Source organism: Rhipicephalus microplus, unplaced genomic scaffold (genome assembly GCF_043290135.1).
Source record: "Rhipicephalus microplus isolate Deutch F79 unplaced genomic scaffold, USDA_Rmic scaffold_12, whole genome shotgun sequence".
In the NCBI taxonomy this organism is placed as follows: Eukaryota; Metazoa; Arthropoda; class Arachnida; order Ixodida; family Ixodidae; genus Rhipicephalus; species Rhipicephalus microplus.
In genome coordinates, this window is record NW_027464585.1 from 12,509,646 (window position 1) to 12,581,734 (window position 72,089).

The window sequence follows — 72,089 nt, forward strand, 5'->3', positions numbered from 1 at the left end:
CTTTCGGTTAACAGCCGATCGCGCTAGCCAATTGTGCCACGTAGACAGTCCTGCTCCTCTCTCACCACCATCAGAACATATCTTCAAAGCTATCAGCCCAAAGAAAAAAAAGCGCCGCACCACCAAGGTGGGCTCGAACCTCCAACCTTTCGGTTAACAGCCGATCGCGCTAGCCAACTGCACCACGGAGACAGTCGTGCCCTACTTTCACCACCATCAGAACATATCTTCAAAGCTATCAGCCCAAAGAAAAAAAAAGCGCCGCACCACCACCGTGTGGGCTCGAACCTCAAACTTTTCGGTTAACACCCGATCGCGCTACCCAGTTGCGCCACGGAGACAGTCGTGCTCCACTCTCACCACCATCAGAACATATCTTCAAAGCTATCAGCCTAAAGAAAATAAAAGCGCCGCACCACCAACGGGTTGGCTCGAACCTCCAACCTTTTGGTTAACAGCCGATCGCGCTAGCCAATTGCGCCACGGAGACAGTCGTGCTCCACTCTCCCCACCGTCAAAACATATCTTCAAAGCTATCAGTGCAAAGAAAAAAGCAACAAACCACTCCCTGGAGGTCTCGAAACTCCAACCTTTCGGTTAACAGCCGATCGCGCTAGCCAATTGCGCCACCGAGACAGTCCTGCTCCACTCTCACCACCATTAGGACATAGTTTCAAAGCTATCAGCCCAAAGAAAAAAAAGCGCCGCACCACTGGGTGGGCTCGAAACTCTGACCTTTCGGTTGACAGCCGATCACGCAAGCCAATTGCGCCACGGAGACAGTCCTGCTCCTCTCTCACCACTATCAGAACATATCTTCAAAGCTATCAGCCGAAAAAAAAGCGCCACACCACCACCTTGTGGGCTCGAACCTCCAATTTTTCGGTTAAGAGCCGATCGCGCTATCCATTTGTGGCACGAAGACAGTCCTGCTCCATTCTCACCACCATCAGAACATAACTTCAAAGCTATCAGCCCAAAGAAAAAAAAGCACCGCAGTACCACCGGGTGGGCTCGAAACTCCAACCTTTCGGTTAACAGCCGATCGCGCTAGCCAATTGCGCCACGGAGACAGTCCTGCTCCTCTCTCACCACTATCAGAACATATCTTCAAAGCTATCAGCCGAAAAAAAAAGCGCCGCACCACCACCTTGTGGGCTCGAACCTCCAATTTTTCGGTTAAGAGCCAATCGCGCTAGCCAATTGCGCCACGGAGACAGTCGTACCCCACTTTCACCACCACCAGATCATATCTTCAAAGCTATCAGCCCAAAGAAAAAAAAAGCGCCGCACCACCACCGTGTGGGCTCGAACCTCCAACTTTTCGGTTAACAACCGATCGCGCTACCCAATTGCGCCACGGAGACAGTCGTGCTCCACTCTCACCACCATCAGAACATATCTTCAAAGCTATCAGCCCAAAGAAAAAAAAGCGCCGCACCACCACCAGGTGGGCTCGAACCTCCAATTTTTCAGTTAACAGCCGATCACGCTAGCTATAGGCGCCACGTAGACAGTCGTGCTCCACACTCACCACCATCAGAACATATCTTTAAAGCTATCAGCGCAAAGAAAAAAGCAACACACCACTCCAGGGAGGGCTCGAAACTCCAACCTTTCGCTTGACAGCCGATTCAGCTAGTCAAATGCGCCAAAGAGACAGTCCTGCTCCTCTCTCACCACTATCAGAACATATCTTCAAAGCTATCAGCCGAAAAAAAAAGCGCCGCACCACCACCTTGTGGGCTCGAACCTCCAATTTTTCGGTTAAGAGCCAATCGCGCTAGCCAATTGCGCCACGGAGACAGTCGTACCCCACTTTCACCACCACCAGATCATATCTTCAAAGCTATCAGCCCAAAGAAAAAAAAAGCGCCGCACCACCACCGTGTGGGCTCGAACCTCCAACTTTTCGGTTAACAACCGATCGCGCTACCCAATTGCGCCACGGAGACAGTCGTGCTCCACTCTCACCACCATCAGAACATATCTTCAAAGCTATCAGCGCAAAGAAAAAAAAGCGCCGCACCACCACCGGGTGGGCTCGAACCTCCAATTTTTCGATTAACAGCCGATCGCGCTAGCCAATTGCGCCACAGAGGCAGTCCGGCTCCACTCTCACCACCATCAGAACATATCTTCAAAGCTATCAGCCTAAAGAAAATAAAAGCGCCGCACCACCACCGGGTGGGCTCGAACCTCCAACCTTTTGGTTAACAGCCGATAGCGCTAGCCAATTGCGCCACGGAGACAGTCGTGCTCCACTCTCCCCACCATCAAAACATATCTTCAAAGCTATCAGTGCAAAGAAAAAAGCAACAAACCACTCCCTGGAGGTCTCGAAACTCCAATTTTTCGGTTAAGAGCCGATCGCGCTAGCCATTTGTGGCACGAAGACAGTCCTGCTCCATTCTCACCACCATCAGAACATAACTTCAAAGCTATCAGCCCAAAGAAAAAAAAGCACCGCACTACCACCGGGTGGGCTCGAAACTCCAACCTTTTGGTTAACAGCCGATCGCGCTAGCCAATTGCGCCACGGAGACAGTCGTGCTCCACTCTCCCCACCATCAAAACATATCTTCAAAGCTATCAGTGCAAAGAAAAAAGCAACAAACCATTCCCTGGAGGTCTCGAAACTCCAACCTTTCGGTTAACAGCCGATCGCGCTAGCCAATTGCGCCACCGAGACAGTCCTGCTCCACTCTCACCACCATTAGGACATAGCTTCAAAGCTATCAGCCCAAAGAAAAAAAAGCGCCGCACCACTGGGTGGGCTCGAAACTCCGACCTTTCGGTTAACAGCCGATCACGCTAGCCAATTGCGCCACGGAGACAGTCCTGCTCCACTCTCACCACCATCAGAACATATCTTCAAAGCTATCAGCCCAAAGAAAAAAAAGCACCCCACCACCACCGGGTGAGCTCGAACCTCCAACCTTTCGGTTAACAGCCGATCGCGCTAGCCAATTGCGCCATGGAGACAGTCCTGCTCCACTCTCACCACCATCAGAACATATCTTCAAAGCTATCAGCCCAAAGAAAAAAAAGCGCCGCACCACCACCGGGTGGGCTCGAACCTCCAACCTTTCAGTTAACAGCCGATCACGCTAGCTAATTGCGCCACGGAGACAGTCGTGCTCCACACTCACCACCATCAGAACATATCTTTAAAGCTATCAGCGCAAAGAAAAAAGCAACACACCACTCCAGGGAGGGCTCGAAACTCCAACCTTTCGCTTGACAGCCGATTCAGCTAGTCAATTGCGCCAAAGAGACAGTCTTGCTCCACTCTCACCACCATCAGAACATATCTTCAAAGCTATCAGCGCAAAGAAAAAAAGCGCCGCACCACCACCGGGTGGGCTCGAACCTCCAACCTTTCGGTTAACAGCCGATCGCGCTAGCCAATTGCGCCACGGAGACAGTCCTGCTCCTCTCTCACCACCATCAGAACATATCTTCAAAGCTATCAGCCCAAAAAAAGCGCCTCACCACCACCTTGTGGGCTCGAACCTCCAATTTTTCGGTTAAGAGCCGATCGCGCTGGCCATTTGCGGCACGGAGACAGTCCTGCTCCATTCTCACCACCATCAGAACATAACTTCAAAGCTATCAGCCCAAAGAAAAAAAAGCGCCGCACTACCACCGGGTGGGCTCGAAACTCCAACCTTTCGGTTAACAGCCGATCGCGCTAGCCAATTGTGCCACGTAGACAGTCCCGCTCCTCTCTCACCACCATCAGAACATATCTTCAAAGCTATCAGCCCAAAGAAAAAAAAAAGCGCCGCACCACCAAGGTGGGCTCGAACCTCCAACCTTTCGGTTAACAGCCGATCGCGCTAGCCAATTGCACCACGGAGACAGTCGTGCCCTACTTTCCCCACCATCAGAACATATCTTCAAAGCTATCAGCCCAAAGAAAAAAAAAGCGCCGCACCACCACCGTGTGGGCTCGAACCTCCAACTTTTCGGTTAACACCCGATCGCGCTACCCAGTTGCGCCACGGAGACAGTCGTGCTCCACTCTCACCACCATCAGAACATATCTTCAAAGCTATCAGCCTAAAGAAAATAAAAGCGCCGCACCACCAACGGGTTGGCTCGAACCTCCAACCTTTTGGTTAACAGCCGATCGCGCTAGCCAATTGCGCCACGGAGACAGTCGTGCTCCACTCTCCCCACCGTCAAAACATATCTTCAAAGCTATCAGTGCAAAGAAAAAAGCAACAAACCACTCCCTGGAGGTCTCGAAACTCCAACCTTTCGGTTAACAGCCGATCGCGCTAGCCAATTGCGCCACCGAGACAGTCCTGCTCCACTCTCACCACCATTAGGACATAGTTTCAAAGCTATCAGCCCAAAGAAAAAAAAGCGCCGCACCACTGGGTGGGCTCGAAACTCCGACCTTTCGGTTGACAGCCGATCACGCAAGCCAATTGCGCCACGGAGACAGTCCTGCTCCTCTCTCACCACTATCAGAACATATCTTCAAAGCTATCAGCCGAAAAAAAAGCGCCACACCACCACCTTGTGGGCTCGAACCTCCAATTTTTCGGTTAAGAGCCGATCGCGCTAGCCATTTGTGGCACAAAGACAGTCCTGCTCCATTCTCACCACCATCAGAACATAACTTCAAAGCTATCAGCCCAAAGAAAAAAAAGCACCGCAGTACCACCGGGTGGGCTCGAAACTCCAACCTTTCGGTTAACAGCCGATCGCGCTAGCCAATTGCGCCACGGAGACAGTCCTGCTCCTCTCTCACCACTATCAGAACATATCTTCAAAGCTATCAGCCGAAAAAAAAAAGCGCCGCACCACCACCTTGTGGGCTCGAACCTCCAATTTTTCGGTTAAGAGCCAATCGCGCTAGCCAATTGCGCCACGGAGACAGTCGTACCCCACTTTCACCACCACCAGATCATATCTTCAAAGCTATCAGCCCAAAGAAAAAAAAAGCGCCGCACCACCACCGTGTGGGCTCGAACCTCCAACTTTTCGGTTAACAACCGATCGCGCTACCCAATTGCGCCACGGAGACAGTCGTGCTCCACTCTCACCACCATCAGAACATATCTTCAAAGCTATCAGCCCAAAGAAAAAAAAGCGCCGCACCACCACCGGGTGGGCTCGAACCTCCAACCTTTCAGTTAACAGCCGATCACGCTAGCTAATTGCGCCACGTAGACAGTCGTGCTCCACACTCACCACCATCAGAACATATCTTTAAAGCTATCAGCGCAAAGAAAAAAGCAACACACCACTCCAGGGAGGGCTCGAAACTCCAACCTTTCGCTTGACAGCCGATTCAGCTAGTCAATTGCGCCAAAGAGACAGTCTTGCTCCACTCTCACCACCATCAGAACATATCTTCAAAGCTATCAGCGCAAAGAAAAAAAGCGCCGCACCACCACCGGGTGGGCTCGAACCTCCAACCTTTCGGTTAACAGCCGATCGCGCTAGCCAATTGCGCCACGGAGACAGTCCTGCTCCTCTCTCACCACCATCAGAACATATCTTCAAAGCTATCAGCCCAAAAAAAGCGCCGCACCACCACCTTGTGGGCTCGAACCTCCAATTTTTCGGTTAAGAGCCGATCGCGCTGGCCATTTGCGGCACGGAGACAGTCCTGCTCCATTCTCACCAACATCAGAACATAACTTCAAAGCTATCAGCCCAAAGAAAAAAAAGCGCCGCACTACCACCGGGTGGGCTCGAAACTCCAACCTTTCGGTTAACAGCCGATCGCGCTAGCCAATTGTGCCACGTAGACAGTCCTGCTCCTCTCTCACCACCATCAGAACATATCTTCAAAGCTATCAGCCCAAAGAAAAAAAAGCGCCGCACCACCAAGGTGGGCTCGAACCTCCAACTTTTCAGTTAACAGCCGATCGCGCTAGCCAATTGCGCCACGGAGACAGTCGTGCCCTACTTTCACCACCATCAGAACATATCTTCAAAGCTATCAGCCCAAAGAAAAAAAAAAAGCGCCGCACCACCACCGTGTGGGCTCGAACCTCCAACTTTTCGGTTAACAACCGATCGCGCTACCAAGTTGCGCCACGGAGACAGTCGTGCTCCACTCTCACCACCATCAGACCATATCTTCAAAGCTATCAGCCTAAAGAAAATAAAAGCGCCGCACCACCACCGGGTTGGCTCGAACCTCCAACCTTTTGGTTAACAGCCGATCGCGCTAGCCAATTGCGCCACGGAGACAGTCGTGCTCCACTCTCCCCACCGTCAAAACATATCTTCAAAGCTATCAGTGCAAAGAAAAAAGCAACAAACCACTCCCTGGAGGTCTCGAAACTCCAACCTTTCGGTTAACAGCCGATCGCGCTAGCCAATTGCGCCACCGAGACAGTCCTGCTCCACTCTCACCACCATTAGGACATAGTTTCAAAGCTATCAGCCCAAAGAAAAAAAAGCGCCGCACCACTGGGTGGGCACGAAACTCCGACCTTTCGGTTGACAGCCGATCACGCAAGCCAATTGCGCCACGGAGACAGTCCTGCTCCTCTCTCACCACTATCAGAACATATCTTCAAAGCTATCAGCCGAAAAAAAAGCGCCACACCACCACCTTGTGGGCTCGAACCTCCAATTTTTCGGTTAAGAGCCGATCGCGCTAGCCATTTGTGGCACAAAGACAGTCCTGCTCCATTCTCACCACCATCAGAACATAACTTCAAAGCTATCAGCCCAAAGAAAAAAAAGCACCGCAGTACCACCGGGTGGGCTCGAAACTCCAACCTTTCGGTTAACAGCCGATCGCGCTAGCCAATTGCGCCACGGAGACAGTCCTGCTCCTCTCTCACCACTATCAGAACATATCTTCAAAGCTATCAGCCGAAAAAAAAAGCGCCGCACCACCACCTTGTGGGCTCGAACCTCCAATTTTTCGGTTAAGAGCCAATCGCGCTAGCCAATTGCGCCACGGAGACAGTCGTACCCCACTTTCACCACCACCAGATCATATCTTCAAAGCTATCAGCCCAAAGAAAAAAAAAGCGCCGCACCACCACCGTGTGGGCTCGAACCTCCAACTTTTCGGTTAACAACCGATCGCGCTACCCAATTGCGCCACGGAGACAGTCGTGCTCCACTCTCACCACCATCAGAACATATCTTCAAAGCTATCAGCCCAAAGAAAAAAAAGCGCCGCACCACCACCGGGTGGGCTCGAACCTCCAACCTTTCAGTTAACAGCCGATCACGCTAGCTAATTGCGCCACGTAGACAGTCGTGCTCCACACTCACCACCATCAGAAAATATCTTTAAAGCTATCAGCGCAAAGAAAAAAGCAACACACCACTCCAGGGAGGGCTCGAAACTCCAACCTTTCGCTTGACAGCCGATTCAGCTAGTCAATTGCGCCAAAGAGACAGTCTTGCTCCACTCTCACCACCATCAGAACATATCTTCAAAGCTATCAGCGCAAAGAAAAAAAGCGCCGCACCACCACCGGGTGGGCTCGAACCTCCAACCTTTCGGTTAACAGCCGATCGCGCTAGCCAATTGCGCCACGGAGACAGTCCTGCTCCTCTCTCACCACCATCAGAACATATCTTCAAAGCTATCAGCCCAAAAAAAGCGCCGCACCACCACCTTGTGGGCTCGAACCTCCAATTTTTCGGTTAAGAGCCGATCGCGCTGGCCATTTGCGGCACGGAGACAGTCCTGCTCCATTCTCACTACCATCAGAACATAACTTCAAAGCTATCAGCCCAAAGAAAAAAAAAGCGCCGCACTACCACCGGGTGGGCTCGAAACTCCAACCTTTCGGTTAACAGCCGATCGCGCTAGCCAATTGTGCCACGTAGACAGTCCTGCTCCTCTCTCACCACCATCAGAACATATCTTCAAAGCTATCAGCCCAAAGAAAAAAAAGCGCCGCACCACCAAGGTGGGCTCGAACCTCCAACCTTTCAGTTAACAGCCGATCGCGCTAGCCAATTGCGCCACGGAGACAGTCGTGCCCTACTTTCACCACCATCAGAACATATCTTCAAAGCTATCAGCCCAAAGAAAAAAAAAGCGCCGCACCACCACCGTGTGGGCTCGAACCTCCAACTTTTCGGTTAACAACCGATCGCGCTACCAAGTTGCGCCACGGAGACAGTCGTGCTCCACTCTCACCACCATCAGACCATATCTTCAAAGCTATCAGCCTAAAGAAAATAAAAGCGCCGCACCACCACCGGGTTGGCTCGAACCTCCAACCTTTTGGTTAACAGCCGATCGCGCTAGCCAATTGCGCCACGGAGACAGTCGTGCTCCACTCTCCCCACCATCAAAACATATCTTCAAAGGTATCAGTGCAAAAAAAAGCAACAAACCACTCCCTGGAGGTCTCGAAACTCCAACCTTTCGGTTAACAGCCGATCGCGCTAGCCAATTGCGCCACCGAGACAGTCCTGCTCCACTCTCACCACCATTAGGACATAGTTTGAAAGCTATCAGCCCAAGGAAAAAAACGCGCCGCACCACTGGGTGGGCTCGAAACTCCGACCTTTCGGTTGACAGCCGATCACGCAAGCCAATTGCGCCACGGAGACAGTCCTGCTCCTCTCTCACCACTATCAGAACATATCTTCAAAGCTATCAGCCGAAAAAAAAAGCGCCACACCACCACCTTGTGGGCTCGAACCTCCAATTTTTCGGTTAAGAGCCGATCGCGCTAGCCATTTGTGGCACGAAGACAGTCCTGCTCCATTCTCACCACCATCAGAACATAACTTCAAAGCTATCAGCCCAAAGAAAAAAAAGCACCACAGTACCACCGGGTGGGCTCGAAACTCCAACCTTTCGGTTAACAGCCGATCGCGCTAGCCAATTGCGCCACGGAGACAGTCCTGCTCCTCTCTCACCACTATCAGAACATATCTTCAAAGCTATCAGCCGAAAAAAAAAGCGCCGCACCACCACCTTGTGGGCTCGAACGTCCAATTTTTCGGTTAAGAGCCAGTCGCGCTAGCCAATTGCGCCACGGAGACAGTCGTACCCCACTTTCACCACCACCAGATCACATCTTCAAAGCTATCAGCCCAAAGAAAAAAAAAGCGCCGCACCACCACCGTGTGGGCTCGAACCTCCAACTTTTCGGTTAACAACCGATCGCGCTACCCAATTGCGCCACGGAGACAGTCGTGCTCCACTCTCACCACCATCAGAACATATCTTCAAAGCTATCAGCGCAAAGAAAAAAAAGCGCCGCACCACCACCGGGTGGGCTCGAACCTCCAATTTTTCGGTTAACAGCCGATCGCGCTAGCCAATTGCGCCACAGAGGCAGTCCGGCTCCACTCTCACCACCATCAGAACATATCTTCAAAGCTATCAGCCTAAATAAAATAAAAGCGCCGCACCACCACCGGGTGGGCTCGAACCTCCAACCTTTTGGTTAACAGCCGATAGCGCTAGCCAATTGCGCCACGGAGACAGTCGTGCTCCACTCTCCCCACCATCAAAACATATCTTCAAAGCTATCAGTGCAAAGAAAAAAGCAACAAACCACTCCCTGGAGGTCTCGAAACTCCAATTTTTCGGTTAAGAGCCGATCGCGCTAGCCATTTGTGGCACGAAGACAGTCCTGCTCCATTCTCACCACCATCAGAACATAACTTCAAAGCTATCAGCCCAAAGAAAAAAAAGCACCGCACTACCACCGGGTGGGCTCGAAACTCCAACCTTTTGGTTAACAGCCGATCGCGCTAGCCAATTGCGCCACGGAGACAGTCGTGCTCCACTCTCCCCACCATCAAAACATATCTTCAAAGCTATCAGTGCAAAGAAAAAAGCAACAAACCATTCCCTGGAGGTCTCGAAACTCCAACCTTTCGGTTAACAGCCGATCGCGCTAGCCAATCGCGCCACCGAGACAGTCCTGCTCCACTCTCACCACCATTAGGACATAGCTTCAAAGCTATCAGCCCAAAGAAAAAAAAGCGCCGCACCACTGGGTGGGCTCGAACCTCCAACCTTTCGGTTAACAGCCGATCGCGCTAGCCAATTGCGCCACGGAGACAGTCCTGCTCCTCTCTCACCACCATCAGAACATATCTTCAAAGCTATCAGCCCAAAAAAAGCGCCGCACCACCACCTTGTGGGCTCGAACCTCCAACCTTTCAGTTAACAGCCGATCACGCTAGCTAATTGCGCCACGGAGACAGTCGTGCTCCACACTCACCACCATCAGAACATATCTTTAAAGCTATCAGCGCAAAGAAAAAAGCAACACACCACTCCAGGGAGGGCTCGAAATTCCAACCTTTCGCTTGACAGCCGATTCGGCTAGTCAATTGCGCCAAAGAGACAGTCTTGCTCCACTCTCACCACCATCAGAACATATCTTCAAAGCTATCAGCGCAAAGAAAAAAAGCGCCGCACCACCACCGGGTGGGCTCGAACCTCCAACCTTTCGGTTAACAGCCGATCGCGCTAGCCAATTGCGCCACGGAGACAGTCCTGCTCCTCTCTCACCACCATCAGAACATATCTTCAAAGCTATCAGCCCAAAAAAAGCGCCGCACCACCACCTTGTGGGCTCGAACCTCCAATTTTTCGGTTAAGAGCCGATCGCGCTGGCCATTTGCGGCACGGAGACAGTCCTGCTCCATTCTCACCACCATCAGAACATAACTTCAAAGCTATCAGCCCAAAGAAAAAAAAGCGCCGCACTACCACCGGGTGGGCTCGAAACTCCAACCTTTCGGTTAACAGCCGATCGCGCTAGCCAATTGTGCCACGTAGACAGTCCTGCTCCTCTCTCACCACCATCAGCACATATCTTCAAAGCTATCAGCCCAAAGAAAAAAAAGCGCCGCACCACCAAGGTGGGCTCGAACCTCCAACCTTTCGGTTAACAGCCGATCGCGCTAGCCAATTGCACCACGGAGACAGTCGTGCCCTACTTTCACCACCATCAGAACATATCTTCAAAGCTATCAGCCCAAAGAAAAAAAAAGCGCCGCACCACCACCGTGTGGGCTCGAACCTCCAACTTTTCGGTTAACACCCGATCGCGCTACCCAGTTGCGCCACGGAGACAGTCGTGCTCCACTCTCACCACCATCAGAACATATCTTCAAAGCTATCAGCCTAAAGAAAATAAAAGCGCCGAACCACCACCGGGTTGGCTCGAACCTCCAACCTTTTGGTTAACAGCCGATCGCGCTAGCCAATTGCGCCACGGAGACAGTCGTGCTCCACTCTCCCCACCATCAAAACATATCTTCAAAGCTATCAGTGCAAAGAAAAAAGCAACAAACCACTCCCTGGAGGTCTCGAAACTCCAACCTTTCGGTTAACAGCCGATCGCGCTAGCCAATTGCGCCACCGAGACAGTCCTGCTCCACTCTCACCACCATTAGGACATAGTTTCAAAGCTATCAGCCCAAAGAAAAAAAAGCGCCGCACCACTGGGTGGGCTCGAAACTCCGACCTTTCGGTTGACAGCCGATCACGCAAGCCAATTGCGCCACGGAGACAGTCCTGCTCCTCTCTCACCACTATCAGAACATATCTTCAAAGCTATCAGCCGAAAAAAAAGCGCCACACCACCACCTTGTGGGCTCGAACCTCCAATTTTTCGGTTAAGAGCCGATCGCGCTAGCCATTTGTGGCACGAAGACAGTCCTGCTCCATTCTCACCACCATCAGAACATAACTTCAAAGCTATCAGCCCAAAGAAAAAAAAGCACCGCAGTAACACCGGGTGGGCTCGAAACTCCAACCTTTCGGTTAACAGCCGATCGCGCTAGCCAATTGCGCCACGGAGACAGTCCTGCTCCTCTCTCACCACTATCAGAACATATCTTCAAAGCTATCAGCCGAAAAAAAAAGCGCCGCACCACCACCTTGTGGGCTCGAACCTCCAATTTTTCGGTTAAGAGCCAATCGCGCTAGCCAATTGCGCCACGGAGACAGTCGTACCCCACTTTCACCACCACCAGATCATATCTTCAAAGCTATCAGCCCAAAGAAAAAAAAAGCGCCGCACCACCACCGTGTGGGCTCGAACCTCCAACTTTTCGGTTAACAACCGATCGCGCTACCCAATTGCGCCACGGAGACAGTCGTGCTCCACTCTCACCACAATCAGAACGTATCTTCAAAGCTATCACCGCAAAGAAAAAAAAGCGCCGCTCCACCACCGGGTGGGCTCGAACCTCCAATTTTTCGGTTAACAGCCGATCGCGCTAGCCAATTGTGCCACAGAGACAGTCCGGCTCCACTCTCACCACCGTCAGAACATATCTTCAAAGCTATCAGCCTAAAGAAAATAAAAGCGCCGCACCACCACCGGGTGGGCTCGAACCTCCAACCTTTTGGTTAACAGCCGATCGCGCTAGCCAATTGCGCCACGGAGACAGTCGTGCTCCACTCTCCCCACCATCAAAACATATCTTCAAAGCTATCAGTGCAAAGAAAAAAGCAGCAAACCACTCCCTGGAGGTCTCGAAACTCCAATTTTTCGGTTAAGAGCCGATCGCGCTAGCCATTTGTGGCACGAAGACAGTCCTGCTCCATTCTCACCACCATCAGAACATAACTTCAAAGCTATCAGCCCAAAGAAAAAAAAGCACCACAGTACCACCGGGTGGGCTCGAAACTCCAACCTTTCGGTTAACAGCCGATCGCGCTAGCCAATTGCGCCACGGAGACAGTCCTGCTCCTCTCTCACCACTATCAGAACATATCTTCAAAGCTATCAGCCGAAAAAAAAAGCGCCGCACCACCACCTTGTGGGCTCGAACCTCCAATTTTTCGGTTAAGAGCCAATCGCGCTAGCCAATTGCGCCACGGAGACAGTCGTACCCCACTTTCACCACCACCAGATCACATCTTCAAAGCTATCAGCCCAAAGAAAAAAAAAGCGCCGCACCACCACCGTGTGGGCTCGAACCTCCAACTTTTCGGTTAACAACCGATCGCGCTACCCAATTGCGCCACGGAGACAGTCGTGCTCCACTCTCACCACCATCAGAACATATCTTCAAAGCTATCAGCGCAAAGAAAAAAAAGCGCCGCACCACCACCGGGTGGGCTCGAACCTCCAATTTTTCGGTTAACAGCCGATCGCGCTAGCCAATTGCGCCACAGAGGCAGTCCGGCTCCACTCTCACCACCATCAGAACATATCTTCAAAGCTATCAGCCTAAATAAAATAAAAGCGCCGCACCACCACCGGGTGGGCTCGAACCTCCAACCTTTTGGTTAACAGCCGATAGCGCTAGCCAATTGCGCCACGGAGACAGTCGTGCTCCACTCTCCCCACCATCAAAACATATCTTCAAAGCTATCAGTGCAAAGAAAAAAGCAACAAACCACTCCCTGGAGGTCTCGAAACTCCAATTTTTCGGTTAAGAGCCGATCGCGCTAGCCATTTGTGGCACGAAGACAGTCCTGCTCCATTCTCACCACCATCAGAACATAACTTCAAAGCTATCAGCCCAAAGAAAAAAAAGCACCGCACTACCACCGGGTGGGCTCGAAACTCCAACCTTTTGGTTAACAGCCGATCGCGCTAGCCAATTGCGCCACGGAGACAGTCGTGCTCCACTCTCCCCACCATCAAAACATATCTTCAAAGCTATCAGTGCAAAGAAAAAAGCAACAAACCATTCCCTGGAGGTCTCGAAACTCCAACCTTTCGGTTAACAGCCGATCGCGCTAGCCAATTGCGCCACCGAGACAGTCCTGCTCCACTCTCACCACCATTAGGACATAGTTTCAAAGCTATCAGCCCAAAGAAAAAAAAGCGCCGCACCACTGGGTGGGCTCGAAACTCCGACCTTTCGGTTGACAGCCGATCACGCAAGCCAATTGCGCCACGGAGACAGTCGTGCTCCTCTCTCACCACTATCAGAACATATCTTCAAAGCTATCAGCCGAAAAAAAAGCGCCACACCACCACCTTGTGGGCTCGAACCTCCAATTTTTCGGTTAAGAGCCGATCGCGCTAGCCATTTGTGGCACGAAGACAGTCCTGCTCCATTCTCACCACCATCAGAACATAACTTCAAAGCTATCAGCCCAAAGAAAAAAAAGCACCGCAGTAACACCGGGTGGGCTCGAAACTCCAACCTTTCGGTTAACAGCCGATCGCGCTAGCCAATTGCGCCACGGAGACAGTCCTGCTCCTCTCTCACCACTATCAGAACATATCTTCAAAGCTATCAGCCGAAAAAAAAGCGCCGCACCACCACCTTGTGGGCTCGAACCTCCAATTTTTCGGTTAAGAGCCAATCGCGCTAGCCAATTGCGCCACGGAGACAGTCGTACCCCACTTTCACCACCACCAGATCATATCTTCAAAGCTATCAGCCCAAAAAAAAAAAAAGCGCCGCACCACCACCGTGTGGGCTCGAACCTCCAACTTTTCGGTTAACAACCGATCGCGCTACCCAATTGCGCCACGGAGACAGTCGTGCTCCACTCTCACCACCATCAGAACGTATCTTCAAAGCTATCACCGCAAAGAAAAAAAAGCGCCGCACCACCACCGGGTGGGCTCGAACCTCCAATTTTTCGGTTAACAGCCGATCGCGCTAGCCAATTGCGCCACAGAGACAGTCCGGCTCCACTCTCACCACCGTCAGAACATATCTTCAAAGCTATCAGCCTAAAGAAAATAAAAGCGCCGCACCACCACCGGGTGGGCTCGAACCTCCAACCTTTTGGTTAACAGCCGATCGCGCTAGCCAATTGCGCCACGGAGACAGTCGTGCTCCACTCTCCCCACCATCAAAACATATCTTCAAAGCTATCAGTGCAAAGAAAAAAGCAGCAAACCACTCCCTGGAGGTCTCGAAACTCCAATTTTTCGGTTAAGAGCCGATTGCGCTAGCCATTTGTGGCACGAAGACAGTCCTGCTCCATTCTCACCACCATCAGAACATAACTTCAAAGCTATCAGCCCAAAGAAAAAAAAGCACCACAGTACCACCGGGTGGGCTCGAAACTCCAACCTTTCGGTTAACAGCCGATCGCGCTAGCCAATTGCGCCACGGAGACAGTCCTGCTCCTCTCTCACCACTATCAGAACATATCTTCAAAGCTATCAGCCGAAAAAAAAAGCGCCGCACCACCACCTTGTGGGCTCGAACCTCCAATTTTTCGGTTAAGAGCCAATCGCGCTAGCCAATTGCGCCACGGAGACAGTCGTACCCCACTTTCACCACCACCAGATCACATCTTCAAAGCTATCAGCCCAAAGAAAAAAAAAGCGCCGCACCACCACCGTGTGGGCTCGAACCTCCAACTTTTCGGTTAACAACCGATCGCGCTACCCAATTGCGCCACGGAGACAGTCGTGCTCCACTCTCACCACCATCAGAACATATCTTCAAAGCTATCAGCGCAAAGAAAAAAAAGCGCCGCACCACCACCGGGTGGGCTCGAACCTCCAATTTTTCGGTTAACAGCCGATCGCGCTAGCCAATTGCGCCACAGAGGCAGTCCGGCTCCACTCTCACCACCATCAGAACATATCTTCAAAGCTATCAGCCTAAATAAAATAAAAGCGCCGCACCACCACCGGGTGGGCTCGAACCTCCAACCTTTTGGTTAACAGCCGATAGCGCTAGCCAATTGCGCCACGGAGACAGTCGTGCTCCACTCTCCCCACCATCAAAACATATCTTCAAAGCTATCAGTGCAAAGAAAAAAGCAACAAACCACTCCCTGGAGGTCTCGAAACTCCAATTTTTCGGTTAAGAGCCGATCGCGCTAGCCATTTGTGGCACGAAGACAGTCCTGCTCCATTCTCACCACCATCAGAACATAACTTCAAAGCTATCAGCCCAAAGAAAAAAAAGCACCGCACTACCACCGGGTGGGCTCGAAACTCCAACCTTTTGGTTAACAGCCGATCGCGCTAGCCAATTGCGCCACGGAGACAGTCGTGCTCCACTCTCCCCACCATCAAAACATATCTTCAAAGCTATCAGTGCAAAGAAAAAAGCAACAAACCATTCCCTGGAGGTCTCGAAACTCCAACCTTTCGGTTAACAGCCGATCGCGCTAGCCAATCGCGCCACCGAGACAGTCCTGCTCCACTCTCACCACCATTAGGACATAGCTTCAAAGCTATCAGCCCAAAGAAAAAAAAGCGCCGCACCACTGGGTGGGCTCGAACCTCCAACCTTTCGGTTAACAGCCGATCGCGCTAGCCAATTGCGCCACGGAGACAGTCCTGCTCCTCTCTCACCACCATCAGAAAATATCTTCAAAGCTATCAGCCCAAAAAAAGCGCCGCACCACCACCTTGTGGGCTCGAACCTCCAACCTTTCAGTTAACAGCCGATCACTCTAGCTACTTGCGCCACGGAGACAGTCGTGCTCCACACTCACCACCATCAGAACATATCTTTAAAGCTATCAGCGCAAAGAAAAAAGCAACACACCACTCCAGGGAGGGCTCGAAACTCCAACCTTTCGCTTGACAGCCGATTCGGCTAGTCAATTGCGCCAAAGAGACAGTCTTGCTCCACTCTCACCACCATCAGAACATATCTTCAAAGCTATCAGCGCAAAGAAAAAAAGCGCCGCACCACCACCGGGTGGGCTCGAACCTCCAACCTTTCGGTTAACAGCCGATCGCGCTAGCCAATTGCGCCACGGAGACAGTCCTGCTCCTCTCTCACCACCATCAGAACATATCTTCAAAGCTATCAGCCCAAAAAAAGCGCCGCACCACCACCTTGTGGGCTCGAACCTCCAATTTTTCGGTTAAGAGCCGATCGCGCTGGCCATTTGCGGCACGGAGACAGTCCTGCTCCATTCTCACCACCATCAGAACATAACTTCAAAGCTATCAGCCCAAAGAAAAAAAAGCGCCGCACTACCACCGGGTGGGCTCGAAACTCCAACCTTTCGGTTAACAGCCGATCGCGCTAGCCAATTGTGCCACGTAGACAGTCCTGCTCCTCTCTCACCACCATCAGAACATATCTTCAAAGCTATCAGCCCAAAGAAAAAAAAGCGCCGCACCACCAAGGTGGGCTCGAACCTCCAACCTTTCAGTTAACAGCCGATCGCGCTAGCCAATTGCGCCACGGAGACAGTCGTGCCCTACTTTCACCACCATCAGAACATATCTTCAAAGCTATCAGCCCAAAGAAAAAAAAAGCGCCGCACCACCACCGTGTGGGCTCGAACCTCCAACTTTTCGGTTAACAACCGATCGCGCTACCAAGTTGCGCCACGGAGACAGTCGTGCTCCACTCTCACCACCATCAGACCATATCTTCAAAGCTATCAGCCTAAAGAAAATAAAAGCGCCGCACCACCACCGGGTTGGCTCGAACCTCCAACCTTTTGGTTAACAGCCGATCGCGCTAGCCAATTGCGCCACGGAGACAGTCGTGCTCCACTCTCCCCACCATCAAAACATATCTTCAAAGGTATCAGTGCAAAAAAAAGCAACAAACCACTCCCTGGAGGTCTCGAAACTCCAACCTTTCGGTTAACAGCCGATCGCGCTAGCCAATTGCGCCACAGAGACAGTCCGGCTCCACTCTCACCACCGTCAGAACATATCTTCAAAGCTATCAGCCTAAAGAAAATAAAAGCGCCGCACCACCACCGGGTGGGCTCGAACCTCCAACCTTTTGGTTAACAGCCGATCGCGCTAGCCAATTGCGCCACGGAGACAGTCGTGCTCCACTCTCCCCACCATCAAAACATATCTTCAAAGCTATCAGTGCAAAGAAAAAAGCAGCAAACCACTCCCTGGAGGTCTCGAAACTCCAATTTTTCGGTTAAGAGCCGATCGCGCTAGCCATTTGTGGCACGAAGACAGTCCTGCTCCATTCTCACCACCATCAGAACATAACTTCAAAGCTATCAGCCCAAAGAAAAAAAAGCACCACAGTACCACCGGGTGGGCTCGAAACTCCAACCTTTCGGTTAACAGCCGATCGCGCTAGCCAATTGCGCCACGGAGACAGTCCTGCTCCTCTCTCACCACTATCAGAACATATCTTCAAAGCTATCAGCCGAAAAAAAAAGCGCCGCACCACCACCTTGTGGGCTCGAACCTCCAATTTTTCGGTTAAGAGCCAATCGCGCTAGCCAATTGCGCCACGGAGACAGTCGTACCCCACTTTCACCACCACCAGATCACATCTTCAAAGCTATCAGCCCAAAGAAAAAAAAAGCGCCGCACCACCACCGTGTGGGCTCGAACCTCCAACTTTTCGGTTAACAACCGATCGCGCTACCCAATTGCGCCACGGAGACAGTCGTGCTCCACACTCACCACCATCAGAACATATCTTTAAAGCTATCAGCGCAAAGAAAAAAGCTACACACCACTCCAGGGAGGGCTCGAAACTCCAACCTTTCGCTTGACAGCCGATTCGGCTAGTCAATTGCGCCAAAGAGACAGTCTTGCTCCACTCTCACCACCATCAGAACATATCTTCAAAGCTATCAGCGCAAAGAAAAAAAGCGCCGCACCACCACCGGGTGGGCTCGAACCTCCAACCTTTCGGTTAACAGCCGATCGCGCTAGCCAATTGCGCCACGGAGACAGTCCTGCTCCTCTCTCACCACCATCAGAACATATCTTCAAAGCTATCAGCCGAAAAAAAAGCGCCACACCACCACCTTGTGGGCTCGAACCTCCAATTTTTCGGTTAAGAGCCGATCGCGCTAGCCATTTGTGGCACAAAGACAGTCCTGCTCCATTCTCACCACCATCAGAACATAACTTCAAAGCTATCAGCCCAAAGAAAAAAAAAGCACCGCAGTACCACCGGGTGGGCTCGAAACTCCAACCTTTCGGTTAACAGCCGATCGCGCTAGCCAATTGCGCCACGGAGACAGTCCTGCTCCTCTCTCACCACTATCAGAACATATCTTCCAAGCTATCAGCCGAAAAAAAAAGCGCCGCACCACCACCTTGTGGGCTCGAACCTCCAATTTTTCGGTTAAGAGCCAATCGCGCTAGCCAATTGCGCCACGGAGACAGTCGTACCCCACTTTCACCACCACCAGATCATATCTTCAAAGCTATCAGCCCAAAGAAAAAAAAAGCGCCGCACCACCACCGTCTGGGCTCGAACCTCCAACTTTTCGGTTAACACCCGATCGCGCTACCCAGTTGCGCCACGGAGACAGTCGTGCTCCACTCTCACCACCATCAGAACATATCTTCAAAGCTATCAGCCCAAAGAAAAAAAAGCGCCGCACCACCACCGGGTGGGCTCGAACCTCCAACCTTTCAGTTAACAGCCGATCACGCTAGCTAATTGCGCCACGTAGACAGTCGTGCTCCACACTCACCACCATCAGAACATATCTTTAAAGCTATCAGCGCAAAGAAAAAAGCAACACACCACTCCAGGGAGGGCTCGAAACTCCAACCTTTCGCTTGACAGCCGATTCAGCTAGTCAATTGCGCCAAAGAGACAGTCTTGCTCCACTCTCACCACCATCAGAACATATCTTCAAAGCTATCAGCGCAAAGAAAAAAAGCGCCGCACCACCACCGGGTGGGCTCGAACCTCCAACCTTTCGGTTAACAGCCGATCGCGCTAGCCAATTGCGCCACGGAGACAGTCCTGCTCCTCTCTCACCACCATCAGAACATATCTTCAAAGCTATCAGCCCAAAAAAAGCGCCGCACCACCACCTTGTGGGCTCGAACCTCCAATTTTTCGGTTAAGAGCCGATCGCGCTGGCCATTTGCGGCACGGAGACAGTCCTGCTCCATTCTCACCACCATCAGAACATAACTTCAAAGCTATCAGCCCAAAGAAAAAAAAGCGCCGCACTACCACCGGGTGGGCTCGAAACTCCAACCTTTCGGTTAACAGCCGATCGCGCTAGCCAATTGTGCCACGTAGACAGTCCTGCTCCTCTCTCACCACCATCAGAACATATCTTCAAAGCTATCAGCCCAAAGAAAAAAAAGCGCCGCACCACCAAGGTGGGCTCGAACCTCCAACCTTTCAGTTAACAGCCGATCGCGCTAGCCAATTGCGCCACGGAGACAGTCGTGCCCTACTTTCACCACCATCAGAACATATCTTCAAAGCTATCAGCCCAAAGAAAAAAAAAGCGCCGCACCACCACCGTGTGGGCTCGAACCTCCAACTTTTCGGTTAACAACCGATCGCGCTACCAAGTTGCGCCACGGAGACAGTCGTGCTCCACTCTCACCACCATCAGACCATATCTTCAAAGCTATCAGCCTAAAGAAAATAAAAGCGCCGCACCACCACCGGGTTGGCTCGAACCTCCAACCTTTTGGTTAACAGCCGATCGCGCTAGCCAATTGCGCCACGGAGACAGTCGTGCTCCACTCTCCCCACCATCAAAACATATCTTCAAAGGTATCAGTGCAAAAAAAAAGCAACAAACCACTCCCTGGAGGTCTCGAAACTCCAACCTTTCGGTTAACAGCCGATCGCGCTAGCCAATTGCGCCACCGAGACAGTCCTGCTCCACTCTCACCACCATTAGGACATAGTTTGAAAGCTATCAGCCCAAAGAAAAAAACGCGCCGCACCACTGGGTGGGCTCGAAACTCCGACCTTTCGGTTGACAGCCGATCACGCAAGCCAATTGCGCCACGGAGACAGTCCTGCTCCTCTCTCACCACTATCAGAACATATCTTCAAAGCTATCAGCCGAAAAAAAAAGCGCCACACCACCACCTTGTGGGCTCGAACCTCCAATTTTTCGGTTAAGAGCCGATCGCGCTAGCCATTTGTAGCACGAAGACAGTCCTGCTCCATTCTCACCACCATCAGAACATAACTTCAAAGCTATCAGCCCAAAGAAAAAAAAGCACCACAGTACCACCGGGTGGGCTCGAAACTCCAACCTTTCGGTTAACAGCCGATCGCGCTAGCCAATTGCGCCACGGAGACAGTCCTGCTCCTCTCTCACCACTATCAGAACGTATCTTCAAAGCTATCAGCCGAAAAAAAAGCGCCGCACCACCACCTTGTGGGCTCGAACCTCCAATTTTTCGGTTAAGAGCCAATCGCGCTAGCCAATTGCGCCACGGAGACAGTCGTACCCCACTTTCACCACCACCAGATCACATCTTCAAAGCTATCAGCCCAAAGAAAAAAAAAGCGCCGCACCACCACCGTGTGGGCTCGAACCTCCAACTTTTCGGTTAACAACCGATCGCGCTACCCAATTGCGCCACGGAGACAGTCGTGCTCCACTCTCACCACCATCAGAACATATCTTCAAAGCTATCAGCGCAAAGAAAAAAAAGCGCCGCACCACCACCGGGTGGGCTCGAACCTCCAATTTTTCGGTTAACAGCCGATCGCGCTAGCCAATTGCGCCACAGAGGCAGTCCGGCTCCACTCTCACCACCATCAGAACATATCTTCAAAGCTATCAGCCTAAATAAAATAAAAGCGCCGCACCACCACCGGGTGGGCTCGAACCTCCAACCTTTTGGTTAACAGCCGATAGCGCTAGCCAATTGCGCCACGGAGACAGTCGTGCTCCACTCTCCCCACCATCAAAACATATCTTCAAAGCTATCAGTGCAAAGAAAAAAGCAACAAACCACTCCCTGGAGGTCTCGAAACTCGAATTTTTCGGTTAAGAGCCGATCGCGCTAGCCATTTGTGGCACGAAGACAGTCCTGCTCCATTCTCACCACCATCAGAACATAACTTCAAAGCTATCAGCCCAAAGAAAAAAAAGCACCGCACTACCACCGGGTGGGCTCGAAACTCCAACCTTTTGGTTAACAGCCGATCGCGCTAGCCAATTGCGCCACGGAGACAGTCGTGCTCCACTCTCCCCACCATCAAAACATATCTTCAAAGCTATCAGTGCAAAGAAAAAAGCAACAAACCATTCCCTGGAGGTCTCGAAACTCCAACCTTTCGGTTAACAGCCGATCGCGCTAGCCAATCGCGCCACCGAGACAGTCCTGCTCCACTCTCACCACCATTAGGACATAGCTTCAAAGCTATCAGCCCAAAGAAAAAAAAGCGCCGCACCACTGGGTGGGCTCGAACCTCCAACCTTTCGGTTAACAGCCGATCGCGCTAGCCAATTGCGCCACGGAGACAGTCCTGCTCCTCTCTCACCACCATCAGAACATATCTTCAAAGCTATCAGCCCAAAAAAAGCGCCGCACCACCACCTTGTGGGCTCGAACCTCCAACCTTTCAGTTAACAGCCGATCACGCTAGCTAATTGCGCCACGGAGACAGTCGTGCTCCACACTCACCACCATCAGAACATATCTTTAAAGCTATCAGCGCAAAGAAAAAAGCAACACACCACTCCAGGGAGGGCTCGAAACTCCAACCTTTCGCTTGACAGCCGATTCGGCTAGTCAATTGCGCCAAAGAGACAGTCTTGCTCCACTCTCACCACCATCAGAACATATCTTCAAAGCTATCAGCGCAAAGAAAAAAAGCGCCGCACCACCACCGGGTGGGCTCGAACCTCCAACCTTTCGGTTAACAGCCGATCGCGCTAGCCAATTGCGCCACGGAGACAGTCCTGCTCCTCTCTCACCACCATCAGAACATATCTTCAAAGCTATCAGCCCAAAAAAAGCGCCGCACCACCACCTTGTGGGCTCGAACCTCCAATTTTTCGGTTAAGAGCCGATCGCGCTGGCCATTTGCGGCACGGAGACAGTCCTGCTCCATTCTCACCACCATCAGAACATAACTTCAAAGCTATCAGCCCAAAGAAAAAAAAGCGCCGCACTACCACCGGGTGGGCTCGAAACTCCAACCTTTCGGTTAACAGCCGATCGCGCTAGCCAATTGTGCCACGTAGACAGTCCTGCTCCTCTCTCACCACCATCAGAACATATCTTCAAAGCTATCAGCCCAAAGAAAAAAAAGCGCCGCACCACCAAGGTGGGCTCGAACCTCCAACCTTTCGGTTAACAGCCGATCGCGCTAGCCAATTGCACCACGGAGACAGTCGTGCCCTACTTTCACCACCATCAGAACATATCTTCAAAGCTATCAGCCCAAAGAAAAAAAAAGCGCCGCACCACCACCGTGTGGGCTCGAACCTCCAACTTTTCGGTTAACACCCGATCGCGCTACCCAGTTGCGCCACGGAGACAGTCGTGCTCCACTCTCACCACCATCAGAACATATCTTCAAAGCTATCAGCCTAAAGAAAATAAAAGCGCCGAACCACCACCGGGTTGGCTCGAACCTCCAACCTTTTGGTTAACAGCCGATCGCGCTAGCCAATTGCGCCACGGAGACAGTCGTGCTCCACTCTCCCCACCATCAAAACATATCTTCAAAGCTATCAGTGCAAAGAAAAAAGCAACAAACCACTCCCTGGAGGTCTCGAAACTCCAACCTTTCGGTTAACAGCCGATCGCGCTAGCCAATTGCGCCACCGAGACAGTCCTGCTCCACTCTCACCACCATTAGGACATAGTTTCAAAGCTATCAGCCCAAAGAAAAAAAAGCGCCGCACCACTGGGTGGGCTCGAAACTCCGACCTTTCGGTTGACAGCCGATCACGCAAGCCAATTGCGCCACGGAGACAGTCCTGCTCCTCTCTCACCACTATCAGAACATATCTTCAAAGCTATCAGCGGAAAAAAAAGCGCCACACCACCACCTTGTGGGCTCGAACCTCCAATTTTTCGGTTAAGAGCCGATCGCGCTAGCCAGTTGCGCCACGGAGACAGTCGTGCTCCGCTCTCACCACCATCAGAACATATCTTCAAAGCTATCAGCTCAAAGAAAAAAAAGCGCCGCACCACCACCGGGTGGGCTCGAACCTGCAACCTTTCGGTTAACAGCCGATCGCGCTTGCTACTTGCGCCATGGAGACAGTCCTGCTTCTCTCTCACCACCATCTGAACATATCTTCAAAGCCATCAGCGCAAAGAAAAAAGCAACACACCACTCCCGGGAGGGCTCAAAACTCCAACCTTTCGGTTAACAGCCGATTCAGCTAGTCAATTGCGCAACAGAGACAGTCTTGCTCCACTCTCACCACCATCAGAACATATCTTCAAAGCTATCAGCCCAAAGAAATAAAAGCAACACACCACTCCCTGGAGGTCTCGAAACTCCAATTTTTCGGTTAAGAGCCGATCGCGCTAGCCATTTGTGGCACGAAGACAGTCCTGCTCCATTCTCACCACCATCAGAACATAACTTCAAAGCTATCAGCCCAAAGAAAAAAAAGCACCGCACTACCACCGGGTGGGCTCGAAACTCCAACCTTTCGGTTAACAGCCGATCGCGCTAGCCAATTGCGCCACGGAGACAGTCCTGCTCCACTCTCACCACCATCAGAACATATCTTCAAAGCTATCAGCCCAAAGAAAAAAAAAGCGCCGCACCACCACCGGATGGGTTCGAACCTCCAACCTTTCGGTTAACAGCCGATCGCGCTAGCCAATTGCGCCACGGAGACAGTCGTGCCCCACTTTCACCACCATCAGAACATATCTTCAAAGCTATCAGCCCAAAGAAAAAAAAAGCGCCGCACCACCAACGTGTGGGCTCGAACCTCCAACTTTTCGGTTAACAACCGATCGCGCTACCCAATTGCGACACGGAGACAGTCGTGCTCCACTCTCACCACCATCAGAACATATCTTCAAAGCCATCAGCGCAAAGAAAAAAAAGCGCCGCACCACCACCGGGTGGGCTCGAACCTCCAATTTTTCGGTTAACAGCCGATCGCGCTAGCCAATTGCGCCACGGAGACAGTCCTGCTTCACTCTCACCACCATCAGAACATATCTTCAAAGCTATCAGCCTAAAGAAAATAAAAGCGCCGCACCACCACCGGTGGGCTCGAACCTCCAACCTTTTGGTTAACAGCCGATCGCGCTAGCCAATTGCGCCACGGAGACAGTCGTGCTCCACTCTCCCCACCATCAAAACATATCTTCAAAGCTATCAGTGCAAAGAAAAAAGCAACAAACCATTCCCTGGAGGTCTCGAAACTCCAACCTTTCGGTTAACAGCCGATCGCGCTAGCCAATTTCGCCACCGAGACAGTCCTGCTCCACTCTCACCACCATTAGGACATAGCTTCAAAGCTATCAGCCCAAAGAAAAAAAGCGCCGCACCACTGGGTGGGCTCGAAACTCCGACCTTTCGGTTAACAGCCGATCACGCTAGCTAATTGCGCCACGGAGACAGTCCTGCTGCACTCTCACCACCATCAGAACATATCTTCAAAGCTATCAGCCCAAAGAAAAAAAAGCGCCCCACCACCACCGGGTGAGCTCGAACCTCCAACCTTTCGGTTAACAGCCGATCGCGCTAGCCAATTGCGCCACGGAGACAGTCCTGCTCCACTCTCACCACCATCAGAACATATCTTCAAAGCTATCAGCCCAAAGAAAAAAAAGCGCCGCACCACCACCGGGTGGGCTCGAACCTCCAACCTTTCAGTTAACAGCCGATCACGCTAGCTAATTGCGCCACGGAGACAGTCGTGCTCCACACTCAACACCATCAGAACATATCTTTAAAGCTATCAGCGCAAAGAAAAAAGCAACACACCACTCCAGGGAGGGCTCGAAACTCCAACCTTTCGCTTGACAGCCGATTCAGCTAGTCAATTGCGCCAAAGAGACAGTCTTGCTCCACTCTCACCACCATCAGAACATATCTTCAAAGCTATCAGCGCAAAGAAAAAAAGCGCCGCACCACCACCGGGTGGGCTCGAACCTCCAACCTTTCGGTTAACAGCCGATCGCGCTAGCCAATTGCGCCACGGAGACAGTCCTGCTCCTCTCTCACCACCATCAGAACATATCTTCAAAGCTATCAGCCCAAAAAAAGCGCCGCACCACCACCTTGTGGGCTCGAAACTCCAACCTTTCGGTTAACAGCCGATCGCGCTAGCCAATTGCGCCACGGAGACAATCGTGCCCTACTTTCACCACCATCAGAACATATCTTCAAAGCTATCAGCCCAAAGAAAAAAAAAGCGCCGCACCACCACCGTGTGGGCTCGAACCTCCAACTTTTCGGTTAACAACCGATCGCGCTACCCAGTTGCGCCTCGGAGACAGTCGTGCTCCGCTCTCACCACCATCAGAACATATCTTCAAAGCTATCAGCTCAAAGAAAAAAAAGCGCCGCACCACCACCGGGTGGGCTCGAACCTGCAACCTTTCGGTTAACAGCCGATCGCGCTTGCTACTTGCGCCATGGAGACAGTCCTGCTTCTCTCTCACCACCATCTGAACATATCTTCAAAGCCATCAGCGCAAAGAAAAAAGCAACACACCACTCCCGGGAGGGCTCAAAACTCCAACCTTTCGGTTAACAGCCGATTCAGCTAGTCAATTGCGCAACAGAGACAGTCTTGCTCCACTCTCACCACCATCAGAACATATCTTCAAAGCTATCAGCCCAAAGAAATAAAAGCAACACACCACTCCGGGGAAAGCTCGAACCTCAAACTTTTCGGTTAAAATCCGATCGCGCTAGCCAATTGCGCCACGGAGACAGTCGTGCTCCACTTTCACCACCATCAGAACATATCTTCAAAGCTATCATCCCGAAGAAAAAAAAAGCCGCACCACCACCGGGTGGGTTCGAACCTCCAACCTTTCCGTTAACAGCCGATCGCGCAAGCCAATCGCGCCACGGAGACAGTCGTGCTCCACACTCACCACCATTAGAACATATCTTCAAAGCTATCAGCTCAAAGAAAAAAGCAACACACCACTGTCGGGAGGGCTCAAACCTCCAACTTTTCGGTTAACAGCCGATCGCGCTAGCCAATTGCCCAACGGAGACAGTCCTGCTCCACTCTCACTGCCATCAGAACATAACTTCAAAGCTGTCAGCCCAAAGAAAAAAAAACGCCGCACTACCATCGGGTGGGCTCGAACCTCCAACCTTTAGGTTAACAGCCGATCGCGCTAGCCAATTGCGCCACGGAGACAGTCCTGCTCCTCTCTCACTACTATAAGAACATATCTTCAAAGCTATCAGCCGAAAAAAAAAGCGCCGCACCACCACCTTGTGGGCTCGAACCTCCAATTTTTCGGTTAAGAGCCGATCGCGCTAGCAAATTGCGCCACGGAGACAGTCGTGCCCCACTTTCACCACCATCAGAACATATCTTCAAAGCTATCAGCCCAAAGAAAAAAAAAGCGCCGCACCACCACCGTGTGGGCTCGAACCTCCAACTTTTCGGTTAACAACCGATCGCGCTACCCAATTGCGCCACGGAGACAGTCGTGCTCCACTCTCACCACCATCAGAACATATCTTCAAAGCTATCAGCGCAAAGAAAAAAAAGCGCCGCACCACCACCGGGTTGGCTCGAACCTCCAATTTTTCGGTTAACAGCCCATTGCGCTAGCCAATTGCGCCACGGAGACAGTCCTGCTCCACTCTCACCACCATCAGAACATATCTTCAAAGCTATCAGCCTAAAGAAAATAAAAGCACCGCACCACCACCGGGTGGGCTCGAACCTCCAACCTTTTGGTTAACAGCCGATCGCGCTAGCCAATTGCGCCACGGAGACAGTCGTGCTCCACTCTCCCCATCATCAAAACATATCTTCAAAGCTATCAGTGCAAAGAAAAACGCAATAAACCACTTCCTGGAGGTCTCGAAACTCCAACCTTTCGGTTAACAGCCGATCGCGCTAGCCAATTGCGCCACCGAGACAGTCCTGCTCCACTCTCACCACCATTAGGACATAGCTTCAAAGCTATCAGCCCAAAAAAAAAAGCGCCGCACCACTGGGTGGGCTCGAAACTCCGACCTTTCGGTTAAAAGCCGATCACGCTAGCCAATTGCGCCACGGAGACAGTCCTGCTCCACTCTCACCACCATCAGAACATATCTTCAAAGCTATCAGCCCAAAGAAAAAAAAGCGCCGCACCACCACCGGGTGAGCTCGAACCTCCAACCTTTCGGTTAACAGCCGATCACGCTAGCCAATTGCGCCACGGAGACAGTCCTGCTCCACTCTCACCACCATCAGAACATATCTTCAAAGCTATCAGCCTAAAGAAAAAAAGCGCCGCACCACCAGCGGGTGAGCTCGAACCTCCAACCTTTCGGTTAAAAGCCGATCGCGCTAGCCAATTGCGCCACGGAGACAGTCCTGCTCCACTTTCACCACCATCAGAACATATCTTCAAAGCTATCAGCCCAAAGAAAAAAAAGAGCCGCACCACCACCGGGTGGGCTCTAACCTCCAACTTTCGGTTAACAACCGATCGCGCTAGCCAATTGCGCCACGGAGACAGTCGTGCTCCACACTCACCTCGCGCCACAACATATCTTCAAAGCTATCAGCTCAAAGAAAAAAGCAACACACCACTCTCGGGAGGGCTCGAACCTCCAACTTTTCGGTTAACAGCCGATCGCGCTAGCCAATTGCCCCACGGAGACAGTCCTGCTCCACTCTCACCACCGTCAGAACATTTCTTCAGAGCTATCAGCCCAAAGGAAAAAAAGCGCCGCACCACCACCGGGTGGGCTCGAACCTCCAACCTTTCGGTTAACAGCCGATCGTGCAAGCCAATTGCGCCACGGAGACAGTCGAGCGCCACTCTCACCACTGTCAGAACATTTCTTCAGAGCTATCAGCCCAAAGGAAAAAAAGCGCCGCACCACCACCGGGTGGGCTCGAACCTCCAACCTTTCGGTTAACAGCCGATCGTGCAAGCCAATTGCACCACGGAGACAGTCATGCCCCACTTTCACCACCATCAGAACATATCTTCAAAGCTATCAGCCCAAAGAAAAAAAAGAGCCGCACCACCACCGGGTGGGCTCTAACCTCCAACTTTCGGTTAACAACCGATCGCGCTAGCCAATTGCGCCACGGAGACAGTCCTGCTCCTCTCTCACCACTATCAGAACATATCTTCAAAGCTATCAGCCCAAAAAAAGCGCCGCACCACCACCTTGTGGGCTCGAACCTCCAACCTTTCGGTTAACAGCCGATCGCGCTAGCCAATTGCGCCACGGAGACAGTCGTGCTCCACTCTCACCACCATCAGAACATATCTTCAAAGCTATCAGTGCAAAGAAAAAAGCAACAAACCACTCCCTGGAGGTCTCGAAACTCCAACCTTTCGGTTAACAGCCGATCACGCTAGCCAATTGCGCCACGGAGACAGTCCTGCTCCTCTCTCACCACTATCAGAACATATCTTCAAAGCTATCAGCCCAAAAAAAAGCGCCGCACCAACACCTTGTGGGCTCGAACCTCCAATTTTTCGGTTAAGAGCCGATCGCGCTAGCCATTTGCGGCACGGAGACAGTCCTGCTCCATTCTCACCACCATCAGAACATAACTTCAAAGCTATCAGCCCAAAGAAAAAAAAGCGCCGCAATACCACCGGGTGGGCTCGAAACTGCAACATTTCGGTTAACAGCCGATCGCGCTAGCCAATTGCGCCACGGAGACAGTCCTGCTCCACTCTCACCACCATTAGGACATAGCTTCAAAGCTATCAGCCCAAAGAAAAAAAAAGCGCCGCACCACCACCGCGTGGGCTCGAAACTCCGACCTTTCGGTTAACAGCCGATCACGCTAGCATTGCGCCACGGAGACAGTCCTGCTCCTCTTTCACCACCATCAGAACGTATCTTCAAAGCTATCAGCCCAAAGAAAAAAAAGAGCCGCACCACCACCGGGTGGGCTCGAACCTCCAACTTTTCGGTTAACAACCGATCGCGCTAGCCAATTGCACCACGGAGACAGTCGTGCTTCACTCTCACCACCATCAGAACATATCTTCAAAGCTATCAGCGCAAAGAAAAAAAGCGCCGCACCACCATCGGGGTGGCTCGAACCTCCAACCTTTCGGTTAACAGCCGATCGCGCTAGCCAATTGCGCCACGGAGACAGTCCTGCTCCTCTCTCACCACTATCAGAACATATCTTCAAAGCTATCAGCCCAAAAAAAAGCGCCGCACCAACACCTTGTGGGCTCGAACCTCCAATTTTTCGGTTAAGAGCCGATCGCGCTAGCCAATTGCGCCACGGAGACAGTCATGCTCCACACTCACCACCATTAGAACATATCTACAAAGCTATCAGCGCAAAGAAAAAAGCAGCACACCACTCTCGGGAGGGCTCCAACCTCCAACTTTACGATTAACAGCCGATCGCGCTAGCCAATTGCCCCACGGAGACAGTCCTGCTCCACTCTCACTGCCATAAGAACATATCTTCAAAGCTATCAGCCCAAAGAAAAAAAAGCGCCGCCCGACCACCGTGTGGGCTGGAACCTCCAACCTTTCGGTTAACAGCCGATCGCGCTAGCCATTTGCGCCACGGAGACAGTCGTGCTCCACTCTCACCACCGTCAGAACATTTCTTCAGAGCTATCAGCCCAACGAAAAAAAGCGCCGCACCACCACCGGGTGGGCTCGAACCTCCAACCTTTCGGTTAACAGCCGATCGTGCAAGCCAATTGCGCCACGGAGACAGTCATGCCCCACTTTGACCACCATCAGAACATATCTTCAAAGCTATCAGCCCATAGAAAAAAAAGAGCCGCCCCACCCTCGGGTGGGCTCGAACCTCCAACTTTTCGGTTAACAACCGATCGCGCTAGCCAATTGCGCCACGGAAACAGTCGTGCTCCACTCTTACCACCATCAGAACATATCTTCAAAGCTATCAGCCCAAAGAAAAAAAAGTGCCACACTACCACCGGGTGGGCTCGAAACTCCAACCTTTCGGTTAACAGCCGATCGCGCTAGCCAATTGCGCCACGGATACAGTCCTGCTCCACTCTCACCACCATCAGAACATATCTTCAAAGCTATCAGCCCAAAAAATAAAAAGCGCCGCACCACCACCGGGTGGGCTCAAACCTCTAACCTTTCAGTTAACAGCCGATCGCGCTAGCTAAATGCGCCATGGAGACAGTCGTGCTCCACACTCACCACCATCAGAACATATCTTTAAAGCTATCAGCGCAAAGAAAAAAGCAACACACCACTCCAGGGAGGTCTCGAAACTCCAACCTTTCGGTTGACAGCCGATTCAGCTAGTCAATTGCGCAACAGAGACAGTCTTGCTCCACTCTCACCACCATCAGAACATATCTTCAAAGCTATCAGCCCAAAGAAAGAAAAGCAACACACCACTCCCGGGAACGCTCGAACCTCAAACGTTTCGGTTAAAAGCCGATCGCGCTAGCTAATTGCGCCACGGAGACAGTCGTGCTCCACTTTAACCACCATCAGAACATATTTTCAAAGCTATCAGCCCAAAGAAAAAAAAAGCCGCACAACCACTGGGTGGGCTCGAACCTCGAACCTTTCGGTTAACAGCCGATCGCGCAAGCCAATCGCGCCACGGAGACAGTCGTGCTCCACACTCACCACCATTAGAACATATCTTCAAAGCTATCAGCGCAAAGCAAAAAGCAACACACCACTCTCGGGAGGGCTCCAACCTCCAACTTTACGGTTAACAGCCGATCGCGCTAGCCAATTGCCCCACGGAGACAGTCCTGCTCCATTCTCACTGCCATAAGAACATATCTTCAAAGCTATCAACCCAAAGAAAAAAAAGCGCCGCCCGACCACCGTGTGGGCTCGAACCTCCAACCTTTCGGTTAACAGCCGATCGCGCTAGCCATTTGCGCCACGGAGACAGTCGTGCTCCACTCTCACCACAGTCAGAACATTTCTTCAGAGCTATCAGCCCAAAGAAAAAAAAGCGCCGCACCACCACCGGGTGGGCTCGAACCTCCAACCTTTCGGTTAACAGCCGATCGTGCAAGCCAATTGCGCCACGGAGACAGTCATGCCCCACTTTCACCACCATCAGAACATATCTTCAAAGCTATCAGCGCAAAGAAAAAAAAGCGGCGCGCCACGACCGGGTGGGCTCGAACCTCCAACCTTTCGGTTAACAGCCGATCGCGCTAGCCAATTGCGCCACGGAGACAGTCCTGCTTCTCTCTCACCACCATCAACCAACGTTCAGAAATTACACAAACTTCAAAAGAAAGCCATTCGTAACATCGTTAGTGCCGCATACGATGCCCACACGGAACCGATTTTCAAGGCTCTGCACTTATTCCCAGTACATGAGCTATATCACACAATTTTAAACAATCGCTATAAGTCGGCTATAAAAAATAACGACACATTTTTCACAGAATTGTCGGCGCTAACTCGCGCTGAACATGTGCGAATTTTGAGGACTCGTGAAGTCTGGAGATTACCAAGACCACGAACCAATTACGCAACACAGATGTTGAAATATCAGCTACCGCTACTACTTAACATATCCGAAAAACATAAGTAACACTTCCGCGTACTCAATTCGCATGTGTATGATGATAAAATGTACCTGTGAATCTCTCTCTCCCCCTTCATTTTGAACGAGTGCATCTCTGTATACTGTACCAGTGCCTTTTTTTTTTTTTCTTGTCTCTTTATTGTGTACATTTTTCAGTTCCACTAGCTCGCTTATGTTGTTGCAATGAAGATAACTGTTATGTGCCCGTTTTTGCCTTTGTACGCCACGATTGTACGCCACTCTGTACGCCACGTTTGCCAAGCCCGGGGGTACGGACCCTGTCAAGCCTCATCTATGGCTTTTTGTCCGTACCCACCAAGCTCCACTGAATGTCTTTGAAGCTGAAATAAATCAAATCATGATCAGAACATATCTTCAAAGCTATCAGCCCAAAAAAAAGCGCCGCACCACCACCGGGTGGGCTCGAACCTCCAATTTTTCGTTTAGCAGCCGATCTCGCTAGCCATTTGCGGCACGGAGACAGTCCTGCTCCATTCTCACCACCATCAGAACATATCTTCAAAGCTATCAGCCCAAAGAAAAAAAGCGCCGCACTACCACCGGGTGGGCTCGAAACTCCAACGTTTCCGTTAACAGCCGATCGCGCTAGCCAATTGCGCCACGGAGACAGTCCTGCTCCACTCTCACCACCATCAGAACATATCTTCAAAGCTATCAGCCCAAAGAAAAAAAAGCGCCGCACCACCACCGGGTGGGCTCGAAACTCCAACCTTTCGGTTAACAGCCGATCGTGAAAGCCAATTGCACCACGGAGACAGTCATGCCCCACTTTCACCACCATCAGAACATATCTTCAAAGCTATCAGCCCAAAGAAAAAAAAGAGCCGCACCACCACCGGGTGGGCTCTAACCTCCAACTTTCGGTTAACAACCGATCGCGCTAGCCAATTGCGCCACGGAGACAGTCCTGCTCCTCTCTCACCACTATCAGAACATATCTTCAAAGCTATCAGCCCAAAAAAAGCGCCGCACCACCACCTTGTGGGCTCGAACCTCCAACCTTTCGGTTAACAGCCGATCGCGCTAGCCAATTGCGCCACGGAGACAGTCGTGCTCCACTCTCACCACCATCAGAACATATCTTCAAAGCTATCAGTGCAAAGAAAAAAGCAACAAACCACTCCCTGGAGGTCTCGAAACTCCAACCTTTCGGTTAACAGCCGATCACGCTAGCCAATTGCGCCACGGAGACAGTCCTGCTCCTCTCTCACCACTATCAGAACATATCTTCAAAGCTATCAGCCCAAAAAAAAGCGCCGCACCAACACCTTGTGGGCTCGAACCTCCAATTTTTCGGTTAAGAGCCGATCGCGCTAGCCATTTGCGGCACGGAGACAGTCCTGCTCCATTCTCACCACCATCAGAACATAACTTCAAAGCTATCAGCCCAAAGAAAAAAAAGCGCCGCAATACCACCGGGTGGGCTCGAAACTGCAACATTTCGGTTAACAGCCGATCGCGCTAGCCAATTGCGCCACGGAGACAGTCCTGCTCCACTCTCACCACCATTAGGACATAGCTTCAAAGCTATCAGCCCAAAGAAAAAAAAAGCGCCGCACCACCACCGCGTGGGCTCGAAACTCCGACCTTTCGGTTAACAGCCGATCACGCTAGCATTGCGCCACGGAGACAGTCCTGCTCCTCTTTCACCACCATCAGAACGTATCTTCAAAGCTATCAGCCCAAAGAAAAAAAAGAGCCGCACCACCACCGGGTGGGCTCGAACCTCCAACTTTTCGGTTAACAACCGATCGCGCTAGCCAATTGCGCCACGGAGACAGTCATGCTCCACACTCACCACCATTAGAACATATCTACAAAGCTATCAGCGCAAAGAAAAAAGCAGCACACCACTCTCGGGAGGGCTCCAACCTCCAACTTTACGATTAACAGCCGATCGCGCTAGCCAATTGCCCCACGGAGACAGTCCTGCTCCACTCTCACTGCCATAAGAACATATCTTCAAAGCTATCAGCCCAAAGAAAAAAAAGCGCCGCCCGACCACCGTGTGGGCTGGAACCTCCAACCTTTCGGTTAACAGCCGATCGCGCTAGCCATTTGCGCCACGGAGACAGTCGTGCTCCACTCTCACCACCGTCAGAACATTTCTTCAGAGCTATCAGCCCAACGAAAAAAAGCGCCGCACCACCACCGGGTGGGCTCGAACCTCCAACCTTTCGGTTAACAGCCGATCGTGCAAGCCAATTGCGCCACGGAGACAGTCATGCCCCACTTTGACCACCATCAGAACATATCTTCAAAGCTATCAGCCCATAGAAAAAAAAGAGCCGCCCCACCCTCGGGTGGGCTCGAACCTCCAACTTTTCGGTTAACAACCGATCGCGCTAGCCAATTGCGCCACGGAAACAGTCGTGCTCCACTCTTACCACCATCAGAACATATCTTCAAAGCTATCAGCCCAAAGAAAAAAAAGTGCCACACTACCACCGGGTGGGCTCGAAACTCCAACCTTTCGGTTAACAGCCGATCGCGCTAGCCAATTGCGCCACGGATACAGTCCTGCTCCACTCTCACCACCATCAGAACATATCTTCAAAGCTATCAGCCCAAAAAATAAAAAGCGCCGCACCACCACCGGGTGGGCTCAAACCTCTAACCTTTCAGTTAACAGCCGATCGCGCTAGCTAAATGCGCCATGGAGACAGTCGTGCTCCACACTCACCACCATCAGAACATATCTTTAAAGCTATCAGCGCAAAGAAAAAAGCAACACACCACTCCAGGGAGGGCTCGAAACTCCAACCTTTCGGTTGACAGCCGATTCAGCTAGTCAATTGCGCAACAGAGACAGTCTTGCTCCACTCTCACCACCATCAGAACATATCTTCAAAGCTATAAGCCCAAAGAAAGAAAAGCAACACACCACTCCCGGGAACGCTCGAACCTCAAACGTTTCGGTTAAAAGCCGATCGCGCTAGCTAATTGCGCCACGGAGACAGTCGTGCTCCACTTTAACCACCATCAGAACATATTTTCAAAGCTATCAGCCCAAAGAAAAAAAAAGCCGCACAACCACTGGGTGGGCTCGAACCTCGAACCTTTCGGTTAACAGCCGATCGCGCAAGCCAATCGCGCCACGGAGACAGTCGTGCTCCACACTCACCACCATTAGTACATATCTTCAAAGCTATCAGCGCAAAGCAAAAAGCAACACACCACTCTCGGGAGGGCTCCAACCTCCAACTTTACGGTTAACAGCCGATCGCGCTAGCCAATTGCCCCACGGAGACAGTCCTGCTCCATTCTCACTGCCATAAGAACATATCTTCAAAGCTATCAACCCAAAGAAAAAAAAGCGCCGCCCGACCACCGTGTGGGCTCGAACCTCCAACCTTTCGGTTAACAGCCGATCGCGCTAGCCATTTGCGCCACGGAGACAGTCGTGCTCCACTCTCACCACAGTCAGAACATTTCTTCAGAGCTATCAGCCCAAAGAAAAAAAAGCGCCGCACCACCACCGGGTGGGCTCGAACCTCCAACCTTTCGGTTAACAGCCGATCGTGCAAGCCAATTGCGCCACGGAGACAGTCATGCCCCACTTTCACCACCATCAGAACATATCTTCAAAGCTATCAGCCCAAAGAAAAAAAAGCGCCGCCCGACCACCGTGTGGGCTGGAACCTCCAACCTTTCGGTTAACAGCCGATCGCGCTAGCCATTTGCGCCACGGAGACAGTCGTGCTCCACTCTCACCACCGTCAGAACATTTCTTCAGAGCTATCAGCCCAACGAAAAAAAGCGCCGCACCACCACCGGGTGGGCTCGAACCTCCAACCTTTCGGTTAACAGCCGATCGTGCAAGCCAATTGCGCCACGGAGACAGTCATGCCCCACTTTGACCACCATCAGAACATATCTTCAAAGCTATCAGCCCATAGAAAAAAAAGAGCCGCCCCACCCTCGGGTGGGCTCGAACCTCCAACTTTTCGGTTAACAACCGATCGCGCTAGCCAATTGCGCCACGGAAACAGTCGTGCTCCACTCTTACCACCATCAGAACATATCTTCAAAGCTATCAGCCCAAAGAAAAAAAAGTGCCACACTACCACCGGGTGGGCTCGAAACTCCAACCTTTCGGTTAACAGCCGATCGCGCTAGCCAATTGCGCCACGGATACAGTCCTGCTCCACTCTCACCACCATCAGAACATATCTTCAAAGCTATCAGCCCAAAAAATAAAAAGCGCCGCACCACCACCGGGTGGGCTCAAACCTCTAACCTTTCAGTTAACAGCCGATCGCGCTAGCTAAATGCGCCATGGAGACAGTCGTGCTCCACACTCACCACCATCAGAACATATCTTTAAAGCTATCAGCCCAAAGAAAAAAAAGCGCCGCACCACCACCGGGTGGGCTCGAAACTCCAACCTTTCGGTTAACAGCCGATCGTGAAAGCCAATTGCACCACGGAGACAGTCATGCCCCACTTTCACCACCATCAGAACATATCTTCAAAGCTATCAGCCCAAAGAAAAAAAAGAGCCGCACCACCACCGGGTGGGCTCTAACCTCCAACTTTCGGTTAACAACCGATCGCGCTAGCCAATTGCGCCACGGAGACAGTCCTGCTCCTCTCTCACCACTATCAGAACATATCTTCAAAGCTATCAGCCCAAAAAAAGCGCCGCACCACCACCTTGTGGGCTCGAACCTCCAACCTTTCGGTTAACAGCCGATCACGCTAGCCAATTGCGCCACGGAGACAGTCCTGCTCCACTCTCACCACCATCAGAACATATCTTCAAAGCTATCAGCCCAAAAAATAAAAAGCGCCGCACTACCACCGGGTGGGCTCGAAACTCCAACGTTTCCGTTAACAGCCGATCGCGCTAGCCAATTGCGCCACGGAGACAGTCCTGCTCCACTCTCACCACCATCAGAACATATCTTCAAAGCTATCAGCCCAAAGAAAAAAAAGCGCCGCACCACCACCGGGTGGGCTCGAAACTCCAACCTTTCGGTTAACAGCCGATCGTGAAAGCCAATTGCACCACGGAGACAGTCATGCCCCACTTTCACCACCATCAGAACATATCTTCAAAGCTATCAGCCCAAAGAAAAAAAAGAGCCGCACCACCACCGGGTGGGCTCTAACCTCCAACTTTCGGTTAACAACCGATCACGCTAGCCAATTGCGCCACGGAGACAGTCCTGCTCCACTCTCACCACCATCAGAACATATCTTCAAAGCTATCAGCCCAAAGAAAAAAAAGTGCCACACTACCACCGGGTGGGCTCGAAACTCCAACCTTTCGGTTAACAGCCGATCGCGCTAGCCAATTGCGCCACGGATACAGTCCTGCTCCACTCTCACCACCATCAGAACATATCTTCAAAACTATCAGCCCAAAAAATAAAAAGCGCCGCACTACCACCGGGTGGGCTCGAAACTCCAACGTTTCCGTTAACAGCCGATCGCGCTAGCCAATTGCGCCACGGAGACAGTCCTGCTCCACTCTCACCACCATCAGAACATATCTTCAAAGCTATCAGCCCAAAGAAAAAAAAGCGCCGCACCACCACCGGGTGGGCTCGAAACTCCAACCTTTCGGTTAACAGCCGATCGTGAAAGCCAATTGCACCACGGAGACAGTCATGCCCCACTTTCACCACCATCAGAACATATCTTCAAAGCTATCAGCCCAAAGAAAAAAAAGAGCCGCACCGCCACCGGGTGGGCTCTAACCTCCAACTTTCGGTTAACAACCGATCGCGCTAGCCAATTGCGCCACGGAGACAGTCCTGCTCCTCTCTCACCACTATCAGAACATATCTTCAAAGCTATCAGCCCAAAAAAAGCGCCGCACCACCACCTTGTGGGCTCGAACCTCCAACCTTTCGGTTAACAGCCGATCGCGCTAGCCAATTGCGCCACGGAGACAGTCGTGCTCCACTCTCACCACCATCAGAACATATCTTCAAAGCTATCAGTGCAAAGAAAAAAGCAACAAACCACTCCCTGGAGGTCTCGAAACTCCAACCTTTCGGTTAACAGCCGATCGCGCTAGCCAATTGCGCCACGGATACAGTCCTGCTCCACTCTCACCACCATCAGAACATATCTTCAAAACTATCAGCCCAAAAAATAAAAAGCGCCGCACTACCACCGGGTGGGCTCGAACCTCCAACCTTTCGGTTAACAGCCGATCGCGCTAGCCAATTGCGCCACGGAGACAGTCCTGCTTCTCTCTCACCACCATCAGAACATATCTTCAAAGCTATCAGCCCAAAAAAAGCGCCGCACCACCACCGGGTGGGCTCGAACCTCCAATTTTTCGTTTAGCAGCCGATCTCGCTAGCCATTTGCGGCACGGAGACAGTCCTGCTCCATTCTCACCACCATCAGAACATATCTTCAAAGCTATCAGCCCAAAGAAAAAAAGCGCCGCACTACCACCTTGTGGGCTCGAACCTCCAACCTTTCGGTTAACAGCCGATCACGCTAGCCAATTGCGCCACGGAGACAGTCCTGCTCCTCTCTCACCACTATCAGAACATATCTTCAAAGCTATCAGCCCAAAAAAAAGCGCCGCACCAACACCTTGTGGGCTCGAACCTCCAATTTTTCGGTTAAGAGCCGATCGCGCTAGCCATTTGCGGCACGGAGACAGTCCTGCTCCATTCTCACCACCATCAGAACATAACTTCAAAGCTATCAGCCCAAAGAAAAAAAAGCGCCGCAATACCACCGGGTGGGCTCGGAACTGCAACATTTCGGTTAACAGCCGATCGCGCTAGCCAATTGCGCCACGGAGACAGTCCTGCTCCACTCTCACCACCATTAGGACATAGCTTCAAAGCTATCAGCCCAAAGAAAAAAAAAGCGCCGCACCACCACCGCGTGGGCTCGAAACTCCGACCTTTCGGTTAACAGCCGATCACGCTAGCATTGCGCCACGGAGACAGTCCTGCTCCTCTTTCACCACCATCAGAACGTATCTTCAAAGCTATCAGCCCAAAGAAAAAAAAGAGCCGCACCACCACCGGGTGGGCTCGAACCTCCAACTTTTCGGTTAACAACCGATCGCGCTAGCCAATTGCACCACGGAGACAGTCGTGCTTCACTCTCACCACCATCAGAACATATCTTCAAAGCTATCAGCCCAAAAAAAGCGCCGCACCACCACCGGGTGGGCTCGAACCTCCAATTTTTCGTTTAGCAGCCGATCTCGCTAGCCATTTGCGGCACGGAGACAGTCCTGCTCCATTCTCACCACCATCAGAACATATCTTCAAAGCTATCAGCCCAAAGAAAAAAAGCGCCGCACTACCACCGGGTGGGCTCGAAACTCCAACGTTTCCGTTAACAGCCGATCGCGCTAGCCAATTGCGCCACGGAGACAGTCCTGCTCCACTCTCACCACCATCAGAACATATCTTCAAAGCTATCAGCCCAAAGAAAAAAAAGCGCCGCACCACCACCGGGTGGGCTCGAAACTCCAACCTTTCGGTTAACAGCCGATCGTGAAAGCCAATTGCACCACGGAGACAGTCATGCCCCACTTTCACCACCATCAGAACATATCTTCAAAGCTATCAGCCCAAAGAAAAAAAAGAGCCGCACCACCACCGGGTGGGCTCTAACCTCCAACTTTCGGTTAACAACCGATCGCGCTAGCCAATTGCGCCACGGAGACAGTCCTGCTCCTCTCTCACCACTATCAGAACATATCTTCAAAGCTATCAGCCCAAAAAAAGCGCCGCACCACCACCTTGTGGGCTCGAACCTCCAACCTTTCGGTTAACAGCCGATCGCGCTAGCCAATTGCGCCACGGAGACAGTCGTGCTCCACTCTCACCACCATCAGAACATATCTTCAAAGCTATCAGCGCAAAGAAAAAAAAGCGGCGCGCCACGACCGGGTGGGCTCGAACCTCCAACCTTTCGGTTAACAGCCGATCGCGCTAGCCAATTGCGCCACGGAGACAGTCCTGCTTCTCTCTCACCACCATCAGAACATATCTTCAAAGCTATCAGCCCAAAAAAAGCGCCGCACCACCACCGGGTGGGCTCGAACCTCCAATTTTTCGTTTAGCAGCCGATCTCGCTAGCCATTTGCGGCACGGAGACAGTCCTGCTCCATTCTCACCACCATCAGAACATATCTTCAAAGCTATCAGCCCAAAGAAAAAAAGCGCCGCACTACCACCGGGTGGGCTCGAAACTCCAACGTTTCCGTTAACAGCCGATCGCGCTAGCCAATTGCGCCACGGAGACAGTCCTGCTCCACTCTCACCACCATCAGAACATATCTTCAAAGCTATCAGCCCAAAGAAAAAAAAGCGCCGCACCACCACCGGGTGGGCTCGAAACTCCAACCTTTCGGTTAACAGCCGATCACGCTAGCATTGCGCCACGGAGACAGTCCTGCTCCTCTTTCACCACCATCAGAACGTATCTTCAAAGCTATCAGCCCAAAGAAAAAAAAGAGCCGCACCACCACCGGGTGGGCTCGAACCTCCAACTTTTCGGTTAACAACCGATCGCGCTAGCCAATTGCACCACGGAGACAGTCGTGCTTCACTCTCACCACCATCAGAACATATCTTCAAAGCTATCAGCCCAAAAAAAGCGCCGCACCACCACCGGGTGGGCTCGAACCTCCAATTTTTCGTTTAGCAGCCGATCTCGCTAGCCATTTGCGGCACGGAGACAGTCCTGCTCCATTCTCACCACCATCAGAACATATCTTCAAAGCTATCAGCCCAAAGAAAAAAAGCGCCGCACTACCACCGGGTGGGCTCGAAACTCCAACGTTTCCGTTAACAGCCGATCGCGCTAGCCAATTGCCCCACGGAGACAGTCCTGCTCCATTCTCACTGCCATAAGAACATATCTTCAAAGCTATCAACCCAAAGAAAAAAAAGCGCCGCCCGACCACCGTGTGGGCTCGAACCTCCAACCTTTCGGTTAACAGCCGATCGCGCTAGCCAATTGCGCCACGGAGACAGTCGTGCTCCACTCTCACCACAGTCAGAACATTTCTTCAGAGCTATCAGCCCAAAGAAAAAAAAGCGCCGCACCACCACCGGGTGGGCTCGAACCTCCAACCTTTCGGTTAACAGCCGATCGTGCAAGCCAATTGCGCCACGGAGACAGTCATGCCCCACTTTCACCACCATCAGAACATATCTTCAAAGCTATCAGCGCAAAGAAAAAAAGCGGCGCGCCACGACCGGGTGGGCTCGAACCTCCAACCTTTCGGTTAACAGCCGATCGCGCTAGCCAATTGCGCCACGGAGACAGTCCTGCTTCTCTCTCACCACCATCAGAACATATCTTCAAAGCTATCAGCCCAAAAAAAGCGCCGCACCACCACCGGGTGGGCTCGAACCTCCAATTTTTCGTTTAGCAGCCGATCTCGCTAGCCATTTGCGGCACGGAGACAGTCCTGCTCCATTCTCACCACCATCAGAACATATCTTCAAAGCTATCTGCCCAAAGAAAAAAAGCGCCGCACTACCACCGGGTGGGCTCGAAACTCCAACGTTTCCGTTAACAGCCGATCGCGCTAGCCAATTGCGCCACGGAGACAGTCCTGCTCCACTCTCACCACCATCAGAACATATCTTCAAAGCTATCAGCCCAAAGAAAAAAAAGCGCCGCACCACCACCGGGTGGGCTCGAAACTCCAACCTTTCGGTTAACAGCCGATCGTGAAAGCCAATTGCACCACGGAGACAGTCATGCCCCACTTTCACCACCATCAGAACATATCTTCAAAGCTATCAGCCCAAAGAAAAAAAAGAGCCGCACCACCACCGGGTGGGCTCTAACCTCCAACTTTCGGTTAACAACCGATCGCGCTAGCCAATTGCGCCACGGAGACAGTCCTGCTCCTCTCTCACCACTATCAGAACATATCTTCAAAGCTATCAGCCCAAAAAAAGCGCCGCACCACCACCTTGTGGGCTCGAACCTCCAACCTTTCGGTTAAAAGCCGATCACGCTAGCCAATTGCGCCACGGAGACAGTCCTGCTCCACTCTCACCACCATCAGAACATATCTTCAAAGCTATCAGCCCAAAGAAAAAAAAGCGCCGCACCACCACCGGGTGAGCTCGAACCTCCAACCTTTCGGTTAACAGCCGATCACGCTAGCCAATTGCGCCACGGAGACAGTCCTGCTCCACTCTCACCACCATCAGAACATATCTTCAAAGCTATCAGCCTAAAGAAAAAAAAGCGCCGCACCACCACCGGGTGAGCTCGAACCTCCAACCTTTCGGTTAAAAGCCGATCGCGCTAGCCAATTGCGCCACGGAGACAGTCCTGCTCCACTTTCACCACCATCAGAACATATCTTCAAAGCTATCAGCCCAAAGAAAAAAAAGAGCCGCACCACCACCGGGTGGGCTCTAACCTCCAACTTTCGGTTAACAACCGATCGCGCTAGCCAATTGCGCCACGGAGACAGTCGTGCTCCACACTCACCTCGCGCCACAACATATCTTCAAAGCTATCAGCTCAAAGAAAAAAGCAACACACCACTCTCGGGAGGGCTCGAACCTCCAACTTTTCGGTTAACAGCCGATCGCGCTAGCCAATTGCCCCACGGAGACAGTCCTGCTCCACTCTCACCACCGTCAGAACATTTCTTCAGAGCTATCAGCCCAAAGGAAAAAAAGCGCCGCACCACCACCGGGTGGGCTCGAACCTCCAACCTTTCGGTTAACAGCCGATCGTGCAAGCCAATTGCGCCACGGAGACAGTCGAGCGCCACTCTCACCACTGTCAGAACATTTCTTCAGAGCTATCAGCCCAAAGGAAAAAAAGCGCCGCACCACCACCGGGTGGGCTCGAACCTCCAACCTTTCGGTTAACAGCCGATCGTGCAAGCCAATTGCACCACGGAGACAGTCATGCCCCACTTTCACCACCATCAGAACATATCTTCAAAGCTATCAGCCCAAAGAAAAAAAAGAGCCGCACCACCACCGGGTGGGCTCTAACCTCCAACTTTCGGTTAACAACCGATCGCGCTAGCCAATTGCGCCACGGAGACAGTCCTGCTCCTCTCTCACCACTATCAGAACATATCTTCAAAGCTATCAGCCCAAAAAAAGCGCCGCACCACCACCTTGTGGGCTCGAACCTCCAACCTTTCGGTTAACAGCCGATCGCGCTAGCCAATTGCGCCACGGAGACAGTCGTGCTCCACTCTCACCACCATCAGAACATATCTTCAAAGCTATCAGTGCAAAGAAAAAAGCAACAAACCACTCTCTGGAGGTCTCGAAACTCCAACCTTTCGGTTAACAGCCGCTCACGCTAGCCAATTGCGCCACGGAGACAGTCCTGCTCCTCTCTCACCACTATCAGAACATATCTTCAAAGCTATCAGCCCAAAAAAAAGCGCCGCACCAACACCTTGTGGGCTCGAACCTCCAATTTTTCGGTTAAGAGCCGATCGCGCTAGCCATTTGCGGCACGGAGACAGTCCTGCTCCATTCTCACCACCATCAGAACATAACTTCAAAGCTATCAGCCCAAAGAAAAAAAAGCGCCGCAATACCACCGGGTGGGCTCGAAACTGCAACATTTCGGTTAACAGCCGATCGCGCTAGCCAATTGCGCCACGGAGACAGTCCTGCTCCACTCTCACCACCATTAGGACATAGCTTCAAAGCTATCAGCCCAAAGAAAAAAAAAGCGCCGCACCACCACCGCGTGGGCTCGAAACTCCGACCTTTCGGTTAACAGCCGATCACGCTAGCATTGCGCCACGGAGACAGTCCTGCTCCTCTTTCACCACCATCAGAACGTATCTTCAAAGCTATCAGCCCAAAGAAAAAAAAGAGCCGCACCACCACCGGGTGGGCTCGAACCTCCAACTTTTCGGTTAACAACCGATCGCGCTAGCCAATTGCACCACGGAGACAGTCGTGCTTCACTCTCACCACCATCAGAACATATCTTCAAAGCTATCAGCGCAAAGAAAAAAAGCGCCGCACCACCATCGGGGTGGCTCGAACCTCCAACCTTTCGGTTAACAGCCGATCGCGCTAGCCAATTGCGCCACGGAGACAGTCCTGCTCCTCTCTCACCACTATCAGAACATATCTTCAAAGCTATCAGCCCAAAAAAAAGCGCCGCACCAACACCTTGTGGGCTCGAACCTCCAATTTTTCGGTTAAGAGCCGATCGCGCTAGCCAATTGCGCCACGGAGACAGTCATGCTCCACACTCACCACCATTAGAACATATCTACAAAGCTATCAGCGCAAAGAAAAAAGCAGCACACCACTCTCGGGAGGGCTCCAACCTCCAACTTTACGATTAACAGCCGATCGCGCTAGCCAATTGCCCCACGGAGACAGTCCTGCTCCACTCTCACTGCCATAAGAACATATCTTCAAAGCTATCAGCGCAAAGAAAAAAAAGCGGCGCGCCACGACCGGGTGGGCTCGAACCTCCAACCTTTCGGTTAACAGCCGATCGCGCTAGCCAATTGCGCCACGGAGACAGTCGTGCTCCACTCTCACCACCGTCAGAACATTTCTTCAGAGCTATCAGCCCAACGAAAAAAAATGCCGCACCACCACCGGGTGGGCTCGAACCTCCAACCTTTCGGTTAACAGCCGATCGTGCAAGCCAATTGCGCCACGGAGACAGTCATGCCCCACTTTGACCACCATCAGAACATATCTTCAAAGCTATCAGCCCATAGAAAAAAAAGAGCCGCCCCACCCTCGGGTGGGCTCGAACCTCCAACTTTTCGGTTAACAACCGATCGCGCTAGCTAAATGCGCCATGGAGACAGTCGTGCTCCACACTCACCACCATCAGAACATATCTTTAAAGCTATCAGCCCAAAGAAAAAAAAGCGCCGCACCACCACCGGGTGGGCTCGAAACTCCAACCTTTCGGTTGACAGCCGATTCAGCTAGTCAATTGCGCAACAGAGACAGTCTTGCTCCACTCTCACCACCATCAGAACATATCTTCAAAGCTATCAGCCCAAAGAAAGAAAAGCAACACACCACTCCCGGGAACGCTCGAACCTCAAACGTTTCGGTTAAAAGCCGATCGCGCTAGCTAATTGCGCCACGGAGACAGTCGTGCTCCACTTTAACCACCATCAGAACATATTTTCAAAGCTATCAGCCCAAAGAAAAAAAAAGCCGCACAACCACTGGGTGGGCTCGAACCTCGAACCTTTCGGTTAACAGCCGATCGCGCAAGCCAATCGCGCCACGGAGACAGTCGTGCTCCACACTCACCACCATTAGAACATATCTTCAAAGCTATCAGCGCAAAGCAAAAAGCAACACACCACTCTCGGGAGGGCTCCAACCTCCAACTTTACGGTTAACAGCCGATCGCGCTAGCCAATTGCCCCACGGCGACAGTCCTGCTCCATTCTCACTGCCATAAGAACAAATCTTCAAAGCTATCAACCCAAAGAAAAAAAAGCGCCGCCCGACCACCGTGTGGGCTCGAACCTCCAACCTTTCGGTTAACAGCCGATCGCGCTAGCCATTTGCGCCACGGAGACAGTCGTGCTCCACTCTCACCACAGTCAGAACATTTCTTCAGAGCTATCAGCCCAAAGAAAAAAAAGCGCCGCACCACCACCGGGTGGGCTCGAACCTCCAACCTTTCGGTTAACAGCCGATCGTGCAAGCCAATTGCGCCACGGAGACAGTCATGCCCCACTTTCACCACCATCAGAACATATCTTCAAAGCTATCAGCGCAAAGAAAAAAAAGCGGCGCGCCACGACCGGGTGGGCTCGAACCTCCAACCTTTCGGTTAACAGCCGATCGCGCTAGCCAATTGCGCCACGGAGACAGTCCTGCTTCTCTCTCACCACCATCAGAACATATCTTCAAAGCTATCAGCCCAAAAAAAGCGCCGCACCACCACCGGGTGGGCTCGAACCTCCAATTTTTCGTTTAGCAGCCGATCTCGCTAGCCATTTGCGGCACGGAGACAGTCCTGCTCCATTCTCACCACCATCAGAACATATCTTCAAAGCTATCAGCCCAAAGAAAAAAAGCGCCGCACTACCACCGGGTGGGCTCGAAACTCCAAAGTTTCCGTTAACAGCCGATCGCGCTAGCCAATTGCGCCACGGAGACAGTCCTGCTCCACTCTCACCACCATCAGAACATATCTTCAAAGCTATCAGCCCAAAGAAAAAAAAGCGCCGCACCACCACCGGTGGGCTCGAAACTCGAACCTTTCGGTTAACAGCCGTTCGCGCTAGCCAATTGCGCCACGGAGACAGTCGTGCTCCACTCTCACCACAATCAAAACATATTGTTACGAGACAATGCCCCACTTAAACAGTGAGATAGGCGCTGAGGAAGACGAGGTGATTTTGGGTGTGCGCGCGCTCTCTCTTGTTCGCCATCTTGGCTTGCGCGTTGGCGCTGTGTAAATATATTTTAAAACGCCTAGTTTCCCTTGTGCCTTCACGCAACATTTTGGTGGAGGTGCTGGGTTACAACGCACGACGGAGTTACGCAGCGGACGCCTAGTCTCTGCTCCCAACATGTCCACCGGCAGCGACGCTTCCTCAACTGCTACGCCCAATGCATCAATGGCGCCGACCTCTCCTGTTTATCTCGTGGCCGCTCCACCCCGCGATCCCGGCAACTTTTCGGGAACGGACGGCGAGGACGTGGATGAGTGGCTTAAACTCTACGAACTCTTCAGCACAAATCACAGGTGGGACCCAACCTTAATGCTGGCAAACATCATCTTTTATTTACAAGGAACGGCCAAGGCGTGGTTTAATAACAATGTGGACGGTATCACAAGCTGGGACGTATGCAAGACCAAATTACGCGAGTTGTTTGGTCAATCTGCCGGCTGCAAGCAGGCCGCTAGGAAAGAACTTGGCACACGTGTTCAGACGTCCACGGAGTCCTACCTGGCGTATATTCAAGATGTGCTGACCCTTTGCCGTAAAGTTGACCGAACCATGGCTGAAGCCGACAAGGTAGCGCACGTGCTCAAGGGCATCGCAGACGATGCATTTAACCTCATTGTGTGCAAAGGCTGTTCCACCGTGCAAGATGTTATCTTGGAGTGCCAACAGTTTCAAGAGGCTAAAAGCCGTCGCATTGCTTACCACTTTACGCGCCTTCCCAACACTGCTGCGACGTCAACATGTGCGGATCTCTGTGTACCGACCCTGCCCAATTCACACTCCAGTGACATCACGAGAATTGTACGCCGTGAAATCGAAGCCATCTCACCCGCCCCCTTGAGAGCACTGGCACCGAGTGATCCTCAGCCGACCATATCGCTAATACAGACCGTTGTTCGCCAGGAACTAGCCAACGCGGGTGTTCACACAGTCTGTTCTGTGCACCGTCCCGGCGCTGTCAGTTCGTCTACCCCGAGCCACCCACAGCAGTATCGCCGCCCTGCTCCACGTAATCGTGACCCAAATGCGTGGAGAACGCCTGATGACAGGCCGATTTGCTTCCGATGTGAACGAGTGGGACACATTTCCCGTCATTGCCGAAGCACGTGGACCTCACCGTATCGGGCAAACCCAAACTTCTCCAAACCCCATTCACCGGCCCACCTCTATGACCAGGAACCACCACGGCGTGATGGCTCAGCTAATTACGACCCGACCACTACGACCACTGCCCAGTACAGTCGCTCACCTTCACCTCGACGTAGATTTTCCCGATCTCCACCACCACCTCGTTCCCCGTCCCCGTCCTCTGCCCGGCGGTTTTCTTCGGAAAACTAACGGCTGCAGCTCCTGGAGGTGACGCTGCTGATACGACTTGCTCTCCAATTCCTCTGTTGACGCTCCCGACCAATCAGAACTTGATCGACGTTGAAGTGGACGGTTTATCTGTTAAAGCCTTAGTAGACACTGGCGCCCATATTTCTGTGATGAGCCTGCACATTCGAGACCGCTTAAAGAAAGTACTTACTCCAGCCCCTTCACGCAGCGTTCGCGTTGCTGATGGTAGTACGGCTGCTGTTATTGGCGTCTGTACTGCACGCGTTACTATTGCCGGCCGTCAAACTTCAGTTCTCTTCACTGTTCTTTCTCATTGCACCAATGACGTGATCCTCGGCCTTGACTTTTTGTCCACTCATTCCGCTCTCATCGACTGTTCAGCCGGTACTGTGCAACTTGACCTACCGTGTCCGATTGATCCGCCCAGTCGACCGCAAGCCCGTATGTGCTCTGCTGAACATGTCCGTTTGTTACCGCAAACTGTGACCTGCATCACCGTTACGCCCTCGCCACCTGTATCCGATGGTGACTATGTGCTCGCGCCCATCACATCCCTTCTCTTGACCCACAGTGTTACCTTACCACACACTGTTATTCAGTTACGTGCAAACCGCGCCTGCATTCCTGTGCTCAACTTTGCTCTGTGTCCGCAAGTGCTTCCGCGCGGAATCGCCCTCGCCATGCTGACTCCTTCTGAAGAATGCGTCATATCAGCTCTGTCTTCGAACGAGGCTCGACACTCCAACTTCACACATGCTCGATCTTCGCAAGGAAGCCCGTCTCCTGATGTTAAAAAAATGATCGCGTCAGACCTTTTGCCGCATCAAGCTGACGAACTCCTTCGCGTTCTTGAGTCATACTGGGACGTATTTGACTTTTGTGATCGTCCACTAGGTCAAACCAGTGCGGTAAAGCACCGCATTGACACCGGCGATGCCTCCCCTGTCCATCGATGGCCATACCGCGTATCTTCGACCGAGCGTCACATAATTCAAGCAGAAGTCGACAACATGCTCGCCAAAGACATAATTGAACCATCATGTAGTCCATGGGCTTCCCCTGTTGTTCTTGTCAAAAAGAAGGACAACACTTGGCGATTCTGTGTTGACTACCGACATCTGAACAAGATCACTAAAAAAGACGTCTACCCGCTACCGCGCATAGACGACGCCCTAGATTGTCTTCACGGCGCTAAGTATTTTTCTTCTATTGATCTAAGAGCAGGTTACTGGCAAATTGCTGTCGATGACATGGACCGCGAGAAGACCGCTTTTGTCACCCCCGATGGTCTTTACCAATTTAAGGTCATGCCCTTCGGATTATGCAACGCTCCAGCCACCTTCGAGCGGATGATGGACTCTCTTTTGCGTGGGTTCAAATGGTCAATTTGTCTATGCTACCTTGACGACGTTATCGTCTTTTCCCCGACCTTTGAAACCCACCTCGACCGCGTTTCCTCAATACTGGCCGTATTTCGCAATGCCGGTCTCCAACTGAACTCGTCAAAGTGTCACTTCGGACGCCAGCAACTAACAATGTTGGGCCACCTTGTCGACTCCTCTGGTGTACGTCCTGATCCCGATAAAGTGCGAGCCGTGCGTAACTTCCCTGTTCCGACCTGCACTAAAGAAGTACGCAGCTTTCTCGGTCTGTGCTCGTACTTTCGACGTTTTGTGAACAACTTTGCGGAAGTCGCCCGTCCTCTCACAGACTTATTGAGAAAAGATGTCTCATTCACATGGGGCGCTGCGCAGGCTACGGCGTTCTCTACACTTATTGAATCGCTAACAAAACCACCTGTTCTGGCCCATTTCGACGTTTCTGCCCCTACAGAAGTACACACAGATGCCAGCGGTTACGGAATCGGTGCTGTTTTGGTTCAGCATCAAAGCGGCTGCGCCCGCGTTATCGCCTATGCCAGCCGTCTCCTCTCGCAGGCGGAAAGGAACTACTCCATCACCGAAAGGGAATGCCTTGCTCTCGTTTGGGCAGTAGCAAAATTTCGGCCTTATTTACATGGTCGACATTTCACTGTCATAACCGATCACCACGCACTTTGCTGGCTCTCGTCCTTGAAGGACCCCACTGGGCGCCTTGGTCGATGGGCACTACGGCTTCAAGAGTATAACTACTCGGTGTCCTACAAATCTGGCCGTTTACACCATGACGCTGACTGCTTATCTCGGAATCCAGTGGACCCACCTGAAGCGTTCGATGAATCGCCATGTGTGCTGTCTCTCTCCGCTTTAAGCAACATCCGTGAGGAACAGCGCCGAGATCCTACCTTGCGTAACATCATCGAGAAGCTTCATTCTGCGGCACCCGATCCTTCTACTCGATTGTTCGTGCTTAAGGATGACACATTGTACCGTTGCAACGTCCGCCCTGATGGACACGAACTGCTCCTTGTAGTACCTTCCCACTTACGTGCGAGCGTGATCGGCCAGCTTCATGACGCTCCCACTGCCGGTCACCTCGGACTGTCTCGGACGTATGACCGCGTACAGCGTCGATTTTACTGGCCCAGTCTTTATCGCTCGGTCCGCAGCTACGTCGCCTCATGCGATCAGTGTCAACGCCGCAAAAAACCTTCTATGAGTCCTGCCGGGTTCCTTCAACCACTTGACGTTCCCTTTGATCCCTTCTTCCGACTTGGTCTTGACCTCCTAGGCCCTTTCCCTGCATCCACTTTGGGGAATAAGTGGATAGCTGTCGCGACGGATCATACAACCCGGTACGCTATCACGCGGGCTTTGCCAACCAGCTGCGCCACAGACGTTGCCGATTTTCTCCTGCACGACGTCATACTTCACCATGGCGCCCCACGCCAACTCCTAACAGATCGTGGGCGCTATTTCCTTTCCCGAGTTATCGACGACCTGCTTCGCTCCTGCGAGACGAAACATAAATTTACGACAGCTTACCACCCGCAAACTAACGGACTCACTGAACGATTCAACCGGACTTTAACTGATATGCTCGCTATGTACGTATCGTCCGACCACCAGGACTGGGACGTTGCATTGCCCTTCGTTACGTTTGCCTATAATTCTTCACGCCATGATGCAGCTGGTTTTTCACCTTTCTATCTGGTGTTTGGCCGTCATCCAACTTTACCTTTCGACACCATCTTTCCGACAGCCGTCGACTTCACGACTGAATACACTTCAAAGCTATCAAAGCGTCGACTTCAAAGCTATCAGTGCAAAGAAAAAAGCAACAAGCCACTCCCGGGAGGTCTCGAAACTCCAACCTTTCGGTTAACAGCCGATCGCGCTAGCCAATTGCGCCACGGAGACAGTCCTGCTCCTCTCTCACCACCATCTGAACATAGCTTCAAAGCTATCAGCCCAAAGAAAAAAAAAGCGCCGCACCACCACCGGGTGCCCTCAAAACAACAACCTTTCGGTTAACAGCCGATCACGCTAGCCAATTGCGCCACGGAGACAGTCCTGCTCCTCTCTCACCACCATCAGAACATATCTTCAAAGCTATCAGCCCAAAGAAAAAAAAGCGCCGCACCTCCCCCGGGTGAGCTTGAACCTCCAACCTTTCGGTTAACAGCCGATCGCGCTAGCCACTTGCGCCACGGAGACAGCCCTGTTCCACTCTCACCACCATCAGAACATATCTTCAAAGCTATCAGCCCAAAGAAAAAAAGCGCCGCACCACCACCGGGTGGGCTCGAACCTCCAAGCCTCCAGTTAACAGCCGATCGCGCTAGCCAATTGCGCCACGGAGACAGTCGTGCTCAACACTCACCACCATCAGAACATATCTTCAAAGCTATCAGCGCAAAAAAAAGCAACACACCACTCCCGGGAGGGCTCGAAACTCCAACCTTTCGGTTAACAGCCGATTCAGCTAGTCAATTGCGCAACAGAGACAGTCTTGCTCCACTCTCACCACCATGAGAACATATCTTCAAAGCTATCAGCCTAAAGAAAAAAAAGCAACACACCACTCCCGGGAATGCTCGAACCTCAAACTTTTCGGTTAAAAGCCGATCGCGCTAGCAAATTGCGCCACGGAGACAGTCGTGCTCCACTTTCACCACCATCAAAACATATCTTCAAAGCTATCAGCGCAAAGAAAAAAGCAACACAGCACTCTCGGGAGGGCTCGAACCTCAAACTTTTCGGTTAACAGCCGATCGCGCTAGCCAATTGCCCAACGGAGACAGTCCTGCTCCACTCTCACTGCCATCAGAACATATCTTCAAAGCTATCAGCCCAAAGAAAAAAAAGCGCCGCCCGACCACCGGGTGGGCTCGAACGTCCAACCTTTCGGTTAACAGCCGATCGTGCTAGCCAATTGCGCCACGGAGACAGTCGTGCTCCACTCTCACCACCATCAGAACATATCTTCAAAGCTATCAGCGCCAAGAAAAAAAGCGCCGCACCACCACCGGGTGGGCTCGAACCTCCAACCTTTCGGTTAAAAGCCGATCGCGCTAGCCAATTGCGCCACGGAGACAGTCCTGCTCCTCTCTAACCACCATCACAACATATCTTCAAAGCTATCAGCCCAAAAAAAAAGCGCCGCATCACCACCTTGTGGGCTCGAACCTCCAATTTTTCGGTTAAGAGCCGATCGCGCTGGTCATTTGCGGCACGGAGACAGTCCTGCTCCATTCTCACCAGAATCAGAACATAACTTCAAAGCTATCAGCCCAAAGAAAAAAAAGCGCCGCACTACCACCGGGTGGGCTCGAAACTCCAACCATTCGGTTAACAACCGATCGCGCTAGCCAATTGCGCCACGGAGACAGTCGTGCTCCACTCTCACCACCATCAGAACATATCTTCAAAGCTATCAGCCCAAAAAAAGCGCCGCACCACCACCGGGTGGGCTCGAACCTCCAATTTTTCGGTTAACAGCCGATCTCGCTAGCCATTTGCGGCACGGAGACAGTCCTGCTCCATTCTCACCATCATCAGAACATATCTTCAAAGCTATCAGCCCAAAGAAAAAAAGCGCCGCACTACCACCGGGTGGGCTCGAAACTCCAACCTTTCCGTTAAAAGCCGATTGCGCTAGCCAATTGCGCCACGGAGACAGTCCTGCTCCACTCTCACCACCATCAGAACATATCTTCAAAGCTATCAGCCTAAAGAAAAAAAAGAGCCGGACCACCACCGGGTGGGCTCGAACCTCCAACTTTTCGGTTAACAACCGATCGCGCTAGCCAATTGCGCCACGAAGACAGTCGTGCTCCACTCTGACCACCATCAGAACATATCTTCAAAGCTATCAGCGCAAAGAAAAAAAAGCGCCGCACCACCACCACGTGGGCTGGAACCTCCAACTTTTCGGTTAACAGCCGATCGTGCAAGCCAATTGCGCCACGGAGACAGTAATGCCCCACTTTCACCACCTTCAGAACATATCTTCAAAGCTATCAGCCCCAAGAAAAAAAAGAGCCGCACCACCACCGGGTGGGCTCGAACCTCCAACCTTTTGGTTAACAGCCGATCGCGCTAGCCAATTGCGCCACGGAGACAGTCCTGCTCCTCTCTCACCACCATCAGAACATATCTTCAAAGCTATCAGCGCACAGAAAAAAGCAACACACCACCACCGGGTGGGCTCGAACCTCCAACCTTTCGGTTAACAGCCGATCGTGCAAGCCAATTGCGCAACGGAGGCAGTCTTGCCCCACTTTCACCACCATCAGAACATATCTTCAAAGCTTTCAGCCCAAAGAAAAAAAAGAGCCGCACCACCACCGGGTGGGCTCGAACCTCCAACTTTTCGGTTAACAACCGATCGCGCTAGCCAATTGCGCCACGGAGACAGTCGTGCTCCACTCTCACCACAATCAAAACATATCTTCAAAGCTATCAGTGCAAAGAAAAAAGCAACAAGCCACTCCCGGGAGGTCTCGAAACTCCAACCTTTCGGTTAACAGCCGATCGCGCTAGCCAATTGCGCCACGGAGACAGTCCTGCTCCTCTCTCACCACCATCTGAACATAGCTTCAAAGCTATCAGCCCAAAGAAAAAAAAAGCGCCGCACCACCACCGGGTGCCCTCAAAACAACAACCTTTCGGTTAACAGCCGATCACGCTAGCCAATTGCGCCACGGAGACAGTCCTGCTCCACTCTCACCACCATCAGAACATATCTTCAAAGCTATCAGCCCAAAGAAAAAAAAGCGCCGCACCTCCCCCGGGTGAGCTTGAACCTCCAACCTTTCGGTTAACAGCCGATCGCGCTAGCCACTTGCGCCACGGAGACAGCCCTGTTCCACTCTCGCCACCATCAGAACATATCTTCAAAGCTATCAGCCCAAAGAAAAAAAGCGCCGCACCACCACCGGGTGGGCTCGAACCTCCAAGCCTCCAGTTAACAGCCAATCGCGCTAGCCAATTGCGCCACGGAGACAGTCGTGCTCAACACTCACCACCATCAGAACATATCTTCAAAGCTATCAGCGCAAAAAAAAGCAACACACCACTCCCGGGAGGGCTCGAAACTCCAACCTTTCGGTTAACAGCCGATTCAGCTAGTCAATTGCGCAACAGAGACAGTCTTGCTCCACTCTCACCACCATGAGAACATATCTTCAAAGCTATCAGCCTAAAGAAAAAAAAGCAACACACCACTCCCGGGAAAGCTCGAACCTCAAACTTTTCGGTTAAAAGCCGATCGCGCTAGCAAATTGCGCCACGGAGACAGTCGTGCTCCACTTTCACCACCATCAAAACATATCTTGAAAGCTATCAGCGCAAAGAAAAAAGCAACACAGCACTCTCGGGAGGGCTCGAACCTCAAACTTTTCGGTTAACAGCCGATCGCGCTAGCCAATTGCCCAACGGAGACAGTCCTGCTCCACTCTCACTGCCATCAGAACATATCTTCAAAGCTCTCAGCCCAAAGAAAAAAAAAGCGCCGCCCGACCACCGGGTGGGCTCGAACGTCGAACCTTTCGGTTAACAGCCGATCGTGCTAGCCAATTGCGCCACGGAGACAGTCGTGCTCCACTCTCACCACCATCAGAACATATCTTCAATGCTATCAGCGCCAAGAAAAAAAGCGCCGCACCACCACCGGGTGGGCTCGAACCTCCAACCTTTCGGTTAACAGCCGATCGCGCTAGCCAATTGCGCCACGGAGACAGTCCTGCTCATCTCTAACCACCATCACAACATATCCTCAAAGCTATCAGCCCAAAAAAAAAAGCGCCGCATCACCACCTTGTGGGCTCGAACCTCCAATTTTTCGGTTAAGAGCCGATCGCGCTGGTCATTTGCGGCACGGAGACAGTCCTGCTCCATTCTCACCACCATCAGAACATAACTTCAAAGCTATCAGCCCAAAGAAAAAAAAGCGCCGCACTACCACCGGGTGGGCTCGAAACTCCACCGTTTCGGTTAACAGCCGATCGCGCTAGCCAATTGCGCCACGGAGACAGTCGTGCCCCACTTTCACCACCATCAGAACATATCTTCAAAGCTATCAGCCCAAAGAACAAAAAAGCGCCGCACCACCACCGTGTGGGCTCGAACCTCGAACTTTTCGGTTAACAACCGATCGCGCTACCCAGTTGCGCCACGGAGACAGTCGTGCTCCGCTCTCACCACCATCAGAACATATCTTCAAAGCTATCAGCTCAAAGAAAAAAAGCGCCGCACCACTCCCGGGAAAGCTCGAACCTCAAACATTTCGGTTAAAATCCGATCGCGCAAGCCAATCGCGCCACAGAGACAGTCGTGCTCCACACTCACCTCGCGCCACAACATATCTTCAAAGCTATCAGCTCAAAGAAAAAAGCAACACACCACTCTCGGGAGGGCTCGAACCTCCAACTTTTCGGTTAACAACCGGTCGCGCTACCCAGTTGCGCCACGGAGACAGTCGTGCTCCGCTCTCACCACCATCAGAACATATCTTCAAAGCTATCAGCTCAAAGAAAAAAAAGCGCCGCACCACTCCCGGGAAAGCTCGAACCTCCAACCTTTCGGTTAACAGCCGATCGTGCAAGCCAATTGCGCAACGGAGACAGTCATGCCCCACTTTCACCACCATCAGAACATATCTTCAAAGCTATCAGCCCAAAGAAAAAAAAGAGCCGCACCACCACCGGGTGGGCTCGAACCTCACTTTTCGGTTAACAACCGATCGCGCTAGGCATTTGCGCCACGAAGACAGTCGTGCTCCACTCTGACCACCGTCAGAACATATCTTCAAAGCTATCAGCGCAAAGAAAAAAAGCGCCGCGCCACCAATGGGTGGGCTCGACCCTCCAACCTTTCGGTTAACAGCCGATCGCGCTAGCCAATTGCGCCACGGAGACAGTCCTGCTCCTCTCTCACCACCATCAGAACATATCTTCAAAGCTATCAGCCAAAAAAAAAGCGCCGCACCACCACCTTGTGGGCTCGAACCTCCAATTTTTTGGCTAACAGCCGATTGCGCTAGCCATTTGCGGCACGGAGACAGTCCTGCTCCATTCTCACCACCATCAGAACATAACATCAAAGCTATCAGCCCAAAGAAAAAAAAGCGCCGCACTACCACCGGGTGGGCTCGAAACTCCAACCATTCGGTTAACAACCGATCGCGCTAGCCAATTGCGCCACGGAGACAGTCGTGCTCCACTCTCACCACCATCAGAACATATCTTCAAAGCTATCAGCCCAAAAAAAGCGCCGCACCACCACCGGGTGGGCTCGAACCTCCAATTTTTCGGTTAACAGCCGATCTCGCTAGCCATTTGCGGCACGGAGACAGTCCTGCTCCATTCTCACCACCATCAGAACATATCTTCAAAGCTATCAGCCCAAAGAAAAAAAAGCGCCGCACTACCACCGGGTGGGCTCGAAACTCCAACCTTTCCGTTAACAGCCGATCGCGCTAGCCAATTGCGCCACGGAGACAGTCCTGCTCCACTCTCACCACCATCAGAACATATCTTCAAAGCTATCAGCCTAAAGAAAAAAAAGAGCCGGACCACCACCGGGTGGGCTCGAACCTCCAACTTTTCGGTTAACAACCGATCGCGCTAGCCAATTGCGCCACGAAGACAGTCGTGCTCCACTCTGACCACCATCAGAACATATCTTCAAAGCTATCAGCGCAAAGAAAAAAAAGCGCCGCACCACCACCACGTGGGCTGGAACCTCCAACTTTTCGGTTAACAGCCGATCGTGCAAGCCAATTGCGCCACGGAGACAGTAATGCCCCACTTTCACCACCTTCAGAACATATCTTCAAAGCTATCAGCCCCAAGAAAAACAAGAGCCGCACCACCACCGGGTGGGCTCGAACCTCCAACTTTTCGGTTAACGACCAATCGCGCTAGCCAATTGCGCCACGAAGACAGTCGTGCTCCACTCTGACCACCATCAGAACATATCTTCAAAGCTATCAGCGCAAAAAAAAAAAAGCGCCGCGCCACCACCGGGTGGGCTCGACCCTCAAACCTTTCGGTTAACAGCCGATCGCGCTAGCCAATTGCGCCACGGAGACAGTCCTGCTCCTTTCTCACCACCATCAGAACATATCTTCAAAGCTATCAGCCAAAAAAAAGCGCCGCACCACCACCTTGTGGGCTCCAACCTCCAATTTTTTTGGCTAACAGCCGATTGCGCTAGCCATTTGCGGCACGGAGACAGTCCCGCTCCATTCTCACCACCATCAGAACATAACATCAAAGCTATCAGCGCAAAGAAAAAAGCAACACACCACTCCCGGGAGGGCTCGAAACTCCAACCTTTCGGTTAACAGCCGATTCAGCTAGTCAATTGCGCAACGGAGACAGTCCTGCTCCACTCTCACTGCCATCAGAACATATCTTCAAAGCTATCAGCCCAAAGAAAAAAAAGCGCCGCCCGACCACCGGGTGGGCTCGAACGTCCAACCTTTCGGTTAACAGCCGATCGTGCTAGCCAATTGCGCCACGGACAGTCATACCCCACTTTCACCACCATCAGAACTTATCTTCAAAGCTATCAGCCCAAAGAAAAAAAAGAGCCGCACCACCACCGGGTGGGCTCGAACCTCCAACTTTTCGGTTAACAACCGATCGCGCTAGCCAATTGCGCCACGGAGACTGTCGTGCTCCACTCTCACCACCATCAGAACATATCTTCAAAGCTATCAGCCTAAACAAAAAAAAAGCAACACACCACTCCCGGGAAAGCTCGAACCTCAAACTTTTCGGTTAAAAGCCGATCGCGCTAGCAAATTGCGCCACGGAGACAGTCGTGCTCCACTTTCACCACCATCAAAACATATCTTCAAAGCTATCAGCTCAAAGAAAAAAAAAAGCCGCACCACCACCGGGTGGGCTCGAACCTCGAACCTTTCGGTTAACAGCCGATCGCGCAAGCCAATCGCGCCACGGAGACAGTCATGCTCCACACTCACCACCATTAGAATATATCTTCAAAGCTATCCGCGCAAAGAAAAAAGCAACACAGCACTCTCGGGAGGGCTCGAACCTCAAACTTTTCGGTTAACAGCCGATCGCGCTAGCCAATTGCCCAACGGAGACAGTCCTGCTCCACTCTCACTGCCATCAGAACATATCTTCAAAGCTATCAGCCCAAAGAAAAAAAAGCGCCGCCCGACCACCGGGTGGGCTCGAACGTACAACCTTTCGGTTAACAGCCGATCGTGCTAGCCAATTGCGCCACGGAGACAGTCATACCCCACTTTCACCACCATCAGAACTTATCTTCAAAGCTATCAGCCCGAAGAAAAAAAAGAGCCGCACCACCACCGGGTGGGCTCGAACCTCCAACTTTTCGGTTAACAACCGATCGCGCTAGCCAATTGCGCCACGGAGACTGTCGTGCTCCACTCTCACCACCGTCAGAACATATCTTCAAAGCTATCAGCGCCAAGAAAAAAAGCGCCGCACCACCACCGGGTGGGCTCGAACCTCCAACCTTTCGGTCAACAACCGATCGCGCTAGCCAATTGCGCCACGGAGACAGTCCTGCTCCTCTCTAACCACCATCACAACATATCTTCAAAGCTATCAGGCCAAAAAAAAAAGCGCCGCATCACCACCTTGTGGGCTCGAACCTCCAATTTTTCGGTTAAGAGCCGATCGCGCTGGCCATTTGCGGCACGGAGACAGTCCTGCTCCATTCTCACCACCATCAGAACATAACTTCAAAGCTATCAGCCCAAAGAAAAAAAAGCGCCGCACTACCACCGGGTGGGCTCGAAACTCCAACCTTTCGGTTAACAGCCGATCGCGCTAGCCAATTGCGCCACGGAGACAGTCGTGCCCCACTTTCACCACCATCAGAACATATCTTCAAAGCTATCAGCCCAAAGAACAAAAAAGCGCCGCACCACCACCGTGTGGGCTCGAACCTCCAACTTTTCGGTTAACAACCGATCGCGCTACCCAGTTGCGCCACGGAGACAGTCGTGCTCCGCTCTCACCACCATCAGAACATATCTTCAAAGCTATCAGCTCAAAGAAAAAAAAGCGCCGCACCACTCCCGGGAAAGCTCGAACCTCAAACATTTCGGTTAAAATCCGATCGCGCTAGCCAATTGCGCAACGGAGACAGTCGTGCTCCACTTTCACCACCATCAGGACATATCTTCAAAGCTATCAGCCCAAAGAAAAAAAAGCCGCACCTCCACCGGGTGGGCTCGAAACTCCAACCTTTCCGTTAACAGCCGATCGCGCTAGCCAATTGCGCCACGGAGACAGTCCTGCTCCATTCTCACCACCATCAGAACATAACATCAAAGCTATCAGCCCAAAGAAAAAAAAGCGCCGCACTACCACCGGGTGGGCTCGAAACTCCAACCATTCGGTTAACAACCGATCGCGCTAGCCAATTGCGCCACGGAGACAGTCGTGCTCCACTCTCACCACCATCAGAACATATCTTCAAAGCTATCAGCCCAAAAAAAGCGCCGCACCACCACCGGGTGGGCTCGAACCTCCAATTTTTCGGTTAACAGCCGATCTCGCTAGCCATTTGCGACACGGAGACAGTCCTGCTCCATTCTCACCACCATCAGAACATATCTTCAAAGCTATCAGCCCAAAGAAAAAAAAAGCGCCGCACTACCACCGGGTGGGCTCGAAACTCCAACCTTTCCGTTAACAGCCGATCGCGCTAGCCAATTGCGCCACGGAGACAGTCCTGCTCCACTCTCACCACCATCAGAACATATCTTCAAAGCTATCAGCCTAAAGAAAAAAAATAGCCGGACCACCACCGGGTGGGCTCGAACCTCCAACTTTTCGGTTAACAACCGATCGCGCTAGCCAATTGCGCCACGAAGACAGTCGTGCTCCACTCTGACCACCATCAGAACATATCTTCAAAGCTATCAGCGCAAAAAAAAGCAACACACCACTCCCGGGAGGGCTCGAAACTCCAGCCTTTCGGTTAACAGCCGATTCAGCTAGTCAATTGCGCAACAGAGACAGTCTTGCTCCACTCTCACCACCATGAGAACATATCTTCAAAGCTATCAGCCTAAAGAAAAAAAAGCAACACACCACTCCCGGGAAAGCTCGAACCTCAAACTTTTCGGTTAAAAGCCGATCGCGCTAGCAAATTGCGCCACGGAGACAGTCGTGCTCCACTTTCACCACCATCAAAACATATCTTGAAAGCTATCAGCGCAAAGAAAAAAGCAACACAGCACTCTCGGGAGGGCTCGAACCTCAAACTTTTCGGTTAACAGCCGATCGCGCTAGCCAATTGCCCAACGGAGACAGTCCTGCTCCACTCTCACCACCATCAGAACATATCTTCAAAGCTATCAGCTCAAAGAAAAAAAAGCGCCGCACCACTCCCGGGAAAGCTCGAACCTCCAACCTTTCGGTTAACAGCCGATCGTGGAAGCCAATTGCGCAACGGAGACAGTCATGCCCCACTTTCACCACCATCAGAACATATCTTCAAAGCTATCAGCCCAAAGAAAAAAAAGAGCCGCACCACCACCGGGTGGGCTCGAACCTCACTTTTCGGTTAACAACCGATCGCGCTAGGCAATTGCGCCACGAAGACAGTCGTGCTCCACTCTGACCACCGTCAGAACATATCTTCAAAGCTATCAGCGCAAAGAAAAAAAGCGCCGCGCCACCAACGGGTGTGCTCGACCCTCCAACCTTTCGGTTAACAGCCGATCGCGCTAGCCAATTGCGCCACGGAGACAGTCCTGCTCCTCTCTCACCACCATCAGAACATATCTTCAAAGCTATCAGCCAAAAAAAAAGCGCCGCACCACCACCTTGTGGGCTCGAACCTCCAATTTTTTGGCTAACAGCCGATTGCGCTAGCCATTTGCGGCACGGAGACAGTCCTGCTCCATTCTCACCACCATCAGAACATAACATCAAAGCTATCAGCCCAAAGAAAAAAAAGCGCCGCACTACCACCGGGTGGGCTCGAAACTCCAACCATTCGGTTAACAACCGATCGCGCTAGCCAATTGCGCCACGGAGACAGTCGTGCTCCACTCTCACCACCATCAAAACATATCTTCAAAGCTATCAGCCCAAAAAAAGCGCCGCACCACCACCTTGTGGGCTCCAACCTCCAATTTTTTGGCTAACAGCCGATTGCGCTAGCCATTTGCGGCACGGAGACAGTCCCGCTCCATTCTCACCACCATCAGAACATAACATCAAAGCTATCAGCGCAAAGAAAAAAGCAACACACCACTCCCGGGAGGGCTCGAACCTCCAATTTTTCGGTTAACAGCCGATCTCGCTAGCCATTTGCGGCACGGAGACAGTCCTGCTCCATTCTCACCACCATCAGAACATATCTTCAAAGCTATCAGCCCAAAGAAAAAAAAGCGCCGCCCTACCACCGGGTGGGCTCGAAACTCCAACCTTTCCGTTAACAGCCGATCGCGCTAGCCAATTGCGCCACGGAGACAGTCCTGCTCCACTCTCACCACCATCAGAACATATCTTCAAAGCTATCAGCCTAAAGAAAAAAAAGAGCCGGACCACCACCGGGTGGGCTCGAACCTCCAACTTTTCGGTTAACAACCGATCGCGCTAGCCAATTGCGCCACGAAGACAGTCGTGTTCCACTCTGACCACCATCAGAACATATCTTCAAAGCTATCAGCGCAAAGAAAAAAAGCGCCGCACCACCACCACGTGGGCTGGAACCTCCAACTTTTCGGTTAACAGCCGATCGTGCAAGCCAATTGCGCCACGGAGACAGTAATGCCCCACTTTCACCACCTTCAGAACATATCTTCAAAGCTATCAGCCCCAAGAAAAAAAAGAGCCGCACCACCACCGGGTGGGCTCGAACCTCCAACCTTTTGGTTAACAGCCGATCGCGCTAGCCAATTGCGCCACGGAGACAGTCCTGCTCCTCTCTCACCACCATCAGAACATATCTTCAAAGCTATCAGCGCACAGAAAAAAGCAACACACCACCACCGGGTGGGCTCGAACCTCCAACCTTTCGGTTAACAGCCGATCGTGCAAGCCAATTGCGCAACGGAGACAGTCTTGCCCCACTTTCACCACCATCAGAACATATCTTCAAAGCTTTCAGCCGAAAGAAAAAAAAGAGCCGCACCACCACCGGGTGGGCTCGAACCTCCAACTTTTCGGTTAACAACCGATCGCGCTAGCCAATTGCGCCACGAAGACAGTCGTGCTCCACTCTGACCACCATCAGGACATATCTTCAAAGCTATCAGCGCAAAAAAAAAGCGCCGCGCCACCACCGGGTGGGCTCAACCCTCCAACCTTTCGGTTAACAGCCGATCGCGCTAGCCAATTGCGCCACGGAGACAGTCCTGCTCCTCTCTCACCACCATCAGAACATATCTTCAAAGCTATCAGCCAAAAAAAAGCGCCGCACCACCACCTTGTGGGCTCCAACCTCCAATTTTTTGGCTAACAGCCGATTGCGCTAGCCATTTGCGGCACGGAGACAGTCCTGCTCCATTCTCACCACCATCAGAACATAACATCAAAGCTATCAGCCCAAAGAAAAAAAAGCGCCGCACTACCACCGGGTGGGCTCGAAACTCCAACCATTCGGTTAACAACCGATCGCGCTAGCCAATTGCGCCACGGAGACAGTCGTGCTCCACTCTCACCACCATCAGAACATATCTTCAAAGCTATCAGCCCAAAAAAAGCGCCGCACCACCACCGGGTGGGCTCGAACCTCCAATTTTTCGGTTAACAGCCGATCTCGCTAGCCATTTGCGGCACGGAGACAGTCCTGCTCCATTCTCACCACCATCAGAACATATCTTCAAAGCTATCAGCCCAAAGAAAAAAAAGCGCCGCACTACCACCGGGTGGGCTCGAAACTCCAACCTTTCCGTTAACAGCCGATCGCGCTAGCCAATTGCGCCACGGAGACAGTCCTGCTCCACTCTCACCACCATCAGAACATATCTTCAAAGCTATCAGCCTAAAGAAAAAAAAGAGTTGGACCACCACCGGGTGGGCTCGAACCTCCAACTTTTCGGTTAACAACCGATCGCGCTAGCCAATTGCGCCACGAAGACAGTCGTGCTCCACTCTGACCACCATCAGAACATATCTTCAAAGCTATCAGCGCAAAGAAAAAAAAGCGCCGCACCACCACCACGTGGGCTGGAACCTCCAACTTTTCGGTTAACAGCCGATCGTGCAAGCCAATTGCGCCACGAAGACAGTAATGCCCCACTTTCACCACCTTCAGAACATATCTTCAAAGCTATCAGCCCCAAGAAAAAAAAGAGCCGCACCACCACCGGGTGGGCTCGAACCTCCAACCTTTTGGTTAACAGCCGATCGCGCTAGCCAATTGCGCCACGGAGACAGTCCTGCTCCTCTCTCACCACCATCAGAACATATCTTCAAAGCTATCAGCGCACAGAAAAAAGCAACACACCACCACCGGGTGGGCTCGAACCTCCAACCTTTCGGTTAACAGCCGATCGCGCTAGCCAATTGCGCAACGGAGACAGTCGTGCTCCACTTTCACCACCATCAGGACATATCTTCAAAGCTATCAGCCCAAAGAAAAAAAAGCCGCACCTCCACCGGGTGGGCTCGAAACTCCAACCTTTCCGTTAACAGCCGATCGCGCTAGCCAATTGCGCCACGGAGACAGTCCTGCTCCATTCTCACCACCATCAGAACATAACATCAAAGCTATCAGCCCAAAGAAAAAAAAGCGCCGCACTACCACCGGGTGGGCTCGAACCTCCAATTTTTCAGTTAACAGCCGATCTCGCTAGCCATTTGCGACACGGAGACAGTCCTGCTCCATTCTCACCACCATCAGAACATATCTTCAAAGCTATCAGCCCAAAGAAAAAAAAAAGCGCCGCACTACCACCGGGTGGGCTCGAAACTCCAACCTTTCCGTTAACAGCCGATCGCGCTAGCCAATTGCGCCACGGAGACAGTCCTGCTCCACTCTCACCACCATCAGAACATATCTTCAAAGCTATCAGCCTAAAGAAAAAAAATAGCCGAACCACCACCGGGTGGGCTCGAACCTCCAACTTTTCGGTTAACAACCGATCGCGCTAGCCAATTGCGCCACGAAGACAGTCGTGCTCCACTCTGACCACCATCAGAACATATCTTCAAAGCTATCAGCGCAAAGAAAAAAAAGCGCCGCACCACCACCACGTGGGCTGGAACCTCCAACTTTTCGGTTAACAGCCGATCGTGCAAGCCAATTGCGCCACGGAGACAGTAATGCCCCACTTTCACCACCTTCAGAACATATCTTCAAAGCTATCAGCCTCAAGAAAAAAAAGAGCCGCACCACCACCGGGTGGGCTCGAACCTCCAACCTTTTGGTTAACAGCCGATCGCGCTAGCCAATTGCGCCACGGAGACAGTCCTGCTCCTCTCTCACCACCATCAGAACATATCTTCAAAGCTATCAGCGCACAGAAAACAGCAACATACCACCACCGGGTGGGCTCGAACCTCCAACCTTTCGGTTAACAGCCGATCGTGCAAGCCAATTGCGCAACGGAGACAGTCATGCCCCACTTTCACCACCATCAGAACATATCTTCAAAGCTTTCAGCCCAAAGAAAAAAAAGAGCCGCACCACCACCGGGTGGGCTCGAACCTCCAACTTTTCGGTTAACAACCGATCGCGCTAGCCAATTGCGCCACGAAGACAGTCGTGCTCCACTCAGACCACCATCAGAACATATCTTCAAAGCTATCAGCGCAAAGAAAAAAAGCGCCGCGCCACCACCGGGTGGGCTCGACCCTCCAACCTTTCGGTTAACAGCCGATCGCGCTAGCCAATTGCGCCACGGAGACAGTCCTGCTCCTCTCTCACCACCATCAGAACATATCTTCAAAGCTATCAGCCAAAAAAAAGCGCCGCACCACCACCTTGTGGGCTCCAACCTCCAATTTTTTGGCTAACAGCCGATTGCGCTAGCCATTTGCGGCACGGAGACAGTCCTGCTTCATTCTCACCACCATCAGAACATAACATCAAAGCTATCAGCGCAAAGAAAAAAGCAACACACCACTCCCGGGAGGGCTCGAAACTCCAACCTTTCGGTTAACAGCCGATTCAGCTAGTCAATTGCGCAACAGAGACAGTCTTGCTCCACTCTCACCACCATGAGAACATATCTTCAAAGCTATCAGCCTAAAGAAAAAAAAGCAACACACCACTCCCGGGAAAGCTCGAACCTCAAACTTTTCGGTTAAAAGCCGATCGCGCTAGCAAATTGCGCCACGGAGACAGTCGTGCTCCACTTTCACCACCATCAAAACATATCTTCAAAGCTATCAGCCCAAAGAAAAAAAAAAGCCGCACCACCACCGGGTGGGCTCGAACCTCCAACCTTTCGGTTAACAGCCGATCGCGCCACGGAGACAGTCATGCTCCACACTCACCACCATTAGAATATATCTTCAAAGCTATCAGCGCAAAGAAAAAAGCAACACAGCACTCTCGGGAGGGCTCGAACCTCAAACTTTTCGGTTAACAGCCGATCGCGCTAGCCAATTGCCCAACGGAGACAGTCCTGCTCCACTCTCACTGCCATCAGAACATATCTTCAAAGCTATCAGCCCAAAGAAAAAAAAGCGCCGCCCGACCACCGGGTGGGCTCGAACGTCCAACCTTTCGGTTAACAGCCGATCGTGCTAGCCAATTGCGCCACGGAGACACTCATACCCCACTTTCACCACCATCAGAACTTATCTTCAAAGCTATCAGCCCAAAGAAAAAAAAAGAGCCGCACCACCACCGGGTGGGCTCGAACCTCCAACTTTTCGGTTAACAACCGATCGCGCTAGCCAATTGCGCCACGGAGACAGTCGTGCTCCACTCTCACCACCATCAGAACATATCTTCAAAGCTATCAGCGCCAAGATAAAAGCGCCGCACCACCACCGGGTGGGCTCGAACCTCCAACCTTTCGGTTAACAGCCGATCGCGCTAGCCAATTGCGCCACGGAGACCGTCCTGCTCCTCTCTAACCACCATCACAACATATCTTCTAAGCTATCAGCCCAAAAAAAAGCGCCGCATCACCACCTTGTAGGCTCGAACCTCTAATTTTTCGGTTAAGAGCCGATGGCGCTGGCCATTTGCGGCACGGAGACAGTCCTGCTCCATTCTCACCATCATCAGAACATAACTTCAAAGTTATCAGCCCAAAGAAAAAAAAGCGCCGCACTACCACCGGGTGGGCTCGAAACTCCAACCTTTCGGTTAACAGCCGATCGTGCTAGCCAATTGCGCCACGGAGACAGTCGTGCCCCACTTTCACCACCATCAGAACATATCTTCAAAGCTATCAGCCCAAAGAACAAAAAAGCGCCGCACCACCACCGTGTCGGCTCGAACCTCCAACTTTTCGGTTAACAACCGATCGCGCTACCCAGTTGCGCCACGGAGACAGTCGTGCTCCGCTCTCACCACCATCAGAACATATCTTCAAAGCTATCAGCTCAAAGAAAAAAAGCGCCGCACCACTCCCGGGAAAGCTCGAACCTCAAACATTTCGGTTAAAGTCCGATCGCGCTAGCCAATTGCGCCACGGAGACAGTCGTGCTCCACTTTCACCACCATCAGGACATATCTTCAAAGCTATCAGCCCAAAGAAAAAAAAGCCGCACCTCCACCGGGTGGGCTCGAACCTCCAACCTTTCGGTTAACAGCCGATCGCGCAAGCCAATCGCGCCACAGAGACAGTCGTGCTCCACACTCACCTCGCGCCACAACATATCTTCAAAGCTATCAGCTCAAAGAAAAAAGCAACACACCACTCTCGGGAGGGCTCGAACCTCCAACTTTTCGGTTAACAACCGATCGCGCTACCCAGTTGCGCAACGGAGACAGTCGTGCTCCGCTCTCACCACCATCAGAAAATATCTTCAAAGCTATCAGCTCAAAGAAAAAAAAGCGCCGCACCACTCCCGGGAAAGCTCGAACCTCCAACCTTTCGGTTAACAGCCGATCGTGCAAGCCAATTGCGCAACGGAGACAGTCATGCCCCACTTTCACCACCATCAGAACATATCTTCAAAGCTATCAGCCCAAAGAAAAAAAAGAGCCGCACCACCACCGGGTGGGCTCGAACCTCCAACTTTTCGGTTAACAACCGATGGCGCTAGCCAATTGCGCCACGAAGACAGTCGTGCTCCACTCTGACCACCATCAGAACATATCTTCAAAGCTATCAGCGCAAAGAAAAAAAGCGCCGCGCCACCAACGGGTGGGCTCGACCCTCCAACCTTTCGGTTAACAGCCGATCGCGCTAGCCAATTGCGCCACGGAGACAGTCCTGCTCCTCTCTCACCACCATCAGAACATATCTTCAAAGCTATCAGCCAAAAAAAAAAGCGCCGCACCACCACCTTGTGGGCTCCAACCTCCAATTTTTTGGCTAACAGCCGATTGCGCTAGCCATTTGCGGCACGGAGACAGTCCTGCTCCATTCTCACCACCATCAGAACATAACATCAAAGCTATCAGCCCAAAGAAAAAAAAGCGCCGCACTACCACCGGGTGGGCTCGAAACTCCAACCTTTCGGTTAACAGCCGATTCAGCTAGTCAATTGCGCAACAGAGACAGTCTTGCTCCATTCTCACCACCTTGAGAACATATCTTCAAAGCTATCAGCCTAAAGAAAAAAAAGCAACACACCACTCCCGGGAAAGCTCGAACCTCAAACTTTTCGGTTAAAAGCCGATCGCACTAGCAAATTGCGCCACGGAGACAGTCGTGCTCCACTTTCACCACCATCAAAACATATCTTCAAAGCTATCAGCCCAAAGAAAAAAAAAAGCCGCACCACCACCGGGTGGGCTCGAACCTCCAACCTTTCGGTTAACAGCCGATCGCGCAAGCCAATCGCGCCACAGAGACAGTCATGCTCCACAATCACCACCATTAGAATATATCTTCAAAGCTATCAGCGCAAAGAAAAAAGGAACACAGCACTCTCGGGAGGGCTCGAACCTCAAACTTTTCGGTTAACAGCCAATCGCGCTAGCCAATTGCGCCACGGAGACAGTCCTGCTCCTCTCTCACCACCATCAGAACATATCTTCAAAGCTATCAGCCAAAAAAAGCGCCGCACCACCACCTTGTGGGCTCCAACCTCCAATTTTTTGGCTAACAGCCGATTGCGCTAGCCATTTGCGGCACGGAGACAGTCCTGCTCCATTCTCACCACCATCAGAACATAACATCAAAGCTATCAGCGCAAAGAAAAAAGCAACACACCACTCCCGGGAGGGCTCGAAACTCCAACCTTTCGGTTAACAGCCGATTCAGCTAGTCAATTGCGCAACAGAGACAGTCTTGCTCCACTCTCACCACCATGAGAACATATCTTCAAAGCTATCAGCCTAAAGAAAAAAAAGCAACACACCACTCCCGGGAAAGCTCGAACCTCAAACTTTTCGGTTAAAAGCCGATCGCGCTAGCAAATTGCGCCACGGAGACAGTCGTGCTCCACTTTCACCACCATCAAAACATATCTTCAAAGCTATCAGCCCAAAGAAAAAAAAAGCCGCACCACCACCGGGTGGGCTCGAACCTCCAACCTTTCGGTTAACAGCCGATCGCGCAAGCCAATCGCGCCACGGAGACAGTCATGCTCCACACTCACCACCATTAGAATATATCTTCAAAGCTATCAGCGCAAAGAAAAAAGCAACACAGCACTCTCGGGAGGGCTCGAACCTCAAACTTTTGGGTTAACAGCCGATCACGCTAGCCAATTGCCCAACGGAGACAGTCCTGCTCCACTCTCACTGCCATCAGAACATATCTTCAAAGCTATCAGCCCAAAGAAAAAAAAGCGCCGCCCGACCACCGGGTGGGCTCGAACGTCCAACCTTTCGGTTAACAGCCGATCGTGCTAGCCAATTGCGCCATGGAGACACTCATACCCCACTTTCACCACCATCAGAACTTATCTTCAAAGCTATCAGCCCAAAGAAAAAAAAGAGCCGCACCACCACCGGGTGGGCTCGAACCTCCAACTTTTCGGTTAACAACCGATCGCGCTAGCCAATTGCGCCACGGAGACAGTCGTGCTCCACTCTCACCACCATCAGAACATATCTTCAAAGCTATCAGCGCCAAGAAAAAAAGCGCCGCACCACCACCGGGTGGGCTCGAACCTCCAACCTTTCGGTTAACAGCCGATCGCGCTAGCCAATTGCGCCACAGAGACAGTCCTGCTCCTCTCTAACCACCATCACAACATATCTTCAAAGCTATCAGCCCAAAAAAAAGCGCCGCATCACCACCTTGTGGGCTCGAACCTCTAATTTTTCGGTTAAGATCCGATCGCGCTGGCCTTTTGCGGCACGGAGACAGTCCTGCTCCATTCTCACCATCATAAGAACATAACTTCAAAGCTATCAGCCCAAAGAAAAAAAAGCGCCGCACTACCACCGGGTGGGCTCGAAACTCCAACCTTTCGGTTAACAGCCGATCGCGCTAGCCAATTGCGCCACGGAGACAGTCGTGCCCCACTTTCACCACCATCAGAACATATCTTCAAAGCTATCAGCCCAAAGAACAAAAAAGCGCCGCACCACCACCGTGTGGGCTCGAACCTCCATCTTTTCGGTTAACAACCGATCGCGCTACCCAGTTGCGCCACGGAGACAGTCGTGCTCCGCTCTCACCACCATCAGAACATATCTTCAAAGCTATCAGCTCAAAGAAAAAAAAGCGCCGCACCACTCCCGGGAAAGCTCGAACCTCAAACATTTCGGTTAAAATCCGATCGCGCTAGCCAATTGCGCCACGGAGACAGTCGTGCTCCACTTTCACCACCATCAGGACATATCTTCAAAGCTATCAGCCCCAAAAAAAAAAAAGCCGCACCTCCACCGGGTGGGCTCGAACCTCCAACCTTTCGGTTAACAGCCGATCGCGCAAGCCAATCGCGCCACAGAGACAGTCGTGCTCCACACTCACCTCGCGCCACAACATATCTTCAAAGCTATCAGCTCAAAGAAAAAAGCAACACACCACTCTCGGGAGGGCTCGAACCTCCAACTTTTCGGTTAACAACCGATCGCGCTACCCAGTTGCGCCACGGAGACAGTCGTGCTCCGCTCTCACCACCATCAGAACATATCTTCAAAGCTATCAGCTCAAAGAAAAAAAAGCGCCGCACCACTCCCGGGAAAGCTCGAACCTCCAACCTTTCGGTTAACAGCCGATCGTGCAAGCCAATTGCGCAACGGAGACAGTCATGCCCCACTTTCACCACCATCAGAACATATCTTCAAAGCTATCAGCCCAAAGAAAAAAAAGAGCCGCACCACCACCGGGTGGGCTCGAACCTCCAACTTTTCGGTTAACAACCGATGGCGCTAGCCAATTGCGCCACGAAGACAGTCGTGCTCCACTCTGACCACCATCAGAACATATCTTCAAAGCTATCAGCGCAAAGAAAAAAAGCGCCGCGCCACCAACGGGTGGGCTCGACCCTCCAACCTTTCGGTTAAAGTCCGATCGCGCTAGCCAATTGCGCCACGGAGACAGTCGTGCTCCACTTTCACCACCATCAGGACATATCTTCAAAGCTATCAGCCCAAAGAAAAAAAAGCCGCACCTCCACCGGGTGGGCTCGAACCTCCACCCTTCCGGTTAACAGCCGATCGCGCAAGCCAATCGCGCCACAGAGACAGTCGTGCTCCACACTCACCTCGCGCCACAACATATCTTCAAAGCTATCAGCTCAAAGAAAAAAGCAACACACCACTCTTGGGAGGGCTCGAACCTCCAACTTTTCGGTTAACAACCGATCGCGCTACCCAGTTGCGCAACGGAGACAGTCGTGCTCCGCTCTCACCACCATCAGAACATATCTTCAAAGCTATCAGCTCAAAGAAAAAAAAGCGCCGCACCACTCCCGGGAAAGCTCGAACCTCCAACCTTTCGGTTAACAGCCGATCGTGCAAGCCAATTGCGCAACGGAGACAGTCATGCCCCACTTTCACCACCATCAGAACATATCTTCAAAGCTATCAGCCCAAAGAAAAAAAAGAGCCGCACCACCACCGGGTGGGCTCGAACCTCCAACTTTTCGGTTAACAACCGATGGCGCTAGCCAATTGCGCCACGAAGACAGTCGTGCTCCACTCTGACCACCATCAGAACATATCTTCAAAGCTATCAGCGCAAAGAAAAAAAGCGCCGCGCCACCAACGGGTGGGCTCGACCCTCCAACCTTTCGGTTAACAGCCGATCGCGCTAGCCAGTTGCGCCACGGAGACAGTCCTGCTCCTCTCTCACCACCATCAGAACATATCTTCAAAGCTATCAGCCAAAAAAAAAGCGCCGCACCACCACCTTGTGGGCTCCAACCTCCAATTTTTTGGCTAACAGCCGATTGCGCTAGCCATTTGCGGCACGGAGACAGTCCTGCTCCATTCTCACCACCATCAGAACATAACATCAAAGCTATCAGCCCAAAGAAAAAAAAGCGCCGCACTACCACCGGGTGGGCTCGAAACTCCAACCTTTCGGTTAACAGCCGATTCAGCTAGTCAATTGCGCAACAGAGACAGTCTTGCTCCACTCTCACCACCATGAGAACATATCTTCAAAGCTATCAGCCTAAAGAAAAAA